This window comes from Barbus barbus (genome assembly GCF_936440315.1).
Source record: "Barbus barbus genome assembly, chromosome: 10".
NCBI classification, from domain to species: Eukaryota; Metazoa; Chordata; class Actinopteri; order Cypriniformes; family Cyprinidae; genus Barbus; species Barbus barbus.
Window position 1 is genome coordinate 13,089,789 of NC_136738.1, and position 72,089 is coordinate 13,161,877.

At 41.8% G+C, this 72,089-nt stretch overlaps 1 protein-coding gene across 1 annotated transcript; it reads right to left on the reverse strand.

Moving 5' to 3' along the window:
• Nucleotides 1-44,359: 44,359 nt before the first annotated feature.
• On the reverse strand, nucleotides 44,360-58,899 carry LOC306876379 (uridine phosphorylase 2-like). The gene is made up of 8 exons (XM_079427485.1): nucleotides 58,878-58,899; nucleotides 58,702-58,773; nucleotides 58,194-58,308; nucleotides 47,340-47,498; nucleotides 46,446-46,560; nucleotides 45,838-46,047; nucleotides 45,158-45,304; nucleotides 44,360-44,883 (listed from the first exon to the last, which is right to left on the reverse strand). The coding sequence occupies exons 1-8, from the start codon at nucleotides 58,886-58,888 to the stop codon at nucleotides 44,741-44,743; spliced, it is 972 nt and encodes a 323-aa protein (XP_079283611.1). The 5' UTR covers nucleotides 58,889-58,899; the 3' UTR covers nucleotides 44,360-44,740.
• Between the last annotated feature and the right edge of the window lie 13,190 nt (nucleotides 58,900-72,089).

Below are 72,089 nucleotides of genomic sequence, written 5' to 3' on the forward strand. Positions count from 1 at the left end.
ATGTAAATCTGAGCTATTTCAGATGAAAGAAACTTGCTGTTACGGGGCTGACGAGACGTGAGACGTGCGGATCCATATGCAAAGCTTTATTAATAAACATGGTCAGAAAACAGGCAGGGTCAGACAGTGGCAAACAGGTATGGCAAGGGCAAGACAGAGCAATCCGTGGAGCAAGCGTGGGTCAACGATCAGCAAACAATATCCAAAGGGGCAAGGCAGAGAGATAATCCAGAGACGAGAGCAATAATCCAAACAGGGAGCGAACAGTCCAAACGGCAGAGGCAAAGGGTAAATCCAGGAAACAAGAGCAGGGTCAAACACGGCAGGAAAACAAGGCAAGACTAAGACTATAAGAATGGCTCTGTAAAGTTGCTATCTCTAGATGAGTGATATACGCTAACAATACTCGGCCGTGAGCAAGAGCAAGTCCCAGGCTTAAATAGAGTGATGGTGATTGTGAAATGGTGATCAGGTGTGTGTGATGAGTGAATGGTGACAGCTGATCTGTGCAATGCATAGTGGGAAATGGAGTCCAATGTGTTGTGTAGTGTGAAAAGTCCATGTGGTGAACGGGTGACCTCTGGTGGTGAATGAGTGGAAGTGCATGGCCAGGATTCGTGACATAGCCCCCCCCCCAAGGAGCGGCTTCCAGACGCTCCTAAACAATCCAGGAGGGCGGTGGCGCGGAGGCGGAGCAGGGGGAGGGACGGAGGGCCAGGTCCCTGAGGAAGAACCGGCAGAGCAGGAAACCAGGGCGGAGCCAGAGGTCAGGACCGACAGAGCAGAGGCCCACCAGGGTGGAGCAGACGGCACGGGAGCCCACCAGGGCGAAGTAGACGGGACCGGAGCCCACCATGGCGGAGCAGACGGGACCGGAGCCCACCAGGGCGGAGCAGAAGACCACCAGACTCGAGCAGAAGACCACCACGGCGGGGCAGATAACCACCAGACCAGAGCAGAGGACCACCACGGCGGAGCAGATGACCACCAGACCCGGGCAGAAGACCCCCATGGCGGAGCAGACGACCACCAGACCCGAGCAGAAGACCACCACAGGGAGGCAGACAGGGCAGGAACCCATGACAGAGACTGGGATCTGGGGAGAACAAGGACAGACAACACAGAGAGAGCAGAGACAGACAACACTGGGAGAGTCTTCGTTGCAGGGCAGGACGGGACCAGAGCCCACCTGGGCGGAGCAGGAGACCCCCAGAGCCAGACAACTGACCACCACGGCGGAGTAGACGGAGCCGGAGCCCACCAGTGTGGCGTAGACAGGGCAGAGTATCTCCACAGCAGAGCGGACTGGTCAGGAAGCCATGACAGGATCAGGGATCTGGGGAGAACAGAGACAGACACCACAGAGAGAGTCCCCATGGTCACAGGAGCCGTGACATAGCAGGTCGAGAGTTCGCAGACGGCCTCTTTAGCCGTGACAGGACAGGGCGAGGGTTCACAGACGGCCTCTTTAGCCGTGACAGGACAGAGCGCGAGCTCACAGACGGCCTCTTTGGCCGTGACAGGACAGACAGTGAGTTCAGGGACGGCCTCCATGGCCGTGACAGGGTAGACAGTGAGTTCAGGAACGGCCTCCATGGCCGTGACAGGGCAGACAGTGAGTTCAGGAACGGCCTCCATGGCCGTGACAGGGCAGACAGTGAGTTCAGGAACGGTCTCCATGGCCGTGACAGGGCAGACCATGAGGTCAGGAACGGCCTCCGTGGCCGTGACAGGGTAGACAGTGACGTCAGGAATGGCCTCCATGGCCGTGACAGGGCAGACCATGAGGTCAGGAACGGCCTCCGTGGCCGTGACCGGGCAAACAGTGAGTACAGGAGTGGGCGCCACCACCTCGGGAGGTTCTGCAGCGGAAGCTGCCACCTCTGGTGGTTCTGCAGTGGACGCCGCCTCCTCTGGAAGTTCTGGGGCAGACTCGTGGACTGAAGAGGCCTCAGGAGCAGACTCGTGGACAGGAGAGGCCTCAGGAGCACAGTGTGCAGCCCACACACTCAAAATGGCAACCGCCATAACGGGAAGTACTGAGGTCAGGGGAACAGTCTCTGTAACAGACAGAGTTGAGGCCCTGGGAATGCCAGCTACTCGCACTGACATCAGTGGTGGGTCCATCACACTGGATATCAGACAGGGAACTTGAAGGACTGACCTTAAATCCTTGGGTGTGACAGACTCTGGCTGGAGCACTGTGACGTGGTGTGACGCTGGCTTGACAGCGGAGACGTGGTGTGACGCTGGCTTGACAGCGGAGACGTGAGCAGACTCTGGCTTGACAGCGGAGACGTGAGCAGACTCTGGCTTGACAGCGACGACGTGAGCAGACTCTGGCTTGACAGCGACGACGTGAGCAGACTCTGGCTTGACAGCGACGACGTGAGCAGACTCTGGCTTGACAGCGACGACGTGAGCAGACTCTGGCTTGACAGCGACGACGTGAGCAGACTCTGGCTTGACAGCGACGACGTGAGCAGACTCTGGCTTGACAGCGACGACGTGAGCAGACTCTGGCTTGACAGCGACGACGTGAGCAGACTCTGGCTTGGCAGGGACGACGTGAGCAGACTCTGGCTTGGCAGGGACGACGTGAGCAGACTCTGGCTTGGCAGGCATGACGTGAGCAGACTCTGGCTTGACAGCGACGACGTGAAGGGGTGCTGTTGCTGCCGCCATTTTGTGAGTGAGTGCGGTGTCGCGTTCCTCCGCGACACCCACAGTAAAAGAAGAGCCCACACACAGCAAAGCATAGTCCATAAATTGACTGAGTGACGCACGGGGACCCTCACGGATTAACTGAGATTTGAGCGGCTGATTAATGCCCTCACAAAAAAAGTCTATAAGTGCATAGTCCGGCAGATCAGAAAAATGGGCGAGGTCTAAATACTCTTGAATATAATCCTCGAGCGGTCGCGAGCCCTGCTCGAGGGTTAATAACCGTCGTGCACAGTCCATACCTGGCCAATGTCCTCTTGAAAAGCCGCTGGATCCTTGTGTGGCCGAGTATTCTGTTACGGGGCTGACGAGACGTGAGACGTGCGGATCCATATGCAAAGCTTTATTAATAAACATGGTCAGAAAACAGGCAGGGTCAGACAGTGGCAAACAGGTATGGCAAGGGCAAGACAGAGCAATCCGTGGAGCAAGCGTGGGTCAACGATCAGCAAACAATATCCAAAGGGGCAAGGCAGAGAGATAATCCAGAGACGAGAGCAATAATCCAAACAGGGAGCGAACAGAGTCCAAACGGCAGAGGCAAAGGGTAAATCCAGGAAACAAGAGCAGGGTCAAACACGGCAGGAAAACAAGGCAAGACTAAGACTATAAGAATGGCTCTGTAAAGTTGCTATCTCTAGATGAGTGATATACGCTAACAATACTCGGCCGTGAGCAAGAGCAAGTCCCAGGCTTAAATAGAGTGATGGTGATTGTGAAATGGTGATCAGGTGTGTGTGATGAGTGAATGGTGACAGCTGATCTGTGCAATGCATAGTGGGAAATGGAGTCCAATGTGTTGTGTAGTGTGAAAAGTCCATGTGGTGAACGGGTGACCTCTGGTGGTGAATGAGTGGAAGTGCATGGCCAGGATTCGTGACACTTGCACTGACTGATCTTAAAACATATCAGTGCTTTTGTTTTGTCTTATGATGAACACCTGTAATGCTTTTTTTCGAAGGCATGTTTATAAAAATCACTTAAATGTCCTAATTGAACTATGGCTTAATCCTGGTTTAGTCTAAGTCTGTGAAACCGAGCCTAAGACTTTGAATGTTAAAGTGAAAATTAACATCTGACCACTGTTGTAAATTTGCAACTGTTGCAACTGTTATTCAAAACCACAGAAAGTTAAAAACATGCAGGCAGACAATGGTATGATGTAAGCAACAGCTACAACAAACAAAACTGATAATGGGTGTGTTAGATTTATAGTGTGTGAATAATCAAGCTTTGACAATAACCAGTCATATTCGCGGCACCGAGGGGCCCCCAAATAAAATTCTGCTTAGGGCCCCATAAAGGCTTGGGCCGGCCCTGCATAGATTATCCCTTACACATATATATGATTCATCAAAAGCAACATCAACAAGCAGCATGCTCACTGGCGGTCCAGTTCATTATGAAATTCATTATGAAATATTATGGTAAATATATATATATATATAAAGAGTTTGGTTCCAAAACGCTATAAATCTGTTTGGATTAATTTGGGTAAAAATTTTTTTTTCTTTACCAAGAAAGTGGCAAGACGAAAACCACTATTTTCTGTTTCAAACTTTCACATAGCATCTTTAGGTTATAATATCATTAAAGATTCAAATCCAGATTTTGATTTTCAAAGATGTATTATAAAAACTGATTATTTCCAAACTGCAATAAATCCATTGAATCAATATAAAAGTTATTTTTCATATTGAAACTGTTGAAGTTACACAACAAAGTTGATCCACATATGACAGCCTCTGAGCTTGCTCAATAGCCTACTAATCTTATATACAGGCACTGGACTAAAAATAGGTAGGCTACCAATTTTTTAAGGCTAGCTTCAACATCTTGTATCATCTTGTTAATGCTATAAATTAATTACAACAATAAAAGAAAATCATGCACAAGAACATGAACAACAATATCACATTAGACCACAGAAATTCCAAAATGACATTTTCCTTACATGCAACTTCCAAAATTGCATTAATCTTTGCCATGTTACATTCATTTAGTTGACTAGTGCTATACACTGTTTTAACAAAAACATTAATGGCATTGTAACGTAATAAAAACGTAATATTAATATGTAATTTAAAGAAATAGTTTAATTTAGCTCAAAGGGAATCATTTATGATTTTATAGGGAATTTTGAACAGACTCACTGTTACGGCGATTCACTGAACAAACTCTGCACTGGATATTAAAATCCAAAATATAGTGACAACACTATTAAATAGTACAGTAACAAGATCGGCAGATTAAGACATTAACTTGTGAGTACAAAACACAAGATACTTCTCTTTTTAATATAAATAATATTTTATTTATATAAACCTAAGACATAAACTAATCTAACACATGAACACAAACATTCACACGTTGCAGAAAGAGAGAAAGTGAGGAAAGGATGAGTTTAAGAGAATGAAAGTGTGAAATCCCAAGTTTATAGCAATATGTTCAATTGCATAGACCTGAACAACCTTCAATCACTTATTTAACCCTCGCTTTGAGTTTCTCAATGAGGCTAAAATTTATATTAACTGCATCGATTCAGTTAGAACCTGGAGGTACTTGCTTGCTTTGCTAAGGGAATCCCTTTTGTCGTTGTTGCAGAAAAGGGGGTTTCCCGAAGTGTCTGATTGGTTGAGAGTTCAGTAGTCGTTGACGTGACGTCTTGGGAAGCCAATGGAGTTGTGGCTGGTAGAAGTTTTGAGGCGGTCACAGACTCCAGTTGAAATCGGAGATGAGGCGTTAAGACAAAACTTAACTGAGTACATGAAACTCACAACGGAAAAGAAAAGAAATTAAAGTAAAAGATGTAACGAGACTAGGTTGGTTTTCTTCTCATTATGGTAGCAGCTGGCACGTGGGCCAGAGCACGCTCAAAGAGCAGCGTCAATACACGGTGGCAAAAGAGAAGAAGAGGAGAAGGGAGAGGACCAAGAGAGAGTTTGATGGTGTCCTGAGTTTATAAACTCGGCTTTCAGACCATCCCATCTGGACATCTTGACCAATTAGATACTGTCCTTGCTTGGGGTGTTGCTCTGTTCCTTCACCAAATCAATAAATCAACATGTTATCTGTTCAGTCAGAGGTCCGAACTTTACAGGCTCTTGCAAAGTATACTTTTGAACATGATTTCTATAACAAGACTATGATACATTTGACAAAGAATTGATTGGAAGAAAAATGTAAAGCATGATTTTTCAAACTCATACATACCAAACACACATATGAATCCTTCAGCTATTCAATAATGATTAAAAAGACATACATAATATTTGATTAAAACATGATAGTCTAATATGTGGGTTACAAACATAATATGGGGTTCTGCATAGAAATGTCCTTTTAGGATGATTTTATGTGCATATGAAAAAGAAAGTCTTTGTGTAGTTCTATGGAGAATGAAGGGATGTTCTTTAGAGAAAGGAATTTCGGTTTGGTCTGTCTTCTATGTGGGAGAGAAGTCCAGCGTGGAACCCATGTGATAGCCATCTCTTTGACCATCAGTCTTGATTACTTGCCCCAAATTTGACAGTCTCCTTCCTGAATTGGAATTATCAATAAGTGTTCTTTTAGTCTCAAGTGTGTAAGCTGTTCTGTGAAAGAGGCTTGCTGGTTAGTTTGCTTGCTTCAGACTAGTTGGAGCTAGGAATCTGATTTACGACGTTGTCCTGTTTTCTTGGGCCTCTCTGGAATTCCAGCTCCTCATGTTTCAATGTTCTGATCGCATCTTAAATTTGTCTGATTCAGTCTCTGATATTCTACAGCATTAATAAAAACACTTACACTGACAAGCTACGCAACATCGCATTCATAATCGAATGCGATTCATCTGTGATTATGAACGCGATATTGTGTAGCTTCTCAGTGATCTACGGCTTTGTGTATTAAATGCCGCTCCACCTGAAAGCATGTGATGGAGATTTACTGCTGATTACAGAACCTGACACGATGCGCACAACAATCACATGCGATTTATCGTGCAGCCCTTTTTTGTTTGTTTGTTGATCACAAAGTAGATGAGGAAAACTAGGATGCTGGGTGTATTCAAGCACCGCCATTACTGTCTACAGTACGTAGAATGGTGCGCTGTAATTGGCTGAGCGGATGTATCGCATTCTGCAGAGAAGGGAGACTGGCGTTTCAACCCTGACAGAATAACACAGCGGATATCTCCTTTTGCATAAAATTATAAATTGACTTTTCAATACCGACCAGATACAATACTGATTTTGGCGTAAACTCAAAAAAAAAAAAAAACCAGCTGTTTGGAACCAAACAGCATTTGAGCAGGCTTCCTTGCACTATAATAAACCACGATTCCACTGTTATTTTTATTATTGCGAAGTGAAATGAATGAAGAGCGCGTCTGACTTGAGTGCGCAAACAAGCAATGGAAAAGGGAAGTTGGTTTATCAAATTAATCCATCAATAGTCGAGTGGTGGATGGTAACCATGATTTCAGCAACACAGGTTCAAATCTCAGATTGCCTTTTTTTTTTTTTTTTTTTTTTTTTAATAAATAGAAATAATATATTAAATGATTAATGCAGATGTGTGCATTCTGCAGTTCGCTGGTTTATATTACCATTTTTTTTTTTTTTTTTTCAGATAGAGCATGTCCATTTTACACTGAGCAAGTGTGACGGAATTCAGTCCAGCTGGAGGAGGTTGGGGTATGGGGGTAGTTAGCTTCATCGTGGGGGGTTGACATAAAGGTGTGAATCGCTTGCTTGTTCATATTGAGAGTGTCTAAGTGTTTCAAACTTGCAGAGCAGGTTTAGGCAAAGTGTCTGTTTTAGAATAAATGCCTCGTTTGGTTTGACTTTTGCAATTGGCATGCAATGGCATACAGAGTATTATATACAATATAATATGCAGCATTGCTTGGTTTTGTTTGTTTGTTTGTTTATTTTCTCAGGAGACGTGGCATCTGCCAGAGAGACAAAAAACTTTTGTTCTTCATTTATATTCTGCATTGTACAATTTTCAGTTTTGCACTGTTTTAATTGTACGCAGCAATGCTGCAGTCGTTTTGGCAATACAAATGTAAAAATATTGCAGTAATAAGAAACTGTCCCTAGACTTCATGTAAGCCAAATCATTTTTAGTTTAATTACTGAGCAATTCCAGCATTATGGACTGACATTAGCAGTCAAAACCTTAAATATAAATTCTCACAGAAGGTATTCAATACCATATATTGGACTCTCTCTTTATATTTTTCTAAATCCCTGAAAATAGAGTCCAGACATCAGAAAAGTAACCCTCTATGAACGTGTTTTATATTTTTGATTTGGGAAATATATGGGTTACAGCCATGACAAAAAAATAGGTTTTGAGAGACATTTTTGGGAAATTTTGGAGACTTTCTGTGATTTACAATGCACAAACAACGCATCGGCGAAGCGTTTGTGCCTCCGAACTGCCCACTGAAGATGGAGAAGGGGCTGAGTCCCAGATCCTCTCACTTTCTCTGAACCTGTAGTCCACAGCTGGAACCTCCGCTGGTTCTTCCGTCCACGGGAACAGAGGGGGTTGGAAGCCGAGCATGCACTGGAACGGAGTGAGGCCGGTGGTGGACTGACGGAGAGAGTTCTGTGCATACTCGGCCCACGGGAGGAAACGGCTCCAGCTGTGCTGGTCTGGGGAGCAGTATGACCGGAGGTAGCGTCCGAGTTCCTGGATCTTACGCTCAGTCTGGCCGTTGGTTTGGGGATGGTAGCCCGAAGACAAACTGACGGTGACCCCAAGGAGGCGGAAGAAGGATCTCCAGACCCGGGACACGAACTGAGGGCCTCGGTCTGACACTATATCTTCTGGCAGGCCGTAGTTGCGAAACACATGGTGGAAGAGGCATTCGGCGGCCTCCAAAGCCGTGGGTAGGCCCTTGAGGGGAATGAGCTTGCAGGCTTTGGAGAACCAATCTACGACGACCAGGACACAAGTGTGACCTTCCGACTCTGGGAGGTCGGTGACGAAATCCACACCGATGTGGGACCAGAGTCTCTGAGGAACGGGCAGGGGAACCAGCTTGCCTGCGGGGAGATGACGGGGAGACTGGGACATGGCACAGACTGAGCATCATTGGACGTACCTGATGACGTCCCTGGCCATACCGGGCCACCAGAACCGAGCTTGGAGAAGTGAGAGGGTTTGCTGGCTGCCTGGGTGTCCAGAGCCCAGTACTTCATGAGCTGAGCCCAGAAGGGTGAGGCGTTGGGAGCAGGGCACATAGGTTTTCCCTTCTGGGCCTCCCTGCGGAGCGGGTTCGGTGAGGGTGGCGTCGTGAATGTGGTCGGTGAGTTCCCACTGGATTGGGCTTACGATAAGGGCTGGAGGGAGAATGGGGTCGGGGTCCGTGGGTGATTCTGGGGCATGCAGGCGGGAAAGGGCATCCGCTTTGATGTTGCGGGCTCCTGAACGGTAGGTGATGACAAAGAAGAACCGGGTGAAGAATAGGGCCCAGCGTGCCTGACGGGGGTTTAGACGTTTGGCATCTCTGAGGTATTGCAGGTTCTTGTGGTCTGTGATGACGGTAAAGGGGAAGGCGGCTCCCTCCAGCCAGTGACGCCACTCCTCCAAGGCCAACTTAATGGCCAGCAGTTCCCGGTTGCCGACATCATAGTTCACCTCCGCAGGGGACAGCTTACGAGAGAAGTAGGCGCAAGGGTGGAGGCGGGGAGGCTCACCTTGGTACTGGGACAGCACGGCCCTGACCCCTGTGGTGGAGGCGTCCACCTCCACGACGAAAGGGGTCTGGGGATCAGGGTGGCGGAGGATGGGGGCCGTGCTGAAAGCTTCCGTGGGCGTCGGGGTTCCAGGACAGAGACTTGGGCTTACCGCGGAGCATGGACGTGAGGGGTGATGACAGCCGGCTGTATAGATGGATAAACCGTCTGTAAAAGTTGGCGAACCCCAGAAAACGTTGGAGCTCTTTAACCGTCTGGGGTAGGGCCCAGTCCCGGATCACCTTGACCTTCCCCTGGTCCATCTGGATTCCTTGGGCGCTGATGATGTATCCGAGGAACTGCACAGAGGGGCGATGGAACTCGCACTTCTCCAGTTTCAGGTAGAGCTGGTGTTCTCATAGCCGCTGGAGGACCTGCGTAACGTGGTGGCGATGTTCGGCCAGGTTCCGGGAGTAAATCAGGATATCGTCGATGTATACTATAACACACTGGTGGAGGAACTCCCGGAACACCTCGTTCATGAAGCCTTGGAAGACGGACGGTGAGTTGGAGAGGCCATACGGCATAACCCGGTATTCATAGTGGCCTGATGGTGTGATGAAGGCCGTCTTCCACTCATCGCCCGCCTTGATCCTCACGAGGTTGTACGCGCTACGCAGGTCCAACTTGGAGAAGATGCGGGCCCCACGCAGTTCCTCTAGAGTGGCCGGGACCAGGGGAAGCGGGTAAGGGAGCTTGACCGTCTGGTCATTCAGAGCGCGGTAATCTATGCAGGGCCGCAAGCCTCCGTCCTTCTTGCCCACGAAGAAGAAGCTTGAGGCCGCAGGGGATGTCGACTGTCGGATGAACCCCTGTTGGAGAGCCTCCTTGATGTATTCCTCCATTGCCTTGCGCTCCGGGATGGACAGGAGGTAAACCTTACCCTTAGGGGGTTTGGCTCCAGGCAGCAGGTCGATGGCGCAGTCCAATGGCCGGTGCGGTGGAAGGCGGGTGGCTGCCTATTTACTGAACACATCCTGGAACGCCTGGTAGTCAGGTGGGATCATGCTCTTCACCTCGGGCTCAGGACTTTCTATTCGGGTGGAGCAGACTGGAAGGAGTGTGGGGTTCCGTGGAATCTTTTGCACTGACCGCAGGCAGGAATGGGAACAGGCTTCGCTCCAGCGAATTATCTCACAGGGATCCCATCTGACTACTGGAGAGTGTTGATGGAGCCAGGGACGTCCCAGGATGATATCCACCGTGGGCCCCTCCAGTACCAGAAAGCTGATGGACTCCTCATGCAAGCAACCAATCCTGAGTGTCAGTGGGGGAGCTCGGTATTTCACCTTGCCGCCTCCCAGCGGCTTTCCCTGGATGGTCTCGACTCGGAGCTCTCGGGGTTACCGCTTCCGGGGGAGATTGAGGCAGTTTAGAAGGGCTTGGGAGATGAAATTCCCCGAGGAGCCCGAGTCGACCAGGGCGGAGACTGTAAAAGAGGAGTCTGGGGTGAACAGTTGTACTGACATCAGCGATAATGAAGAAATATCGGGTTCTACTTGGAGGCATTCCTGGATGTAATTCCTGGATGTAATGACCTGGCGAGGCGCAGTAGACACAAATTCGCCGCCAGGCGGCGCGCACGTTCCGTGCGGGATAGGCGGGCGGTGTCGACAAGCATGGGATCTGGTACTGGAGAGCCTGAGGCAGGTGAGGCGGGCTGGGGGGCTGTTTCCTCCTCGAGGCAGGTGGTAAGGCGCTGAGATATGCGGGATGCGCGTTGCATGAAGTTCTCGAGGCCGATGCTGTCATCATAGATGGCCATCTGGGCACGCAAGCGGGAATTCAGGCCAAGACGGTATGCAATCAACATGGCCGCTTCATTCCAACCACTTGTGGCAGCTAGAGTGCGGAACTCTATGGTGTAGTCAGCCACGGAAGCATCTCCTTGGCGCAGCCGAAGCAGCTGATCTTGCACGGAGATGCGTCCCGTGGCGGTTCCGAACACTTCCTTGAAGTGGTTGGTAAATGCATCATAGGATTTAGTAATGACACTCTGCGCGTCCCAGATGGCTTTCGCCCAGAGCAGCGCCTTACCGGACAGGAGAGAGGTTAAGAAGGCCACCTTCGATCTCTCCGTGGCAAACCTTTGGGGTTGCATCTCAATGTGGAGAGAGACTTGCAGCAGGAATCTGCCACACCCAGCCGCATCACCCGCGTACTTCGCTGGAATGGCCATGGGACTCTCGGAGGCAGGTGGTAGGGTTGGTGCCGGAAGAAGGGAGGCCCGGAGGGTGCTGACCAACTCCTCCAGCGTGTCGACGGCCGAGGGCGGCCGGGTCTCCATGACACGCGGTGTTTGGGTTGGTCTGGTCTTCTGTCAAGAACGGGACTAGAGACACTGAGGAGTTGGATCAGTACAAGGTTTATTGGAATATAACAGGGAGAGATACGGTGTCAAGGAGCGGGGAAATAAAGGAAATAAAGGAAATAATTCATAAAACATGCAACAATGTTCTCTGTCAAAATAAAGGACAGGTAACGAATAGCTAAACAAAGTATGTGCGTGACAAAAATGCATGCTGTTTTATTAAAGGAATTTTAAAATATAAACTAAAAATGTATTTGTGACAAATATTAAGTAATGTGAGAATATTGACATTTTGCAAATAAATCCATGTTTAGCCTATAGCCTTACAGTGCATTCACACCAGACGCGACTTGTGCAAATATATCGCACTATTCGCGCGTAGTTGGACGCTTGAACATTTTGAGTTTACTCGCTTCATTCGCACGTAAAATTCGCTTCATTCGCGCATGAAATTCACTTCACAACAGACGCGAATTCGCGTCATGGGCGGGGCCTCTGCCAGGCGGCACAGGTATGACTGCCACAGAGAGCAAATGTATAGAATTTGGCAAAAAAATCAGCCCTTTATGTGCTATGGAAACACTGGATGCGTGTATTTCAGCCGAGAATGTAGTTGTTTAAAACTCAAATCTGCGGTTTATTTATAAAAACAGCGCCTATTTGAAAATGTGCTTCGCCGATTTCGGAGCCGTGAGCTCCAGGCGATCACCGGGCGCTCGTGCTCATGTATCCCGAAGAGAGGAGCATAACCTCGGCTAGTCTTTCTGACATTTGCAGCTGGCTCTGATGTCTCTGTAGTGGATAAACATAAGATATAATTTGTTTAAATCTAACAGGTAATCTTTGGTCTATGGTACAGCTCCGGGTATCCACATACAGCGATATGATTTTGTTCTCCATTGTTGTTTCGGATTTCTGCCTCCGCTCGTAATCACGTCACTACTAGAGCAAGTAACTCAGTAGAACAACATTATACAGGTATTGGGTTTATTTCTATTCATTTAGTAATTTGTTTTGTTTTCCGCTAATCCAGAACTAAAATGTGAGTGAATTATAAGTCATTATATTGATGTAAGCTAATTGTGTATATGCCCCTTTAAGAGCGCGATCTTATGTCATGTTTGATTGCTATACACATGGGGAAAATGTGGGCTGTATCCGAAAATCGCCCCCTATACCCTCATTCACTATTCCCTACATTAGTCCACTCATACAGTTCACTTGAAGGAGTGAATGAAAACGAGTGAGTGAATTCGGACACCGAGTGCACTGGAAGGACTGCCGCTTTTACATAGTTTGCTTGCTGTTTAATAATCATTTGAAACGGGCATCTCCAGTAGTAAGATTGAAGGATTTATCTTGAACTCTGTCACGGAAATTATTTATAAACCCTAATAGTCAATTTACAATTAATTTTGTACCTGTGTTGTATTACCTGTATTACGCCGTGGACGAGCACTTCTAAAATGAATGAATGGATGATTCAGCTGTGGGCACCATCTTCTGGTGAGATATGCAGGAATTGACTCGGCGCGCGACTTTCACAGTGCTATCTGGGTCATCTCTAGCCGTTGAGTGTACATCGGTTGTAAACTCATTTTCGCGGTGCATTGTGGGATTGAATGAGTGCACTCGAGAACGTCCACTATGGTTTCGAACACCACTTAAAATGGCCGTCCCCTCAAATAGTGCACAATTTGAGGGTATAGGGGGCGATTTCGGATACAGCCGTGGTTTTAACGAGCATGTTAGGTTGATCTTTATTTTCACTGGTTTGTATATGTTAAGTCCTCCCCTCCCGGAAAAAAAATGAGAGATTTTTTGTGGTGAATAAGGAGAGAGACGAGAGACGTGCAGCTGAGGAGAGAGCTGATCGGAGTGATTGAGCGGGCATATTTCAGAAAAATACAGTAAATTAATCGATAGATCATCGTATTAATACCTCTGAAGTGTATATAGTCTGTGTGGGTTGTGAGAGTGTGCGTGTGTTATCTCTGTGTGTGTGGGCCCACAGTGTTTAATATCAGTTCATATAGTGTTATTCAGCGCGCTTAAGAAATGTGAGTGTTCAGAGTAATATTTTGAAACACAAGGTGAATTATTCTTGACATTACATGTACAGTGTATTTGACAGAGGTAAATTCAGTATATCTGTCACATGTGATATTTCCCTTTTTGGGGTTATATTATAGCACACTTGAGATCAACTTGATTGAGTAATATTTTGCAAATTTGAATTTAAGCTATTTTTACTCTATAATTCTACTCTAATTAAATTCTGTATATTTTTTCTACTTCCAGTGTTTTCTTTATTCAACAGAGTTTATTCTTAACCAGTGAACTTGTGTGAGCATAGATTTATTCTGAGTAGCTTTCCAAAAGAAAAGTATTTATTTCAGTGACATCAGAGGGGTATAACTGATATAGGATTATATTTAATTTATTTTTCCCTTTTTATTTGAAATATTCCCAAACGTGTTGACTATAATATGAAATATCTCGATTCTCAAATATGTGTAAGTAGATGGATTTTGAACCTTTTATATGTTAGTTGATCTATAATGGGCGATGGGAAAAGTAGCCTAATAGTGTAATCTATTAACTACGCATAAAAACTGTCTAAAAGTACCAGATATGGGTGTCATGCCATAAAATATTTTTAATACGACTGACTTTTGTATTTAATGTAAGTTTAATAGAAACATTGTAATTTACAAATTATAACTTTCATTGTACAGAAAGCAAAGAACATTTACATTATTAAAGAACATTTTAAGCACTCAAAAACTGTCATTATAATCACTGACACTGTTTACGCTGTGAAATAAATATCTTACATCGTATGTACATCTGCACCTTGTTGTTTCTGATGAGAATCATCAGAGCAGAATTCCTTCAGCGAACTTGTGCACATTTCCACGCTGACTCATCTGAACGCCTCTGATTGGTCATTGCATTCATAAACTGGACAGAATCGTGTGTGATTGGTTACAATGTGCAGCTGTAAAAATGTGTTTGTCTCTGGCTCAAGGCCAGCCAAAGCGTGATTGCAGATTTGAATTTAGCAGCTGATGCTGTTCTAATAACAATAACTGCACGTTCTAATAAAAACAGTGTGATTGTATGAAATATAAAAAAATATATTATTCGCCTATTTTTGTCTTTTGGAAGCTGCATTCAAAATCCACTTGGCACAAAAATCTGAGGGGGCACGTGCCATAAAAAGTGTCTGTTTTGAAAATGTTTCATGCATGCTTTATATCTAGTCCCACCATGCAAAAGCAAATGTTACAATTGCCTTAAGATGATGAAGATAATAACTAGAACGCCACTCAGACACTCACATACTGCTGTTTATTGTTGCATTTTGCAAACGGTTTCGTACTATTTTATAGATACATTAATACAGTCTGCAGTATATAGTAACCAGTAACTCTACTTGTAATGCTAGTATTCCATCTGTGTGCATGTGTGAGTGTTTAAGACTGTATACATCTCAATTTTTGTATTAACTTTTTGTTTATTACAAATTCAAGCCATATCACTAATTCTACATATACAACATAAATTATGTTGTACATCCTCTAATTCAGGGGTTCCCAAACACGTTCCTGGAGCCTCCCCAACACTGCACATTTTGCATGTCTCCTTTGTCTGACACACCCATTTCAGGTCTTGGAGTTGTTACTAATGAGCTGATGAGTTGAATCAGGTGTGATTGATAAAGGAGATATGCAAAATGTGCAGTGTTGGGGAAGCTCCAGGAACGAGTTTGGGAACCCCATGTTCTACATGCCTATAGAGATTTGCTATGTTGTATTTTGATGGATCAGTAATATATATCACCAGTCTACATATTTCCATCTTAATCCTTCAGTTGTCTAAACTCTACAGGGAGATTGCTCCTGAAGCCACCTGTCACTCTGTGTGTGTTTAGCTGCAGCAGTGGCGAATTCAGCAGGAGGAGGCTGCGGATTTGGAGGCTACTCTTGCTGCTTACTGGTTCAAAGAGGAAGAGGAGAGACTGAGGAAAGAACAGCTAAGAAAAAAGACTAGAAGATCTCAACTGAAACAGCAGGTAATGGAAAACCCACTGTACTCCAGTTTGAGCATTAGAAAAATGTAAGGGGAACCCCAAGGCTATGACTTCAGCTCATTTGCTTGGTAAATGTGAGGCTGTGATATCGTGTTGGGAATTTGTTGTGTGTGACCTTGTCGTCTTCCTATTCCCCTTCACATCATGCAGAGCTGTGTTGTGTCGCTGATTAATAATTCTTATGAGAAAGGAACTAATTATACAGATCTTAATACTCTTGTCATTGACACATTCATATATAAATGTCTACATGATTTTTCATCTGAAAAAAATACTATACAAATGACAATCTTTCTTTCTTTCTTTCTTTCTTTCTTTCTTTCTTTCTTTCTTTCTTTCTTTCTTTCTTTCTTTCTTTCTTTCAGATAAATAGGTTCCATGCAGAGAAGCAGATGAAGCAAGAGGAGCAAAGAAAGAAGGATATGGAGAGGCTTACAGAACTGAGGAGAGAGATCGAAGAACAGGTGCAGAGAGATAAAGAAAGGTAAAATAAGACCTCAGCCTTGCAAAATATGCAGCTAAAGATACAGTGGATCAGACAAACCATCATCATGATAATAAAATAATATAATAATTATTAATACTATCAGTTTGTCTTTCATTTTCCTGCGGTTCACATTAGCAAACGGTGTAAGAATACATGAATTAACAAGTTTATTTGTCATTGTTGTTAGAGCTGGTATACTCAAGCTCTATATTTTTGTGTATCAGTTCAAACTGTCTTTACTAGTGAATCAGTTCAAAAGTCTAATAAAACAGTTAACTTGTGCCATCAGTCAAAAATGTTAGCAGAAGTTTCTTCCTGGGATGTTTCATATTACAGTGATTTAGTAAAAAATTAAATAATACAATTGATTAAGCCACCTTTATTTATATAGCGCTTTTAAAAATAAAAATACAGATTGTGTCAAAGCACTTAACAGTATCAAATTGGAGGATAGAGTGTCAGTAATGTATAATTTTTTTTTTTTTTTTTTTTTTTGCATCTTATAAATATTTTTAATGATTTTTTTTTTTATTTATTTATAAATTTTTTTTAATTCTTTTTTTATTCAGTTTTAATATGACATTTGCTTTTCCAGAACAAAGGTCCAAAAGGAAAGCGATAGTACGGTATACTAGTTACAAATAAATTCCTCTAATGTTCAAAATAAAGGGTTTCCAAACAGATCACAGTGATAACGTCAGCAGGGTGTGAAGAAGAAAAGAAATCGTCAAGTCAAGTCAGCTTTATTGTCAATTCTTCCACATGTACGGCACATACATACAGAGAATTGAAATTGCATTACTCTCAGACCCTTGGTGCATACAGTTAACATTAAACACGTTCAGATACAGATAAATACAGTTTAAACATATGTACATACAACTATACAAATATACAAATGAGGAAATAAATGAATAGATAAATAAAAAATAAAAGTAAATAAAAAAAATAATAAAAAAGAAAGTATATATGTATATAATAAAATAAATAATATATACATAATATACACACATATATATATATATATATATATATATATATATATATATATCTATATATATATATATATATATATACACATGCACACACATATACACATATATACATATACACACACAAATACACATACACATAAAAAAGTAAATTAAATACAAAAATACTTCGATCACCACATAATATATAGGTAAATCAATTTAAGAGTTACAGAAGTATAATGCAGGATAAAAAACAATGTAAATAAGTTATGTCATTCCTAAGTAATCTAACACAGGCTTCCATATTTTCCAAAATAGATCGAGCTTATCATTACCGATAAATCGTAATTTCTCAATATGAATAATGTCTGCTAGCTCACTCAGCAACACATCAAATGTTGGGACAATGTCAAGTTTCCACCTCTGAAGAATCAATCTCTTTGCAAGTACCATAAATAAAGAAATACCCTGTCTTTCATATGAACTAAAAGAAGGTACCGAAATCACCCCAAAAATGGCAATCATTGGATCTGGAACAATATCTTTTTTATACACTTTTGAAAGCAGGTCAAAAATATCTGTCCAGTACTTATGAAGGTTACAACATGTCCAAAATGAATGCAGAAGTGTACCCTCCACAACCTTGCATTTATTGCATATCGGTGACACTTCAGGGAAAATTTTGTGCAATTTAGTTTTACACATATATACTCTATGTAGAGATTTGAATTGAATTAAGTTGTGTCTCGTATTAATTGAACAATCATGTATATTCTGTAGGCATTCCTCCCATTGTGCATCCTCAATAGTGAAACCTAAATCCTCCTCCCATGCTTTCCTAATTGTAGTTGTGTCACTTTCCACCAGATCTGTTAACACTTTATAGAAATATGACACTGCTTTTGAGTTTCCAGCTTTAAATCTGTTTATTTCCTCTAATTTTTCATGCGTTTTTAGTTGTTCAAAATTAGGAAAATATTTTCTGACGTAGTCTCTAATTTGCAGATATCTGAAAAAGTGAGAATTTGGTAACTCAAACTCTGATTGGAGCTCTTTAAAAGACAGGAAATGCCCATTCATATAAAGTGAGCCATCCATCCATCCATCCATCCATCTTCTTCCGCTTATCCGGGGCCGGGTCGCGGGGGCAGCAGTCTAAGCAGGGATGCCCAGACTTCTCTCTCCCTAGACACTTCCTCCAGCTCTTCCGGGGGGACACCGAGGCGTTCCCAGGCCAGCCGGGAGACATAGTCTCTCCAGCGTGTCCTAGGTCTTCCCCGGGGTCTCCTCCCAGTGGGACGCGCCCGGAACACCTTCCCGGGAAGGCGTCCAGGAGGCATCCGGAACAGATGCCCGAGCCACCTCAGCTGACCCCTCTCAATGTGAAGGAGCAGCGGCTCTACTCTGAGCTCCTCCCGAGTGACCGAGCTTCTCACCCTATCTCTAAGGGATCGCCCAGCCACCCTGCGGAGAAAGCTCATTTCAGCCGCCTGTATCCGGGATCTTGTCCTTTCGGTCATGACCCAAAGCTCATGACCATAGGTGAGAGTAGGAACGTAGATTGACCGGTAAATCGAGAGCTTCGCCTTGCGGCTCAGCTCTTTCTTCACCACGACAGACCGGTACATCGACCGCATTACTGCAGAAGATGCACCGATCCGTCTGTCAATCTCCCGTTCCATCCTTCCCTCACTCGTGAACAAAACCCCAAGATACTTAAACTCCTCCACTTGAGGCAGGAACTCTCCACCAACCTGAAGTGGGCAAACCACCCTTTTCCGACTGAGGACCATGGCCTCGGATTTGGAGGTGCTGATTCTCATCCCAGCCGCTTCACACTCGGCTGCAAACCGTCCCAATGCCTGCTGAAGGTCCTGGCTTGATGAAGCCAACACGACAACGTCATCTGCAAAAAGCAGAGACGAAATCGTGTGGTCACCAAACCTGACACCCTCCGGCCCCTGGCTGCGCCTAGAAATTCTGTCCATAAAACTTATGAACAGAACCGGCGACAAAGGGCAGCCCTGCCGGAGTCCAACATGCACCGGGAACAAGTCTGACTTACTGCCGGCAATGCGAACCAAGCTCCTGCTTCGGTCATACAGGGACCGGACAGCCCTTAGTAAAGGACCCCGGACCCCATACTCCCGGAGCACCCTCCACAGGCCGCCGCGAGGGACACAGTCGAATGCCTTCTCCAAATCCACAAAACACATGTGGACTGGTTGGGCAAACTCCCATGAACCCTCCAGCACCCTGTAGAGGGTATAGAGCTGGTCCAGTGTTCCACGGCCCGGACGAAAACCACACTGTTCCTCCTGAATCCGAGGTTCTACTATCCAACACACTTTATTCCCTTCTGTTTCCAAAACGAAAAAGATTTGTCGTTAAGAGCTGGAATGAAGGAGTGATTCATACATATGGGGCTATAAAGATATACATTAGGAGCTTTAATATATATTTTAATTTGTTTCCAAACTTTTAAAGACTGGCCTATAACAAAGTGATTATTATAGATAAGCTTACTAACCTTACCAGGACTGTTACATAGTGCCTGCAGTGAAGAATTAGAGCAAAGGGCTTGTTCAATTCTAAGCCATTCCGGTTGTTCACAGGTTCCTTCTAATGGGTCATCATTCCACCAAGAGAATACATTCAAGTGTGCTGCCCAATAATATGCTTTAAAGAAAGGTAACCCAAATCCAGGCCCGTCGCGACAAGGCAGGCAAACCAAGCAATTGCTTGGGGCCCCGAGCTGGCCTGGGGCCCCAAGACAACGACTGGTTAAGAATAAAATGCAGCGACAAACTGTGTGAGCGCCCCATTGATAGTGAATGCAGTAAAGTGCAATGACACTGTTATCGGGATCCCCCTCAAGGGGGCCCCCCTCGCTGACAGCAGCCAGCCAACCACGCGATCTCTGCTGCCGGCAAAATACAAAACTTCCTCGGCAGTCATGAAGCGGAATTATGCTTCAGGAAGTGAAGCTACTGGATTTGTACAGTAATTTATGCATTGCTTTTCGTCTACTCCTGACTCTCCCTGTGTCAGTGGCCTCTGGTAAGAGGAGCTTTTCAGCTTTGAAGCTGATAAAAAATTACATGAGGTCCACCATGGGCCAAGAAAGGCTCACAGGACTGGCACTTATGTCAATTGAGTGGGATGTTCGCCAGTCTTTGGACATGGAGGACATTGTGATTGCCTTTGCAGAAAACAAGGCTCGCAAACAGCAGTTTTAGATAATTTGCACATGTTTGAGAGAACTGAAAAATGTTAATGTGAGTATGTATGTGTGTGTGTGTGTTTTTAAGTATGTTGGATTTAGTTATTGTGCACTTTTTTAATGTATATTTGATTTTATGGTACAGTGGTGTTTTTTGCAAATGTTCAGTTGTTGAAAGTGTTCAAATTTTATGCACTTTATATGCAACAGCAGTATTTGCACTCTAAACATTTTTTTATTTATGCACAGTATATGCATCAGCAGTATTTGCACTGTAAACCTTTTTTATTTAGCTATATAAAGTGTGAGTGAATTTAAACTGTATGGCTATGCTGTGGTTCCTTTGTGTGCGTGCGGGGGGCCTCCATGTCCATTTTGCTTGGGGCCCCCAAATTCCTTCAAACGGCCCTGCCCAAATCCCCCCTTATCCTTAGATTTTAAAAAATGTTGTTTTTTAATTCTTGCCGTTTTATAATTCCATAAAAACTGAAAAATTATCTTGTCTAATTGTTTAAAATAGGATTGTGGTATACATGAAGGGATAGATTGAAATAGGTGGAGGAATCTTGGTAGACTCACCATCCTTACTGCATTGATTTTACCTACCATTGAAATTGGCAGTGTTCTCCAATAGTCTATGTTATTTTTTAACTGATCAATCTTCTTTTGCCAGTTGGCCCTTAGAAGGTCTTGCGGTTTTCTAGTTATTATGACACCAAGATAAGTAAAAGAGTTTTCTGCTATTTTGAATGGGGTGGATGTTATATACTGCTGACAAGTGTTGGGCATAATAGACATCAGTTCACTTTTTTCCCAATTAACAGTAAATCCTGATATATTCCCAAATTTTGTAATAGAAGTGAGGAGATGTGGAATAGACTTACTAGGATTTTTTATAAACAAAAGTATATCGTCTGCGTATAGTGAAATGTGTTGTGGGAGGCCACCTATCGTGATTGGTTGGATATCTGCCTGTTGCCGGATATATGCGGCCAAAGGCTCTATCGCAACTGCGAAAAGAAATGGGGACAGCGGACAGCCTTGCCTTGTCCCTCTGTAAATTGAAAAAGGAGCTGAGACATTATGATTAGTCACTACTGAGGCTTTTGGACAGAAATATATTGTTTTTATCCACTCTCTAAACACATGGCCGAAACCAAATTTCTTCAGGACTGACATCATATATCCCCATTCTACTTGGTCAAATGCTCTTTGCGCATCCAGTGAAATGACTGCAGCTTCTTCTTTATGATTCGAATATAAAACATTGCACAGACGACGTAGATTAAAATACATATGTCTGCTTGGCATGAAGCCTGTTTGATCTGGATGTATAATATCACAGATATGCTTCTTCAACCTATTTGCAATGATTTTCCCAATTATTTTGGTTTCAGTGGGTAGTAGAGAAATTGGTCTGTATGATGACACTAGTAGCCGATCACGACCCGGTTTAGGTATAAGAGCAATATTTGCATCATACATGGATGCAGGAAAACAGCCAGCTACCTGTGAATGCTTATACATACCAGTGGCGATTTCTTTAAGACTGCAAGGGAAGCTCAGCTTCCCCTATAATGTCAAAAAATTAATGGTCAAACATGTACTATTGTGTTAACATTTTATTGATTAAAAATGCGTTAGAACAAGTTCATCTCGAAGACGAGTTCGTTCAGAATCAGCTACATATAGCAGGTAACTCGATTTCCTTCTCATATATTCCCGTAGCATCAGTGTATTTGCCTGTTGAAGCCCAGCGTCCATTGACTTCAATGGGGCTGCTTTGAACAGTTTTTTTCAGTGCTTCAAAACTAGACGGTCATTGGATAAATGCTGCGATTATGTCCCGCCCCCGGACGCTCAGCGTCTCTGGGGGTGAATGGAGGAGTGGGCGGGGCTGGACTCCGGGCTTCTGCGTGATGATTGGAGGGTTTGTCGAAAGACTGCATCTCCTTTTGATTGACAGCGATTGTGTCTTATAAGAAGTCGCTGATGCTGAAGCCATTCGAGCCAGTGTTGCCAATTTAGCGACTTTTCAGACCACCCTAGTGACTTTTCAGACCACCCTAGCGACCTTTTTCCCCAAAATTGACTAGCGACAAATCTAGCGACTTCTTTGACAAACCTTAGCGAGTCTCTGTGATCGCTGGTACTGCCGCAACAGCGCAAGGTCAGCGCGCACTCATCACTTTCTCTGTTCAGTGAGCGGCTGAGAGGAGCAGCGCGTTCAGTTCAAATAGATATTATGTTGCTTCTCTAATTTTACATGCAAATATAGCCGAAATCACAGCACAGGAATTGTCTTGTCTTATCTTGTGTGTATTATTTGATTTCATCAGACGACGGCTCGATTATAAATTAGGATTTTTGTGCAGACTAACTTCTTGGAAGGGAGAGCTGGTTATGTATTCTTAAAGGGCTGCGTTTCAGTCACTATTTCATATTTATCCCGTTGACTGACAACATAAACAGTAAAATATATAAAGGAGAACAGTTTTATTGAGAATTTGGCTGCATTAAAATACAGTATGAGCACAGAGAGACAAACAAATGTAAAAGGCAATATGATGCGATGACGTAATTAATATGCTAATTAGCGCATGACGTCATCTGGCGACATTTAGCGACTTTTCAAACTGGCTTTAGCTACTTTCCATCGAAAGAAGTTGGCAACACTGATTCGAGCTCAGTCCCATAGTGGACTTTGCAAGTGTAGTCAAAAGACAAACTGCTGCAACCTATTTCTTGATATTTGCTTGGCGAAATTGCTGGCCAATTTTCATTATACGTTTCACACAATTATACACCACATTCCTTGTTTCAGTTTAACCTAATTCCCACATTTCCTCCGTCGAGTTTAATGTTTTTTTTAGATCGTTTGTTCATTCATTCATTCATACAGTAGGCCAGGCGGTGAACTAGCCAGCTAGCAAACTGCACACGATGGCAGAATTTACGTATAAATAAATGGACAATTTTTATGATGTAGGCCGAAAATGAGCTTCCCCTCTTTGAAAGACCAGCAGCCGCCACTGATACATACGTACCAACAATGGCAAAATAACCTTACTAAATCTTTTGTAAAATTCGATGCTGAACCCATCAGGTCCATGGGCCTTGTTGTTAGGGAACTCTTTAATAGCATTTTCCACCTCTTCAATGTTTATTTCTGTATCTAGTGCCTTTAAAGCCTCTTCACTTAATTTTGGCAAGTGTAGTCCTTCTAGAAAACTATCAATATTTTTCTGGTCAGATTTCCCTATGGAAGTATAAACCTCTGCATAAAACTCTGCATAAAAATTTTGATTTATTTCCTTTGGATTGGTTATTATTTTTCCCTCTTTGTTCTTAATTTGATATATGGCATTAGCAGCTTCATGTTGTCTTAATTGCCGCGCTAAAAGGTTGTGAGGCTTATCACCTAATTCATAGTATCTTTGTTTAACCTTACATAATAACTTTAGCACCCTGCTAGATAATAGAGAATTATATTCATATTTTAATGCCATAATTTCTTTCAGTAACACTGTATTTGGGCTATTTTTGTGTAAGCTTTCTAATCTGGTAAGAGTTCTTTCTATTTCAGTCATTCTCATCCTAACTTTCTTCCTTTTGAGCTATCTCAAATGCTATTATTTCCCCTCTAACTACAGCCTTCAATGCCTCCCATAAATTTGAATCATGCACATCACCTTTATCATTAATTTCTATAAATTGCTCAATCTTTTTTTCCAGATTTGTATTAAATTCTTCATCTTTTAATAGTGCGTTATTTAACTTCCATCTAAATTCTCCTCTTAAATTATCTAATCTAAGGTCAACTGACTGGGGAGCATGATCTGATATTATAATATTGTGATATTGTGACTTGCATGTATTTGGTACTAAATTTGAATCTAGCAGAAAAAAAATCAATGCACGAATATGACTTGTGCACATGAGAGTAAAAAGAAAAATCTCTATCTGAGGGATTAAGAATTCTCCATATATCTACGATGTTTAGGGATTGCATATACTGTTTTAACGATGCATTAGATTTAGATGTCACACTGGCAATCTGACTCGGTTGTCTATCAAGCACGTTGTCTAGCACACAGTTGAAATCACCTCCAATAATTATATTTGATTCAGAAATACTGGGGATTAGTTTAAATATTTTTTGAAAAAAGAAGGGGTCGTCGTGATTTGGTGCATACAAATTAACTAAAGTAATTTGTTTCGAATTTATAGATCCCAAGACAATAATATATCTGCCATTTATATCAGTTATAGTCTTCTGATGAACAAACGGTACATTCTTACGTATCAAAATAGCCACACCCCTAGCTTTGGTGGAGAATGTAGACTGATACATTTGTGTAATCCAATTAGACTTTAATCTGTTCTCACTTCCCTTCTTTAGATGTGTTTCTTGAATAAAACTTATATCTGCTTTTAAAGATTTCAGGTGTAGAAGAACTTTTCCAACGCTTTACAGGGCTATTAATTCCCCTAACATTCCAGCTAATAAGCCTAATATTGCCTAGTCTATCACTATGATCTTTACTGTGAATATCAGTTGACATTCATATAACTAAGAAAGGATAAATAAATAAAAATTATGAAACCGTACCATAACCAAAACAAGAACATTTGGACCTTCTTTAGAACTTGTATATTTAAACACAACCAACAGAACGCCCACACGAATTTCCCTCCCTCCCACCCTATGCTTCCAAGAAGGGAACTATGAAACCTAGCTCCACTCCCCCCGATTCACAAAAAAAAAACCTTACCGGCGACTGTATACTATAGCCACCTACACTCCTCCGCAACAGTTCAATATACTGTCTGCTTTAAGGATATATAGTCTTTAGTATTCATGTCCATATGTTGAACCTTAGGTTTCCTCACTGTGCAAAGTCTCTGTAGAGCAGATCACCTTTTATTCAGACATATTGTTAGTTCCATAATGACCACCTTGCATTTCCCTCGTAGATTTCCAGTTTGGGACCGTAGTCATCAGAAACTTTTCAGCATCGGAAGGCATTTCAAATGTTTTAGTTTCCTCTCCTACGTCACGATGAATTTCGCCGGGAATTTGAAGCAACATCTTATGTTTCTTTCTTTGCATTTGTTCCTTGTGTCGTTGAAGTCCTGCCGCTTCTTCATCGTTCCCGACGTTAAATCTGGGTAGATATGAACACTGTCACCTTTAAAACGCAGAGGAGCCTTCTGTCTTGCTAGGCGTAGTACGAGCTCTTTCACTTGGAGATGGTGCAGTCTAGCAATGATAGCTCGCGGTCTATTGCCGGCGGCTGGCCTCGCGCTTCTGTGAGCCATGTCGATTTGGATCGGTTTATCAAAGTTATCTTGCCCAAGCAACTCTGGAAGTAACGAGCTGACGAACTCAGAGGGCTTGCCATTTTCCAACTTCTCTTTAATTCCCATTATTTGGATATTGTGCCTGCGAGAACGCGATTCCAGATCCTCCAGCTTTGCCTGTATGAGAGCCGTCTCAGTAGCCATCTTTGCATTTAGCCTCTCGAGGGATTCAATACGGCCTTCGTGAGCCTGCACAGCCTCCTCTGTTTCTTCAACTCGAGCAGTCATGTCAGTCAGCGCCGATGACACATTAGAAAGTGTAGAAGATAGTTCGCCCAGTCTTTGATCCACTGTCTTATTCAACGCACTGATTGCAGACATAAGATCCTCATTTGTAGTCGGCGTAGATTTAGCCTCAGCTTCACCCGCGATTGCCTCGGCAACTTTTTCGCCCTCTTCTGCTCCTTTTTCCGATTTCTTAACTTTATTTGGCTTCGTCATGTTGCGGTGTAGATCTTAATATATTCGGCTACAAAGTACAGTTTATTAGTTTGCCTTATTTAGGACATTTTTTTAATATTTAAGCGGAGCCAAGAAATACACGTCTACTCCATGCGCGTACAAACCGGAAGCCGTCAGTAATGTATAATAATAAGATTAAACACTCAATTTTCAGTTAAAAGTCATTTCATTATTGAATTCAGTGATGTCATTGTCTAGCTCAGTTTAGCTTAAATAGTATCTGTGAAATCAAATTGACAATGATCGCTAAAAAAATCAAGTGTCCCCAACTGAGCAAGCCAGAGGCGACAGTAGCAAGGAACCAATACTCCCTCTGTGACAGAATGGAGAAAAAACCTTGGGAGAAACCAGGCTCAGTCAGGGGGCCAGTTCTCCTCTGGCCAGGATATTATTGTTTATTTATTGTTTAATTAATTATTTAATTAAAATTTATAAATGTATTATATTTCTATTTTTATATTGTTGCAATTTCTATCAATAATAGTATTATATAGTTAGGTATTTTATTATATTTAGTTATTTTTGTTTTATTTTTAGTTTTATTGTATTTTTAGTCGAGGTCTTCACTGGGGATATGTCCCCGGGGCTAATCCAGGTGTATGGCCTCCGCCGACGATCAAGGCCGCAGACATCATCTCCCGGGGCCGATCCACCATCTGATCCGGACACGGACTGAGAAACAGAATAAGAAAGAAACAGACAAAGAGTAGCGTAGATGCCATTCTTCTTACAATGTAACGAGTACATCGTGTGTTATGAGGAGTGTTCCCGGTTGAGGTTGATCTAATTAATGCAGCCTAACAATCCTTTAACGGATTTGAATAATACAAGTGTAGTACTGTGTTATGTGTAAGCCAGGGTAAAGAAATGTGTCTTTAATCTAGATTTAAATTGACAGAGTGTGTCTGCCTCCCGAACAGTGTTAGGTAGATTGTTCCAGAGTTTGGATGCTAAATAGGAAAAGGATCTGCCGCCCGCAGTCGATTTTGATATTCTAGGTATTATCAAATGGCCAGAGTTTTGAGAACGCAGCAGACGTGGAGTACTATAATGTGATAAGAGCTCGCTCAAGTACTGAGGAGCTAAGCCATTCAGGGTTTTTTAAGTAATTAACAAGATTTTAAAATCTATACGATGTTTGATAGGGAGCCAGTGCAGTGTTGACAGTACCGGGCTAATATGGTCATACTTCCTGGTTCTAGTAAGGACTCTAGCTGCTGCATTTTGGACCAACTGTAGTTTGTTGATCAAGCGTGCAGAACAACCACCCAGTAAAGCATTACAATAGTCTAACCTTGAGGTCATAAACGCATGATTTTAGCATTTCTGCATTTGACGTTGAGAGCATAGGTCGCAATTTAGATATGTTTTTGAGATGGAAAAACGCAGTTTTACAGATGCTAGAAATGTGGCTTTAAAATGAAAGATTGCTATCAAACGTCACACCTAGGTTCCTAACTGATGAAGAAGAACTGACAGAGCAGCCATCAAGTGTTAGATAGTGTTCTATATTATTACATGTGGGGTTTTTAAGTCCGATAATTAACACCTCTGTTTTTCAGAATTTAGCAGTAAGAAGTTACTCGTCATCCAGTTTTTTATATTGACTATGCATTCCATTAGTTTCTCAATTTGGTTAGTTTCATGAGGCCGTGAAGAAATATAGAGCTGAGTATCATCAGCATAACAGTGAAAGCTACCACCATGTCTCCTGATAATATCTCCCAAGACTAACATGTAAATCGTGAAAAGTAACGACCCTAGTACTGAGCCTTGAGGTACTCCATACTGCACTTGTGATCGATGTGATACCTCTTCATTCACTGCTACGAACTGATGCGGTCATATAAGTACAATTTAAACCATGCTAAGGCACTGCCACTAATGCCAACAAAGTGTTCTAGTCTATTTAAAAGAATGTTGTGGTCGATAGTGTCGAATGCAGCGCTAAGATCCAGTAGTACTAATTAAGAAATAAAACCACGATCAGATGATAAGAGCAAGTCATTTGTAACTCTAATGAGAGCAGTCTCAGTACTATGATACGGTCTAAATCTTTACTGGAATTCCTCACAGATACAATTTTTCTCTAAGAAGGAATATAATTGTGAGGATACTACCTTTTCTAGTATCTTCTAGTAACAGAAAAGGGAGATTTGAGATCGGTCTGCAATTAACTAGATCCTTGGGGTCAAGTTGTGTTTTTTTAATGAGAGGCTTAATAACAGTCAATTTGAAGGTTTTGGGGACATATCCTAATGACAATAATGAATTAATAATAGCCAAAAGAGAATCTATGACTTCTGGAAGTAGCTCTTTTAGTAGTTTAGATGGAATAGGGTCTAACATACATGTTGTTGGTTTAGATGATTTAACAAGTTTATACAATTCTTTCTCTCCTATAGTAGAGAATGAGTGGAATTGTTCCTCAGGGGATCCATAGTGCATCTGATACTGACTACCGTCAGATACTGTATCTGACGGCTGCATGGTTATAATTTTATCTCTGATAGTATTGATCTTGGAAGTAAAGTAGTTCATAAAATCATTACTGTTGTGCTCTTGGGAAATGCCAACACCTGTTGATGCTTTATTTTTCGTTAATTTAGTGACTGTATTGAATAAATAGGGTACTTTCCCACCAAGCTATACGAAACACATCTATTTTTGTTTTCCTCCAGCTGCACTCCATTTTCCTGGCTGCTCTCTTTAGGGTGCGAGAGTGCTCATTATACCACTGATTCAGACTGTTTTCTTTGATCTTCCTTAAGTGTAAAGGAGCAACTGTATCTAAAGTGCTAGAAAAGAGAGAGTCCATAGTTTCTGTTACATCATCAAGTTTTTGTGTGCTGTTGGATATGCTGAGGAATTGAAATAAATCAGGAAGATTACTTACAAAGCAGTCTTTTGTGGTAGAAGTGATGCTTCTACCATATTTGTAAGAAGGAGCTGAATTTACAGTTTTAGCTATATGGAGTTTACACAAGACTAGACAATGATCTGAGATATTTAAACACCACTAACATCAATTCCATGTGACAGTATTAAATCTAGAGTATGATTTCGACAACGAGTAGGTCCTGAAATGTGTTGTCTAACCCCAATAGAGTTGAGAATGTCTATGAATGCTGATCCTAATGCATCTTTTTCATTATCGACATGGATATTAAAATCGCCAACAATTAAGACTTTATCTGCAGCCAGTACTAACTCAGATAGAAAGTCAGCAAATACTTTAATAAAGTCTGTATGGTGCCCTGGTGGCCTGTATACAGTATCAAGTACAAACATCATAGGGGATTTACTGTATCAATAACACGTGTTTCTCTAAATCATGTTATACGCAGCACCATAACTTCAAACGAGTTGTACTTAAAGCCTGCCCTATGAGAAATACTGAGAATATTGCTATAAATTGTAGCAACACCTCCCCCTTTACCTCTTGGACGTGGCTCATTTTTATAACAGTAATCTTGGGGGGTAGACTCATTTAAAGTAATGTATCCATTTGGTTTTAGCCATGTTTCTTTCAAACAGAGCAAATCTAGGTTATGATCATTGATCAAATCATTTACAAAAAGGGCTTTTGTATAAAGGGACCTGATATTCAGTAAGCCAAGTTTTATTAATTGTTTCTCTGTATTGTAAATATTTTTTATTTGTTGAACATCAATTAAATTGTTACTCTTAATTTGGTTTGGACGTTTTCTGTATTTTCTAGTTCGGGGAACAGACACAGTCTCTATAGTGTGATATCTAGGTGAAGGAGTCTCTGTGTTGAGAATTAACTGACTTCTGTGACGTGAGGCGGCTAGCAGATGGTCAGTTACTCTTCCATATCGCACTATAAACATAACGGACCGCAAAAATAACCTTACAACTACAGCTATAAAATATGTTTTATTTTTTTACAAAATATAATTTTTTTGACAAATTGATCTTCATATAGGTGTGGGGCTTGAATTTGCACATGTGTTCCATCTATCACTCCGAAAACGCGTGGGAAACCAGCGACTGCAAAAAAACGCTCCGCTAATACATCCTGCTCATCTCTGTGGCCGATCCGCCGTGATGAGGAGGTGCAGGTGTTTCCTCTTCGTCTCCAGGGCAACGCTGATGAGCAATCGGGACGCTCGTCACACAACGCATAACAGAACTTAAGGGAACACTTAAGCAATTAAGGGAAATACTTAAGTGACAGCCTTAACTTCCCTTAAGTAAGCCCTTAGGTTTTTTCTTGCAACCCATGTTTCACTAAGGGTACCCTTAACCTTATAATTAAGGGTTTTCTTATCTTAAGGGTTTTCATGCAAATTCACTCAAATTTGGAGAGGCTTGCAGTCTTGTATATTAATTTGGAGGATATTACAGTGTCTGGCATCGTACTTGCAAGTTCACACACCTCTTTAAAATTATTTTTAGTGATCTCCGACTGGTGAAGTCGAACATCATTAGCACCGACGTGGATAACAATCTTACTGAATTTACGTTAAGCATTAGCCAGCACTTAAATTTGCCAAGATATCAGGCGCTCTGGCTCCTGGTAAACATTGGACTATGGTGGTTGGTGTCTCTATTTTAACATTCCGTACAATAGAATCACCAATTACTAGAGCACTTTCATCAGGTTTCTCAGTGGGTGTGTCACTGAGTGGGGAGAACCTGTTTGATGTATTGATCGGAACGGAAGAGCGGTGTTTTGACACGCGACTAGGCCGCCTCACTGTCACCCAGTTGCCCTGCTGCATGGGCTCTAATGCTGGAACCAAACAATGTACAGGACTCCCTGAGCTAGTCGCATCCATGGCTGTATCTACAGCCCTCACATTCTTACTATCCTCAACTAAAGTTTGGATGCGTGTCTCTAGTTCTAAAATCTTCTTTGTCAGCCTAGCTATTTCCCTGCATTTATCACGTGAATCCCTCGTCGCCGACAGAGATAGATAAACTGTACATGTGGCAAGCAGTGCAAACAACAATAGCAGGGGAAGAAGCCATTACTCACTGTGATTGATGAATGATACCAATTTAACTTACCACTGTTGTTTGATGAACTCGTGAAAAACGGAGCGAGAGAGAAATTAAAACGGAGCAAGAAAAAAGAAAAGGCCTGAATAGAAATGCGAATGGAACCGCGAGTAACAAGCTAACCGGCTAATGAATGCTAATGCGCAGCATTCACGGTTTTAAAAGTGAACGATCAAATTAGTTAGATTAGTTTGATGGATAATACCAGAAATATGGTGGGAATTTAGCTATATATTATCACTTTAAACAACAGAGTGTGAAAGTAAGGTAAAGGTTTAATAAAAAAGCGGAGCTACAATTGCAAACCTCTCAGCAGCACAACAGACAGGAACAGACTGAAGCAAAATGTATGTACCCCATATAATTACTATGTAATTGGGTACATATGAATACAATTTTTAAATAGTATTCATGAATTCTTAAACTGTTCTCTCGGTTTAACAAATTGTGCCCACAGATTAAGAAACTGGACCCATGAATTTTCAATCTGTGCGCTCCGATTTTATAAACCATACCTTCGGTTTTTTAATGTAAAATTACGACGGTGTTTTAGTGCCATGTTAAAAAAAAACAAACAAACTGAGATTAAAGTCTAAATATTTTGAGAATAAAGTCAAAGTGTTTCAAGAATAAAGTCGAAAATGTTTTGAGAATAAAGTCAAAATTACGAGAATTAAATTGTAGCAATTAAATTTATAATATTTTGATAGTATAGCCTATATCAGGGGTTTTCAACCTTTTAGGACATGCACCCCCCCCCAATTTTGTCTAATTTCACTCGCGAACATCATTCACATATTGTTTGCTGCATTTCCAGTGCGTAGCATTAAGAAACATACACATATAACCAGCTTACCTGATTCAGTGTGATGGCTGAGCCCGTTTCTGAGATAACAACATGCCAATGGTTGGATTTCTGACATGACTAACCGTAAATTATTTTACACCATTCTCACTGTCGCCTAACAGCGGGAGTCTGATTGCCCCCTAGCGGATGGCTGAAGATTTGAAAGCTCGTATTCGTAAATCTTCAAGGCAATGTCTCTGAATTAATTGATGCTCGCGCCCCCCTTGACAGGTGCTGGCGCCCCACAGGTTGAAAACCCCTGGCCTATATTGTGCATGTCGGTGGGAGCACCAGGAGAAGTTGCCAAGCCACCGAAAATTTATTTGAATATATGTGGGATTATTAGCAGAAATAATACCATGTGTCATACTTGCAAGGACAGTATCCTTGGAAATAATATTTCACGTCTTTAATTGCATTCATTATGTGCCAGCCGCCCCTATAGAAAGCTTTGTGCTTTTGGTACTTTTAATATAAAACAAAGTCTCAGCTTTCAAAATCTGTCAGTTTTGTAGTGAAATGTGTTTTTACAATAATGTGTTTTTTGTGCTTTTTAATATAGTGTGACAGATCACTGTATTCATGAATAAATTTTCTTTTCAACTACAATGAGGCATTCATTTAATTTAATTTAATTATACTGTTTTCTTTGAGAAAATCGCCTCGGTTATGTATGTAACCCTCTTTCCCTGATGGAGGGAACGGAGACGTTATGTCATGATGACATTAGTGTATTCACTTGGGAGCCCCAATCATCTCTGAATTTAAGGGAAAACGCATATTGAATATTGGCTAGTGGATTTTGCATACCTGAGTCACTCCCCGTGCATACGGGTATAAATAGGCGACAGGTGCATCCACTCATCGGGTTTTCCGCTGAGGAGACGAGAACGTGTCTCTGGCAAGCAGCGATGGTTCAAGATTATGGCATGGGGACATAAGGGAACTCCATCAGGGTACGAGGCTTACATATGTAACCAAGATGTTCCCTATCTGTCGGTCACTACGAGTTATGTCGTGATTAGGGGTCCATAGAAAGCGCCACAACCTGAACCCCGTCACAACCTTGTGACTTTGCAAATGTTGACAAGCAAGCGCGTGACAGACAAATGCCATGCAAAGGTCGTAAACTTTCCGTTGCCCCAGTGCAAATTTGCTGACCTTGGTACCCACAGGGACCACAGGTGAGTACATCGCTGCTGGAGATAGCCAAGCTGCTGTTCCTTTCACCACAGAATTTAGAAGGGATTTCGACCTTCAACGAAAGATTGCTTCAAGTCTTTCTTATTAGTTGTTACAGCTTTGCAGTAATGACAGGGAAGCGAGCCTTCCGGAGAAGGGCGCTACGGAGGCCTTCCTGCCTGAAGGGAGGTGACATTTGGAGATAATGATATGGACTGACCCAGGCTTGGGGCAGTACTACATACGGAATGGGACTCTGAGGCAGGTCCTACCTAGGAGTAGGGAGGAGAGCTGTCACCAGAGCCTGACAGAGTGCTCTGTCAAAGGGAAGCCACGGGTTTACAGAGAGGGAAACCTTACCATGGAAGAATATACATATGGGATTACCCAAAGGGAATCAAGCCATATGGACACCTAGCCCAGTACAGGGGCTGACCAGAGACCCGGGCAAGCTAACACCAGTACTGGGCCTGGCGTCAGACTGCTCCACCCAGTCTGACTGCCGGGGGTGCTGGAGGAACTCCAGCAGGGTTCGCTGTCCGGGGAACTTACTGGAGGAGGAAAAAGGCACTCGCATCCCCGGGTGAGGTGGTGGGAACCTTGGGCACGTATCCAGGCCGGGGTCTCAGGACAACATGAAAGTAGTCCGGCCCGAACACAAGGCACTCTTCGCTCACCGAAATGCTTGGAGGTCCCCGACCCTCTTGATGGAAGTGAGCGCGGTCAGGAGCACTGTCCTAGGGGACCAAAGGGACCCCTCTGAAGTCCAGCCAGGATGATAGAGAGATCCTAGGAGGGCACCAGGGGTGGCCTAGGAGGATTCAACCTTCTGGCACCCCTCAGGAACCTGACGTGCTTTCCCAGGGAGCGGTCGTCCACTGCAACGTGATGTGCTGTGATAGCAGCCACATACGCTTTCAAGGTGGAGGGTGACAGCCTTCGCTCCAACCTTTCCTGCAGGAGAGAAAGCAGGTCCAGGTGGGCCAAACGGCACAACCGGCAGGACCTGTTTCTCGTCCTTGCTGACTTTGCACAGTGTCTGTGTGAGAGGGCTCACTGGGGGAAGCGCAAACTTGCGTAAAACCCAAGGCCAACTGTGCGCCAGTGTGTCCGTGCCGAGGGGGCTTCGGTCAGGGAGTCATACAACTGGCCATGGGAGGCAGCCAGGTTTACCTGATCTTCCCGTAATCGACTCCAGAACAGCCGGATTATCTTGGGATGGAGTCGCCATTCTCCAGGGAACGTGAGCTGTCGTGAGAGCCCATCGCCTGCAAAATTAAGCTCCCCCAGGATGTGGATGGCGCGCAGCGACTTGTAGTACTAGTAGCACTGCCAGCAACTCGAGGCAGTTGCCTGTAGCGCACCAGCCCACACTGGAGGCATCAATTGTGACAACGACATGCCGAGACACTTTGTTCTAAGGGTACTTCGACCTGTAGAAAGACAAGGTCCGTCCAAAGGCTGAATGAGCGGCAACGCGTTGACGTGATGGTCACACGTACTGTACCACGGTGACATGCTCATTTCGGGACTCGGGAGTGTAACCTGTGCTGAAGTGGTCCCATATGAAGCAATCCGAGCAACGAGACTGCAGATGCCATATGCCCCAGGAGCCTCTCAAAGTGTTTCAGCGGTACCACCATTCTGCTTCTGAAGGAAATCGGGCAGGTCAGCATGGACTGGGCATGCTCGTTGGTGAGATGCGCCACCGCTCACCGAGTCTTAACTCCATACTGAGAAAAGTTTCTCTGCACGGGGGAGAGCTTGCTCTTTTCCCAGTTGACCCAAAGCCCCAACTAGCTCAGGTGCCGAAGCATCAGGTCCCTGTAATCTCACAACTGTTCTCACCGCGTGGGCCATGCTCAAGACAGTTGAGGATCCTGATGCCCACTTCCCGTAACGGGACAAGGGCGCCCTCCGTGACTTTTGTAAAGACACGAGGGGACAGGGAGTGCCTGAAGGGGAGGATCCTGTACTGCCGTGCCCGACCCTCGGACACAAACCGACGTTCTGTCTCGAGGAAGAATCAAGACATGAAATGTCCTTCAGGTCGACCACTGCAAACCAATCCTGGGGTTGGATGCATCTGATGATGCGCTTCTGCGTCAACATCTTGAACAGAAGCTTGACCGGGCCCGATTCAAGACTCGCAGATCCAGGATTTGCCGGAGGCACCACCTTTCTTGGGTACAATGAAATAAGTGCTTTAAAACCCCTGCTTCTTCTCGGCCCGATTCGATGAATCGCATAGCCAAGTCGGATTGTGCGTATAAGCCAGCGGGACGGGTTGGGCAGCGCAAGCCACGCCCCCAAACTCCATACAAGTGGCACCAAAGGGACAATCAACGTACCCGTGGTGGTGCAGTTGAGGGGGAGTCGAGCTGAATGGCACAGAAGGCATCATGTTCTGACTGACCACAGCAGAACTCCACGTGTCCCTGGAGGGACTGGCCAGAGATGCGTGGAGAGGCATTGCGTCTCCTAACCGCAGTCTCTTGGCCGCCGGCAAGAGGGGGCATCATGGGCGAGAGTGAGGAGGCAGTGCGTCGCACACTGTAAGCCCTTGAGCCTGAGAACCCGGAGGAAAAAGAAATAGCTCTTTCTTTGACATTGTGGTTACTGCTGACCCTTGAGCCAGCAGCGGAACAGAGTTATTGAATTTCCACCTGACCCTCCTCCGGGGTAACCGGACCCTCTGTCCTCGCCGTCTCCTGAGAAAGAGCAGCTTCCCACATCGCCGCACTCCTGCAAGAGGCTCAACGCGCCGGCCTAAGTGATGATTCAGCACGGGGACGCAGGAGGGCGCCCACGTCGACGAGCAGACTGGGGGCAGGCCCGCGACGGAGCGGTGGCAGATGGTGAATTATGCCGAGGCAAGATGTGTTGGATGGCCTCAGTCTGCTTCTGTACTGCTGAGAATTGCTGGGCACAGTCCTCGACAGTGTCGCCAAACAGTCCTGCCTGGGAGACGGGAGCGTTGAGAAAGCGCACATTGTCGACATCGCTCATCTCAGCCCGGCTGAGCCATAGATGGCACTCTTGGGCCACAAGTGTGGACATCGCCTTCCCAAGGGACCGTGCTCAATCTCGGGTTGGTACTACCCTTGTGCATTTTAGTGCCTTGGCTTGGTGTGCTGGCAGGATAGCCATGGCATGCAGGTGTAGGGGTTGTACATTTTATAATATTAATATGTAATTTAAAGAAATAGTTTAATTTAGCTCAAAGGGAATCATTTATGATTTTATAGGGATTTGAACAGAATCAGTGTTACGGCGATTCACTGAACGAGCCGTATAACAAACTCTGCACTGGATATTAAAATCCAAATATAGTGAAAACACTATTAAACTGCATTGTAACAAGATCGGCAGATTAAGACATTAACTTATGAGCAGAAAACACAAGATACTTCTCTTTCAATATAAATCAGATTTTATTTATATAAACCTAAGACATAAACTAATCTAACACATGAACACAAGCATTCACACATTCACACGTTGCAGAAAGAGAGATAGTGAGGAAAGGATGAGTTTAAGAGAATGGAAATGTGAAATCCCAAGTTTACAGCAATATGTTCAATTGCATAGACCTGAACAACCATCAATGACTTATTTAACCCTCGCTTTGAGTTTCTCAATGAGGCTAAAATTTATATTAAATACACCAATTAGAACCTGTTAGAACCTGGAGGTGTGTTGCTTGCTTTGCCTGTGTAACGGGGTTGTGTCCTCGTTGCAGACAGGGGGTTCTCCGAAGTGTCTGATTGGCTGGAAGTTCAGTAGTCTTTGAAGTGATGTCTCTTGGGCGTTGGCTGAAGATGCGGAGTTGGGTCTGCTGGAAGTTTTGAGTGCAGTCGGAGCTGGACTTTGTAGCAAACTTACATTAACACACGAAACTCCACGGAAAGAAAATAAACTAAAGTAAAAGAATAAAAATAAAAGGGTGTGACGAGACTAAGTTGTTTTCCTTCTCATTATGGCACGTGGGCCAGAGCACGCTCAAAGAGCACCACGCGGTGGCAAAAGAGAAGAAGAGAGGAGACCAAGAAAGTGTAAAAGAGAGAACAAAAGAGAGAGAAAGAAGGAGGGACAACAGTTTTAAACTCAGTTCTGGACACATCCCATCTGGATGTCTTGACCAATTAGATACTGTCCTTGCTTGGGGTATTGCTTTGTTTCTCCACCCCTCTAATAAATATGTTCATTCAGAGGTCTGAACTTTACAGACTCTTGCAAAGTAAACCTTTTTGAACATGATTTCATAATAAGACTATGATGCATTTGACAAAGAATTTATTGGAAGAAACATTCACAGCATGAATTTTCAAACTCATACATACTAAACATGAAATATTTCTCTTTAACTATTCGATAATGATTAAAAAGACATACATAATATTTGATTAAAACATAATATGGGGTTCTGCATGAAAATGTCCTTTTAGGATGATTTTATGTGCATATGGAGAAGAAAGTCTTTGTGCAGTTCTAAGGAGAACGAAGGCATGTTCTTTAGACAAAGGAATGTTGGTTTGGACTGTCTTCTATGTATGTGGGGGAGAAGTCAGTCTAAGGAAGCTTGTGAATACAATCGTGGAACACATGATGGCCATCTCTTTGACAATCAGTCTTGATTATTTGCAACAAATTTGACAGTCTCCTTCTTGAATTGGAATTATCAATAAGTGTTCTTTGTCTCAGTGTTGCAAGCTGTTTGGTGACAGAGGCTCGCTAAGTTAGGATTGCTTCAGCTAGTTGGAGCTAGGAATCCGGACAGATGTATGATATCCTGTTTCTTGGAGCCTCTCTTTCTGGAATCTCAGCTTCTCATGTTTCAATGTTCTGATCGCAGCTTCACTTTGTCTGATTCAGTCTCTGATATCCTACACAGGCCAGAGGCGGCTTGGCCCGCAGCACTGCAAGCTTTGGCGGCGAGAGCGGCTGTCAGCTTACAGGCTTTACAGATGAGGACGATTCCTCCAAGTGGCGGCGTTTTGTGGGCACAGGTGCACCGCAACCGCACTCTCCACCTGGGGAATGTCAACGTACCCCCTAGCCGCCCCGCCATCGAGAGTAGTGAGGATGTGGGAGACAGACGAGCAGCTTTCTGTCAAAAAAGGGGCCGTCCACAAGCTCATCAGCTCCTCATGCACCTCCGGGATAAAAGGAGCCGGGGCAGTGAGATGATTGGTTCCTCGGCGTGGGCCATGGCTCGCGACCAAGCCCTGCCCCAGTTCCTTTCTTCCCAGAGGTGCATGAGGGCTCAGGTTTGGGAGGTAAAAGCACGGCCGTCAACTCCGGGTCCGATTCGGCGGCGGCTGCGACACCCAAGGGGGTCAGCCCTGCCGAATCTTCATCCTCAGAGGATGATTGCCCATCCCCCGATGCTGCTATCGACATCTGATCCTCTATCGGCACACCGAATGAAACTCTGGACACGCCGTAAGACGGTACAGCAGAATCACCGGAGAGCCGCACAGAACACCTGCTGTGGGAGGAGTGAAAGGTCCGTGGGGACTGGCCCGGTGGAAGGCTCTCACTGTAACCCTCAGATCGCCCAGAGCACTAGCCGATGCTTCTCTGCTCGTGGCAGAGAAGCCAGCGCGGGTAGTGACAGAGGGAGTCCCTCCCATCCCCGTGAGGAGAGAGAGGCGAAATCGCAGCGCTGCCATGGTTACATGCTCAAAACGAACGCATAAACCATCCACGAACGCAGCTTCAGCGTGCTGGATGCCCAGACACTGAAGACAACGATCGTGGCTGTTGACGGAAGATAGAAAACGACCAAAACCAAGAGGACACGGCCGGAACAGGGTCTTTAAAAAGACGTGAACCAACCGTGATTTGCTCTTTTAGGAAATCTGCTCTTTTAGTTGAAGTGCCCAGGGGAATTGCTGGAGACAGGGACACCACTGTTCGCACTGTGACGCCAACAAGAACAGCTTCCAGACAGATGATGAATGGCTTTGTGGAGATCAACATGTTCATCCACTCGGCTCCGAAGCAAAAATCTGATGAGTGGATGCACCTGTCGCCTATTTATACCCGTATGCACGTGGAGTGCCTCAGGTATGCAAAATCCACTAGCCAATATTCATTGATGTTTTCTCTTAAAGTCAGAGATGATTGGGGCTCCCAAGTGAATCCCCTAATGTCGTCACGGCATAACTCGTAGTGACCGACAGATAGGGAATCACGGTATAATACAGTAAATGACTGGAAATAATATGTAACGTCTTCCTTTCATTATTTGTAGCATGCCAGCAACACTGCACAACATTTTTGGGATTACTGGGTGGCCAAAAATGTTGTGCAGTGTTGCTTTTAATATAACATAGCTTGTCTTTTGAAATTCTGTCAGTTTTATCACGAAATACAAATTATAAATGTGTTTTTCCTATATAGCTGTTAACAGCACAATATAAATATATATTATTCTCTTCTACAATCCATTCGAGAAAGTTACTGTCTGACTACTATGCCTTAAAATTTACGTGTTTAGCTTTTTTTTTTTTTTTTAATGATTTATTGTTATAGTTGTTATATGTTGTATTGCCGTCAGGATTTTATGTTATATTATAACTCTACTGTATGGTGTCCTTGAGTGCTCTGAAAGGCACCTTTAAATAAAATGTATTATTATTATTTTATTATCACATCAGAAGGCATTAAAAAACAGTAGGCTATAGCTTAATTTAATGAAACGAATGTCTCATTGTAATCGAAAAGATGATTGATTCACATGCCACTTAAACTGAGGCGAATACAGCGATCTGTCATGCCACATTAAATGATGTTTTATTAACAAAGTTCGGGAGGAGCACGTCAGATACTTAGCCTAATTAAACACAAGGGGGACGCAATCAAGTCAATCAACTCACGGACATAAATGCAGCTGACATACCTCCACTCATTTGACGGTCTATCAGCATCCCTCCACCACCCCTTCTCCACCAATATCACTAAGTTCTCACCATACCACGGGGGGGATACTCTGGGTTCGGGCCATTCCCGAGCTCAGAGCCCTTCCCCAGGACAGCACGCCAACTACGTATTACTATACTCGCCAAATACGCATTACGTAACTCGTGCTAAATATATGTAAGCGTGAACTCGTGAACCCTCTGGTTGTGTTCGGACTCCGGTCACGCCCGTTGTGTTCCCGGTCAAAAACGACTCCAAACAACTGCTTATAAATCTGTCATTATCCTATATTATCACCAAATATTGGATTCAATATTTTTTTCAACTTGTTTTCTTTCATTTAGGACTGTTTTTGAGAGTAGGTACCTCATTTTTTGAGTGAAAACATAATTTTTTATGAATAATTTTCACAATATTAAACAAAAAATTATAAAAATGTGCACTGTTTCTCACACTAGTGTACTTTAATGTTTAATCAGGAAGTTTGCTTTTAAATGCTTTTATTTTGTACAAAATTGCAAAAAGTCACACTTGTCAAAAATGGCCGGCCATTGAAAGTGAATGGGGAAGAATGAAAGTAAGAGAAACAACTAGTGTTCAGGAGCATGTTGGGCTTGCAAACATAAATGCCTTGGACCAGTGCGTGCATGTATACTCACGCTATCACACACACACACACACACACACACACACACACATCTATAAATACAAACTATTGTATTACACCTATTTCATCCTACACTGAACTGTATGCAATATGCTTTTATGAATCTGATATTATAACTCTCTCTCTCTCTCACACACACACACACACACACACACACACACACACACACACACACACAAATGCTCAAACTGCCTTGTCTTTGGCCTGCATTGACTTCAAAATAATCTTTTTTTTTTCCATCCTTCGACCAGAACGTTACATCAACTTCAGCTGGGTCCTCAAAATCAGAAGATTGCTCCTTTTCAGTTGTTGCAAGGTTTTCAGCTTGTCCAGTGATATTTTTCTCTTCCAATATATCTTGCAATGCATCTTCACTGTAAAATTCTTCAGTTGTCTCTTCCTCATGTAAATGACAAGCAAGGCACTGTGAGGCATTTGTATGCTCTAGCATTTAATTGTAAACGTTCATTTACTCTGAGAGAACACGAAAACCTCAAAAACATATTGTCATAATGTTTTGTCTAGAATATGTGGTGAAAGAAAAGATTCTTTTTGAGGTCAATGCAGGCTAAAGAAAAGGCCGTTTGAGCATGTGTGTGTGTGTGTGTGTGAGAGAGAGAGAGAGCGAGAGAGAGAGAGAGAGAGAGAGTTATATCAGATTCATAAAAGCATATTGCATGCAGTTCAGGGTAGGATGAAATGGGTGTAATACAATAGTTTGTATGCATGGATGGATGGATGTGTGTGTGTGTGTGTGTGTGTGCGCGCGTGCGTGTGTATGTGTGTGTGTGTGATAGCTTGAGTATAAATGCATCCACACATGCACAGGTCCAAGGTCTTTGTTTGCAATCACAACATGCTCCTGAACACTAGTTGTTTCTTTCATTCGTCCCAATTCACTTTCAATGGCCAGCCATTTTTGAGTGTGACTTTGTGCAATTTTGTACAAAATAAAAGCAGTTAAAAGCAAACTTCTTGATTAAACATTAAAGCACACTAGTGTGAGAAACAGTGCAAATTTTCATAATTTTTTTATCTGTTATATTGTTGTCAGATATAATTGTTTCAGCTCTATCATTGGTTGTATGTGTTGCATAGGGTGAAGTTCAGGAAAGAACAGTTTCAGGAGAAACTGCAGATGCGTGAAGCTAAAGAAAAACAAAAACAAAAGGACGATAAAGAGAAAGAGGAGAGACTGCAGGCTTTATGCAACCAGGTACACACTCATGCAAACAATTTCCCAGACCCCCCGAATTCCACCTGATGATCTGAATAAGGGCTCAGATCAAGGGTATAGCATCATTTAAAGCATTAAAAACCAGTTGTGGTTATTTTGTTTGCTTTACAGGTCTGTAAAGTAGCTGAGGCCAACCCAGAGAGGATGATGGGAGAAACAGTGGCGTGGAGAGTACGTCAACAGCCTGAAGAAGTCTTTACATTACAAAGACCACTCTACCAGCTAAATACGTACACTGATAAACAGGTAGTAGCACATGTACACAGCACACACATCACATACTGTAGTACTCACACATTCACCTCACAACACACAAACACACATGAAGTCTTTTATTAGTCAACACTGAGCACAACATTCGAACCAATGAGTGAGAATGCCTAATCATATTTCAAATGCCGTCTCTAATTTGTATTTCATACGTCTTTCGTTATATTAAATAATTTAATTCATAGGTCTTCAAACGTGTTCCTTGAGATCCGCTGTCCTGCACAGTTTAGCTAAAACCCTAATCAAACACAAATGAACCAGCTAAACAAGGTTTTCAGGATCACTTAAAAATCACAGGCCAGGTATGATAAAGTAGCTTGGAAATAAAATTTGCGAGACAATGGGTCCCTAAGAGCAGGGTTGATGACCTAGGATTTAATTAGTTTTATAGTGCAATGGTGGACTGTGTCATAGGAGCACTTAAATCGTAAAATGTGAAAAATGTGGGAATTGTTTTGTCTTATTTTAAATATCAATTTATTAAATTATTGCACTGCTGATGTTAATGTCTTATCAGTTCAAAACAAATGTATTCTATATACATTTATTTATTCAGAATTAATAATGTAATTATTTTGTTGCGAAACCTGTGTTGGGCTGATTAAATCCTCTATGTAACTGTGTTGAAACATCCTGAGGGGAGCGGCCAGTTAATTTTCACATTCATGGTTTGAAAGGGCTGACTCTTAAATTCTGAAGCTTGCCAAACCCTGTCTTCTGACTGCCTTGCTCATGTACATGGGCCATTTTGTTTCTGCCAATAATAATGGTTAACCTGTGATGACATTTTGGAACTCTGACGTTTACAAAGTCAGTGGCCAAGGCCAAACAGTGAAACTGCTTTTTTTTTTTTGACTTTTGTTTCATAACATGGAGATTCAACAGTACATCCTGTAAATAAACATAAAACAGAGATAAGTTACTGACTTTAACCTTGTTCATGTTAAAGCATATCAACCTGTCAACAGCTACTCTGGTTACAAAATTACAGTCTAGAAGATTAACAAGCAACAATCAGGGAAGTAAAGGCTGATGTGTTTAAACTTAGATTTTGGTGACGTATATGGATTTGTAATCAATTGATAATGCTATGAATAATTCAAAGAGTCTCATCATTTTGTCTTTCTTTTAGATTGTGTCCGATCCCAGAGTGCGTATTGAACAAGCGCTCAGAACCGCAGGTCTCCATAATACCCCTTATGCAAGACAGATTGTATCTGAGCTCCAACCTCTAAAGCCACCCAGACGAGACATGGAGTCCGCTGCCTTCAGATACTGACCAATAATTATGTGAATATCATTTTCTTTTCACATAAATGAGACATGCTTTTTCCTCCCAAGGTCTGCTGTCTACATATTAGTCTACATATTTTTTAACCATACTCCCTTGGATACTTTATTCAATATTTGGAGGATTGATTGATTGATACGTCAAAGTCTTCATCTCAGAAGATCAAGGAATATTTCATTCCTCATGATATGACCAGCATGCTTATGGAAAAGAGACAACCATTTTGGGCTTATATTTTTGGCTTTTTTTATAGAACAGTACATGCAGACAGGAAAGTGCTTTAGTGCTTTTTGACAGTGTTATTGAAAGGCCTCCTATTTTAAGATAAGTTAAAAAGAATTTTGTGGTAAGGCTATGAGACTATGACCCACAAAACTGTTATAAAAAGCTGCATGAGGTTTATGAACTGCAGTACATTGTTCTAAACCATCAGAATCCTCTTGAGACACAGAATCCAGCATTTCTAAAATAATCTTTGAGTTTGTTATACTGTATAAATAGTCGCACGTGTTAAAGTACAGACCCACATGACTCATTTCATAAACTTAACATATACCTTTATTTAGATTAGTTTATTTCTACTTAAACACCAAAGCTACCCTCAACAATATGTTACTACAAAAAGAATGCTTAGGATAAAAAAAATAAAAAAATTATTTGTTATATATTTTTTAAATGTACAGTGTAAAACGCCAGTGTGAAAACTCACCATACATATAATTTAAGTCATATTGTTGATTTACAAGTTAAAATACAAGCAGTTTTAGTACTATTATTATTAACTAGTAAAGTAAGGTATTCATTAGAGATGATATGTAAGGAAGTCAGCTGAGGATGGTTTAGGAATGTGAATGTCATCTTTAAATAACACAAACACTCTATGTACAGTAATATGTACACTGCAGATGTCCATTACAGGATTTTATGAGATAAGTCCGAGGCGTTTCTTGATGAAATGAGCCACAAGGCACTGCGGTCGCTGCTGATATTCCAGCAGAACATCGTGAGGTGTAGAAATTTGATCCCCCTCAAGCCGGTTTAGCAGGGTCACACACACCACTGCAGCTGCAAAAAAATAAAAATGAATAAATCGATGACACCACTAAGCGGCCAATGACATGATAATTAAGTATCACTTTTGAGGTAATTACATGCTGCTTGAAGGAGGTATGAGGCTTATAAAGCTACTGCGTAGCATGAATATACACATGCTTAAAGAGTTAACATTCTGAAGATACAAATTCTGTTATTATTATTTTCTTACATAACGCAAAGCTGCTTCCTCTGGTACTGTTATAGTGGTGATGAGGAAAACAAACATTGTAAATTTCTTAACTACCTTTAAGGTTGCAGACATGACACATGGCAGCAAAGACAGTGGATTCCATCTCAATGTTCCTGACACCTGCCTCGCTGGCTTTTCTCAGATATTCCAATTTTTCTTCAGTGGAAAATGAGCACAGTGCTCCATCCAGTCGCCCTTGACCTACAACAGGAAAAAGAAGTGATGGAAAGAAATAACTTTTTAGTGTCCAGTCTTCAAAAAGATGTCTGTTTTTGAATGCTTGTGATTAATAAGGTTTAAGAGTCCATGATCAAAAAACAGTCAGAGTTAAAGCTATTGTTAGGCAAGTCTGACATGTCAACTAAGGTTAATAGTTGGCCTTTTACAATAGATGTTGAACAGATTGCATGGCAATGCTACAGTTATATAGTTTATACTATGTAGCACAGCTATATTTTAACACAACTAGAGCACTGTATTGACCAATCAACATCCAGGACCACATTATAAACTAATTTTAACATTTTTGCATTTGACACTTTTTTCCAAATTGACTTGCATTGCATTCAAGGTACACATTTGACCAGTTTATGCATTAACTGGGAATCAAACCCATGACACTCACATCACTAGTGATACGCTCTACTGTTTGAGCTGCAGGAATGCCTGTGTCATGTTTCGAATGACCAAACCCAGTATGGGCAAAAAAACAAAACAGAAAACAATTACTTTACCTTCATAGAAGTCATGTGTGCACATTGTGTTTCCGATAACAGTGGGAATATCTGGAAGCTCTGAGGAATTCTGCAGCAGCTCTTGGGCCACATCCCCATCTAGCTCTGTGCTTCTGGTGATTACCTTTCCCAAAACCACCTGCTCAAACTGTGGCCTGAAGAATGAGTCTACAGCTTTATCTGTGATCACTACAGTGCCTGCAGACAGACCTGTGTGTTCAAAGAAAATATATATTTTTCCCCCCCAGTGTATAGGGCAGCAAACCCATACATTTACATTTATGCATTTAGCAGACACTTTTATCCAAAGCGACTGACATTGCATTCAAGTTACAGTTTTTACATTTTATCAGCTCATGCTTTCCCTGGGAATCGAACCCATGACCTTGGCGTTGCTAGCGCCATGCTCTACTATTTGAGCTACAGGAAAGCATACACTTCATGCCCCCTGCCATCCAGCAGTATTAAGGTGTGGTACAATGCTTCAGAGTTTGAATTATTGGCTGATTAATGTTTGAGTCTCCACAATTGCCATTAAAGTTAAAATTACTTGGGTGATGTATTTGCACTTCATAATTCAGTCATACAATAAAGCAGGAAGTGCTCACCAACTCCGCCTGACGTGCCAATGCGAAAGATGATGACATCACGACAACGAGCATGATAGAGCAATTTAATGAGCTCATGCAACATGATGGAAATGGAGGGAACACCCATGCCATGCTGTTAGAGACATCGAAAAATACATAAGTTGCATAAGATGCTAGTGAAAAAAAGTACACTACAGATTAAATGATATGATGTAAGACATGATTCAGCCAATAATTACATTTACATTTAGTCATTTAGCAGACGCTTTTATCCAAAGTGACTTACAAATGAGGACAATAGAAGCAATCAAAATCAACAAAAGAGCAACAACATGCAAGTGCTATGACAAGTCCCAGTTAGCCCAACGCAGTACACGTAGCAAAGTTTGTTTGTTTTTTGAAAGAAAATATATTTACAATAATATCAAGTTTCATCAAATCATTTAATAATGTAAATATATACATATGCATACATGAGTCAGACCACCAGTTCTGTCCACAGTATGTATTTTTATTTTTTTATTTTTTTTCCAGCCCCTTAGAAAAGTAACAATACAGCTATTATCAACAAGTTGCATGATTTGCAGCATTATTCATGTCTGTGGGCTATGGCACAAATGGTGCATTATGTGTTAAATGTAGTTTGTAGGGTTAAGGGATTTCAAATCCATTAGTAAAAGCATAACTTACAGCTTGTCTTAAACATTTCTAATAATTTTCCCCAGCTTACTGTTTATTAACACTTTTAGCACTATTAGCAATATTGCTGACTCAGAATTCATATTCAGTGCACATTTTACATAACCCCACATCACATGATCTTTATACATAATGTTCAAATCAATTTACAGGCATTTATTATGAATAAACTCTCATTTAAACGCAAACCTAATCCATATTTGAGATACTCACACTAATGGACAGCACAGGTCCCACTTTATACATGGAATACCGATCCGTTCCCTCACAGATATCGCTGATGTCTGTTATGTTGCTGGGAAGCTCCAACTGCTCATGGATAAACTGGGCAAAAGATCTCATCCGATTGGGACTTCCGCCAACACAAACAAACTACAGAAAGACAATTGTAGCAAAAGGAATCACTTTCCCCACAAATGTTTTTGGTAACACTTTCTATGAAGCACATATTTATAATACATTATAAGGATATTCTTAAGGCATTATAATGTATGAATAATGCATTATAAAAAACCTTATGCTATATCATCTTATGAATATTCATAAGAAGTTTTAATGTATTATAATATTTACTTATTTGTGGTTATAGCTTTTTTTTACACATTTATTTTAGTGCTTTGCTTTTTCACATAACAAACAGAACAATAATAATGAAGAAAAGAAAATATAATAACAATAATAAAATTAAAATATAGCTGCAAGCAGCAATTACGGGGCCAAGCACTCCAGCAGCAAAATGAAGAGCTAAGCATAGCATGGAGCATCAGATCAAATTCAACAATGAGTACTAAAAGCAATTTTAGGATGATTTCAGTTGAAATAAATACAACCTCTAGTAATATTATAATTAATTAAATGGCTTATCACTTTTGACTAGGTGGCGCTGCAGTCAAATCATTTTGGTGTGTTCTGTGTGAGGTGACAATGGCACACACAAAGCTTGTTGTCATTTTGCAAAAGCTTTGCAGAGGTATAGCCTCAGAGTTATTTTGGCACCATGCCTAAAATTTGTTGTGGCGCTGTACGAAAATGTACATTTTGTCTATCGACCCGAAATCCATAACTTTTTGTCAGCACAGTCTGAAGATGATCTGACTCAATTTTGGTGAAAATCGAACAAACGGTTGAGGAGGAGTTCGAAAAAGTAAGTTTTCAACATAAATCGAAAGTGACGTGACACACGGCCAAGTATGGTGAGCCATACTCGGAATTTGAGCTCTGCATTTAACCCATCCAAAGTGGACACACACGGAGCACACCTTTAGATTACGAGTCCGACTCTCTAACCATTAGGCCACGACTTCCCACAAAACTCAAAATGGCAGTTTGCATGAAACAATTTCATGTTTTGTTCAGTTATAGCGCCACCAAGAGGCAAAATCCCACCAAATTGTTTATGTGTCCTTAGAGTGTGCCCATAAATATGTGAGTCAAATTTGGTGAAAATATTTATTTTTGTTTTGGATTTATAAACATTTTTATATATGAGAAGAGAAAAAATGACTGATGGGCAAAATTTTGGCAATTGGTCATTAAATTGTAGGCGGCATGCTTTGTTTTCGAATTTCCTACGATGGTTTCATCTCGATCGGAGTAACAGTTTAGAAGATATTGGCAAATGTTTTTTAAGCGCTAAAATGCAACGTTGCACAATCCATAAGGCAAAATCTGGCAAGATTGGTATTGTTGGATTGGGCAAGGATTCAGAAGTCTAAAAAGGTGACTCTAGTGAAAATAAGTCGACCCCACCCAAAGTTATAAGCATTTGAATATTTGATTTTACCACTAGGTTGATTTTACCACTTCGAATGACCCATACCAAGTTTCGTAACGATATGATAATGCATTCATAAATTATAGCATTTTACTACAAAATTCAACATGGCCGACACCCAAAATGGCTGATATGGGAAAATTGGTGGACTATGTGTGATGCACCGAATCTAAAGAGACCATTTTTATGATTTTTGGCCAAACCATTCACAAGTTATAAGCAAAAATATGAATTTTTCATATCTCCTGACCACTAGGTGGCACAGTGCTGAATCACTGTAGGTAGCCTCAGGTCATGCTTGTTATAACACACACCAAGTTTCGTCTCAATCCGTCAAACCCTTACAGAGATATAGCCTCAGATCCATTCTTGCTTGCTTTTCGGGAAATTCGTTAGTGTGGTATTCGAGAATGCTTGGACGAATTGACTTGAATTCCATAAATTTTTGCCAGCATGGTCTGTAGATGATCTGAGCCAATTTTGGTGAGAATCTGACGAACCGTCTAGGACGAGTTCGACAAAGTAGGTTTTACAAACAATTGAATATACCGAAAAAACTAAACCGTACGATTTTTGAATTTTTGATTTTGGACTTCATTCATTCTCGACTTGAGCCAAGGATTCAGAGGAAAAAATAATTTTCATTTTTTGGCTTACGGTTCAAAAGTTATCATCATAACAAAATTGAAATTTTGGACAAGTGGTGGCGCTACAGTTTGAGTTTGAGACCCCAAATTTACTGTGGTTACTATTGATACTATCATCTATCAGTGTGCCAGATTTTACAACTTTCCCGCAATCAGTTCTTTGGGCTGCCATTGATTTTCGAGTGGAAGAAACGTAAGAAGAAGAAGAAGAAGAAGAAGAAGAAGAAGAAGAACGCCAACGGATACAATAGGTGCCTACGCACCTTCGGCACATTCAGAATTCAATATTTTGTTTCAGCTGATCACACATTCGTTGCCAATTTATCTTAAGCAGATCTTTGGGTTCTTTAGTAATTGTAACTCCAAGATATATAAATGAATTGTAAGTTTTTTTAAAAGGTGTGGATTTCAGAAATTGTGGGTCCATTTTTGTTGTAATGGGCATTAATTCACTCTTTTCACAGTTAATTGTAAAGTCAGAGAATGTCCCAAATGTTTTAATCAAAGACAAAACCGAAGGAACAGACTTTTGAGGGTTAGAGATATATAATAAAATGTAATCTGCATATAATGAAAGATAATGATTCTGCTGCAGAACCTTCAGAGGAGGCGGCGTCCACTGCAAAACCACCAGAGGTGGCAGCTTCTGCTGCGGAACCTCCTAGGGTGGTGGCGCCCACTTTTGAACTCACTGTCTGTCATGTCATGGCCATGGAGGCCGTTCATGAACTCACTGCCTGTCCTGCCACGCAGTCTATCCATGAACTCTTTGCCTGTCCTGTCACTGCCAAGGGGTCCACCCATGAACTCTCTGCTTGTCCTGTTATGGCAGTAGAGGCCGTTGTTAACCTATCTATACTCCTGTTTCAGTCTTGCCTGCTCTGCCATGGCTCTCTGCTCTGCCTGCTCCGCCATGGCTCCCTGCTCTGCCTGTTCCACCATGGCTCAAAGCAACTCTGGATCTGACCCGGTGGTCTCCTGCTCCACAGTCCCACTGCCTGCCACTGCTCCACAGTCCAGGCCCACCATTGCTCCTTAAACCATGGTCTTGCCCATTGTTTCACGCTCCATGTAATGATCCAGATGCGGTTCCGCTTCACGGGCCTGAACCTCCATCCCACGCCCTGGACCACCTCCAGTCCTCCACCCTCCTGGACTTTTTGTTGTTTTGTTTGGGGTGGGTGTTACGGTTGTTACCAAATATGGATTAGGTTTGGCCGCCCATAGAGGGGGGGATCTGTCACGCCTGTTTTGGGTTTGGTTTCCTGTTCTTGTTTTCATGTCTTTTATTTTGTTTGTTATAAGTAGCCATCATGTTTCTATTGTTCCTTGCCGTGTATTGAAGTTGTAACCTGCTGTCGGTGAGTCTAGTTTGTCCATGCCAAGTCAAGACTGTTCATGTCAGGTCTGTTCAAGTCAAGTCAAGTCAAGTCTCGGATTATATTTGTATTTTGGATCGCCAAGTCAAGTCAATTCTCAGATTATATTTGTATTTTATGCTCGCCTCCAGTGGGACTGCCTGTTACAACTTCCATTCCACTTGATCAAAAGCACGCTGTGCATCAAGAGAAATAATAACTATATCTGTGCAGTGCTTGGCATATAGAATGTTAAAAAGCCGGCGCAAATTAAAATATGACCAGGCATAAAGCCTGTTTGGTCCGGGTGTATAATAGAGCAAATATGATTTTTCAGACGATTCGCCAATATTTTTCAGATAAGTTTTGTTTTTATTGGAATCAACGAAATGGGACGGTAAGATGACACTAATAGCAGATCCCATCCTGGTTTAGGAATTAAAGTTGTATTAGCGCTATATAAAGTGGTAGGTAATTCAAAATTGTCACCACTATGTTTATATATTCGTAAAAGAAGGGGTGAAATTAAGTCACTAAATTTCTTAAAAAATTCAATGGTAAACCCATCTGGGCCAGGAGCTTTATTGTTTGGACAAGAAAAAATGGCTCAGTTAATCTCTTTAAGGCTTATGTCTTCATCTAAATGTTTAACTGCATCTTCATTTAATTTAGGACGATTCAAATTAGCTAAGAAATTAACTACAGTGTTTGCAGTTGCATTGTCCTGAGACTGGTATACATATTCATAAAATTTTGCAAAGCATTTATTTATATCAGTTGGATCATTTATGAGATTGCTGCTACTCGATCTAATTGAATGAATAGCGAGGGATGCTTGGGCCTGCCTCAGCTGACGAGCAAGTAACTTTTGTTGCTTGTGTCCTAGTTCAAAATATTTTTGTTTAATTTAAGCATTTTAATACATTTTTAGACATAAGCACATTATATTATATTTTAATTTTACAACTTTGTTAAGAGTTTTCGCAATTTGAGTGACTGAATTCCTGCTCCAACCATACTAATATGTCCTCAATTTCCTTCAGTTTACCCTTTTCCTGTTTCCGTTCCGCTCCCTCGTACAGATATATCCTCAGATATATAATACAGCTTTCATAGTTTCCCATAAAGTTGCACCATGAACTTCCCCTTTGTCATTAGTAGAAATAAAATAAAAAAAAAATCTATTTTCTCCCTAAGATAATCACAGAAGTGCGTATCTTTTAATAAGTTGTTGTTCATTCGCCATGTGTATTCTCCTTTAATTATGCCTAATTTCAAATCCAATGAATGTGGGGAATGATCTGATATTAACACATTATGATACTTTGAAGCAACAGCCACAGATATTAATTTGGAGTCAATTAAAAAAGAATAAATTCTCTAATAAGATTTATGCACAAATGAAAAAAAGGAATAGTCTCTGTCAGAGGGGTGAAGTACTCTCCAAATATCTACTATATTGAGATTTTTTATATAATTATTATAGTTGTCCAAGACTTTGATATAGTTAACTGACTTGGTTGTCTGTCAAGAGTTGGATACAAGACACAGTTAAAGTCTGCTCCAGTGATTATATTTGTGTCTTGCAGATTTGGAATAGCTTCAATTACTTTAGTAAAAAATGCTGGATCGTCGAAATTTGGGCCATATAAATTAACAAGCGTAACTGGAATCTGATGAATTATCCTTTGAACCATAAGGTATCTACCATTTTGATCTGAAATAGTTTATGTATAAATGGAAAATTCTTTCTAATAAGGATGGCGACCCCTCTAGCCTTTGCTGTAAAGTTAGATTGATATACTTGGGAGGCCCAGGCTGGCCGAAGACGTCTTTGTGCGTTTTTCTTCAAATGTGTTTCATGGAGAAAATGTATGTCTGCTTTAAATGTCTTTAAGTGTGCAACTACTTTTCCCCCATACATTCCATCTTAAGAATCTAACCAATCCCTCAAATGAATTACTGTAATTCATTGTAACCACTGAACAAATGTTTTTGATAAAGTGCCTTTAGAACAACACAAATTATACACCATAACTTACAAAAGCTGACATAATAATTAATGCATAGTCCCTCATAGAACTCAAAGAACATTCCCCCACACTCCCAGCAAGTGCATCTCTCCCCTCTACTTCGCTTAAACCTAACATTAAAGTATTATTAATGTAGGTTCCCATCTTGCGACGTTAATCAAATGAAAGCAGAAAGCAGAAATTCTGCTTCTTCTAACCTCCCTCTGAACTATTAATAAGATCTTATTTAACACATAAAGTCTCACCACAGTATCTGGAACAAATCGGTCTGATAACATGTAAAGGTTGAGTTTATCACTCATCTGCATTATGGATCATCCAAAACAACTGAGCACATTGATGATTCAAAACTTCAAATTTTTCAAGGTGTTTGACTGCCGCCAGGCCAGTTAACCACCTTGTCGCTCAGAAATTCGTTTGCAGCCTCTGGAGCCTCAAACGTTGCAGTGATGAATCTTGCCGGAAAAAGAAAACCACACTGTATCTTCATAGCTCTACACTAATCTCTGATGCTGTTGAACACCTGCCATTTTTTCAGGGTATCCATTGTCATGTCTGGATAAATTGATACCCTTGCCCCGATGTAGATCAGTGGTTGGATAAACGCAAGATGAGCTCCTTGGTTTGATAATGATGAAGCCTGGCGATGATTGCTCTTGGCCTGCCATTAGTCGCCGTTTTTAAACTGCGGTGCGCCCGATCCACTCATATCGGTGTTTGAAAATGCTCCTCTCCCAAGAGCTTCGGAAGCAGCGTCTCGACGAACCTGGTGGGCTGTCCTTGCGCCTCTTTTTCTTTTTTGTTTTGTGTACATCTGTGCCGACTCCACAGTCAACCTTGAACACAGCTGCTCCAGAGCCTCAGTTCGTTGTTCATGTGCATTCTTGTTGTTCTAAGGTCCATTCTTGCCTGTTCTATTCCCTCCACTCACACAACAACTTCTACTTTTTAGTGTGGAAAGTGAAGTTGAGATATCACTAAACCTCTTGTCCATATTGGTGCTGACAGTGTTAATAGCAACCATAAGATCGACATTACTAACTGGTACAGCGGGGGAGCTCGTGCTAGCATCTACCCCTTTAGTGCCCTCGCTAGCTTTCACCATTCTTGTTTCTTCCTCCTCTGGACCTTTATCACCTTTTTTAACTTTGTTTGGCTTTGTCATTGTCCAACGAACTGTGCGCGAATGAATTCTTATTGTTTTTTCACAAATAAAATGATATGGGTGAGAAAATTGTGATAGGTCAGGTAGAGCTCAAGAGAGTGTGTCTATTCCATATCGCCCCACTGGAAGTCCCCCTTGGTTATAACTTTTAAGAGTATTATGATTTATAACACACAGTGAACATGTTGCATCCACTTAAATTCAACGGATTATATTTCTCATGGTTATAATGTTGTCACGGTGCACACACGAGGGAGGAACCAGGAACACGCAGACGAGGATATAAACTCAAATAACACTTTACTGACATCAAGGCAGGGCAAGACCAGGCAAGGCAGGGTAAGACACAGACATCCAACACCGGGGATAACGAGTAGACCAGACGACACGAAACTGAACAGACAGAACTATAAATACACACGCAAATCATAGATAATGAGACGAACATGGCTGGACAAGAATTAAACTAATGATATGACAGGAAACAAACCAAATAAGGAAACATAAGGCGGGAACATATGACACACACACGACAGTTCCCTGACATAACTCCCCCCTCCCGAAAGGCTCGTCCCGAGCCTTAACAGTTCCATCGGGGAGGGGGGGTGGGCGCTCTGGAGGCCTCTCAGGACAGACACGGACCACAGGACGGGGACCTCCAGAGCGGAACAGACAGACAGGACCCATGGCGGAGCAGGGAGCTCAGGAGGCCATGGCAGGTGGTAACTGTGGCCATGGCATCCTTCTTCGGCCCACCCACTCCACCCAGAGCTCTACTACCCCCCCCCAAAATTTCCATGGGGAATCCAGGGGGTATCAGGAGCCCTCCGGGGCTGGACAGACAAAACACGACAAGACACGACAGAAACCCTCCAGGGTCAGACAAACAGGACATCCCACAGGAACTAGAAGCCCTCCTGGGCTGGCTAGGAAGCTGAGTCTTCCTCTGGGCATGACGAGGAGTCAGGGGCCCTCACAGGGTCCCTCAGCAACCTCCTCCACTTCTGCGACAGGGGGGGCAAGCGGCTGCGACTGGCCTTCATGGCCACAACTCAAGGAGCCGCCTGCCCCAGACGAGTCTCCATGGACAAGACAAGACATGGTAAGTTAAAATGTTCCTGTGGGCACAACGAGACATACATACGGCACTCCTGGCCGTGACGTGTGGACTTGATCCACGGAGAGGGTCAGAGGCGACCGATGGGCATGAGTCAGTGGCAATCCGGCGGGCTTGAGTCAGCGGCAATCCGGCGGGCATTGAGTCAGAGGCTGGCCGGCGGGCATTGAGTCAGAGGCTGGCCGGCGGGCATTGAGTCAGAGGCGGATCGGCGGCGTGCACAGGGAAGCCGCGGACGGCGGCGTGAATAGGGGGAGCCGCCGACGGCGGGTTGGCTTTCCCCGCGGACGGCAGCGTTGATCTCCCGCGAACGGCGGGCTCGGTGAAGCCGCCGACGGTGGGTTGGCTTTCCCCACGGACGGCGGACTTGGGTGAACCGCAGGTAGCGGCGTGATCTCCCGCGAACGGCGGGCTGGAGTGAGCGGCAGGCTTGGGATAGCCGCGGGCAGCGGCGGGAATCTCCCGCGATCGGCGGGCTTGACTCAGCGGCGATCCCGCGGGCTTGACTTGAGGGCTCGTGGCCAACGGACTCGCGGCGATCCCACCAAACTCCCACGCCCACTGACGCGGGCTAAGGCAGGATGACAAGCGGCGACTTCCATGCCGCGAGGGACAAACAAAACAGGAACAAAACAAGACTTTTGAAAAACGGAAAACAAAACGAGGTGAAGGGGCGCCGCTTACTGTTTTGGTCTGGTCTTCTGTCACGGTGCACACACGAGGGAGGAACCAGGAACACGCAGACGAGGATATAAACTCAAATAACACTTTACTGACATCAAGGCAGGGCAAGACCAGGCAAGGCAGGGTAAGACACAGACATCCAACACCGGGGATAACGAGTAGACCAGACGACACGAAACTGAACAGACAGAACTATAAATACACACGCAAATCATAGATAATGAGACGAACATGGCTGGACAAGAATTAAACTAATGATATGACAGGAAACAAACCAAATAAGGAAACATAAGGCGGGAACATATGACACACACACGACAGTTCCCTGACAAATGTATTGTAAGTCTCATATCTTGACATCTTTCTTATGCTACTTTACTTAAAGCAATCAAAGACCACTTATAAGTATAGTAATAATAATAATAATATTTTTTTCTCAAACAGGCATAAGATCAGATATCAGATCAGATGAATGTGTAATATGACACATTTGCTTTGAACTATTTTTATTGTAATATCAGTTTGATTATTTTGATGGTAGCCTTTAGACAGCTGTTGATAAGTAACTCTACAACTACATGTCAACTAGCAGTCATTAGAGTATTAGTAGTATGTCTGCTAAATATATGTTAACACTTTATTTTAATGGTTCCCCAACAGACAAACTGACTATAAGTAACTTTGCAAGTACATCAACATTCTACCTACCCTAACCTTAACCTAAGCCTACTAATACTCTAATGAGAGTTAGTTGACATGTAGTTGCAAAGTTGCTTATGGTCAGTAGACTAAGGGGTCAAAAAAGTCAAACAGGCGTGCACATCCCAACCACCCAGGTCAGGCTCAGGTGCAGGACAACTGAGGAACTTGAACTAAGAAAAAGGAGAGAAGTCCGCACACTGAAAATAGCTGCTCCACATGAATTTAATAACAGCAACGTTTCAACCCTCAGGTCTTCATCAGGCTCAATGGCATCAAGCCTGATGAAGACCTGAGGGTCAAAACGTTGCTGTTATTAAATTCATTTGGAGCAGCTATTTTCAGTAGACTAAGGGGACCATCAAAATAAAATGTAACCTAACATATAAGCATTGCATTTTATTTTCAGTTGAAATTATTAACTAGCTCACATCAAAATTAATATTAGCCTCACAGGGAACACTCAAACAACACTCCACACCTAAACACTTACAAGATGTAGTAAGATACTGTGCAGATCTTAAATAAGCAATGTCAAGATATATAGTCCATTATAAATGTAAAAGTAGATTTAATATGGTGTTCATTGTGTGTTATAAATAATCATAATCTTAAAAATTATAACCACACATGCGTAAGCAGAATAATGTATTATACTTGTTGTTATAATAATTTACAAGATGATATAACATATTTTTCTAATACATTATGCATTCATTATAATGCCTTATGGAATACCCGTATAATGTATTATAAATATGGGCTTCATAGAAATTGTTACCAAGTTTTTTTATTTTTTTGATTAAATTCATATTGATTATTCATATCTATAACTCACCATTCCCTGATTTCACCTGTGTCATGTTAGGCTGACTAGTCTTTTTAAGTGATTAGTGTAAATATATGCACATGTTGCATATGTATGTATGTATATAACTCTGCATGTATGCAATGTTCAGTGTCGGGTCTTTCCTTGCATGCCAATTTTTTGGTGTGCACATTTTATGCCCTTCGTCAATTATTTCTTGGCTCCCAGGCACTGAACTGTGTAACTGACTATAGTCTCAGGCAACTTATTTTCTGACACAGCTGTCCTTAAAAAATAATTCTGGCTCAAATGAACGTTTCTTATTTATTACTTTGCAAAATAATCCCCTTTGAGAAGATAAAAGAGTTTGAGTATGTATATATCTCCTGTATATACACACACACACAAACATACACATATAAATTTATAACATCATGATCTTTATCAATCATCCTTTATACAAGTGGCTCGTAATTTTGGTCCTGTGTAAAGTACACATCTAATATAATATAAATTATGTTTATTCACACTGTACTCAGGGAATAGCGTGTAGTGAGCATGTCAGTCAGAACACTGCTCAGTTCATGGAGCTGTTGATCAAAATCTGGTGTGTGAGATAAGCGAGACATACAACATTTGAAAAGCGGCCAGAACCAGAATTGAGAACCTGTGCTCTATGCATTCCTATACATTCCTATATTCCTATCTTGCTTAAAGTGTAATCAATGTTAATGTAACCTTAAATCTGCTGTCTAGCTCTTGTCTGGTCAGGACTTACAAACCTTCACATCCCCAAACATCTGGGGCAGGTCGTGGGTCTTGGTGCCCAAGTTGAAGTGGTACAAGATGTCCTCTTCCATGCTGTTCAGATGAGGGTTCTTCACATACTCCACCTGTCTGTGACACATCATATCTGTTAGTGATGCTGACTAATGTGTTACTCATAAGGCAACAATGCAGCTAAAGACAAATGACTTTAGTGAATGTTTTCTCAGCTTTAGACATTTTTATTAATTATTCATTTCATTAATTAAAAAGTCATTAATGTAACTTCAATCTCATTTTCTCAGCATCCTGACTATACGAGATATGAGAACTGAACTGAACCCAGTATCTCCAGTAAGCCAGAACTCTTTACTAAATCTTTACACAACCATCAACCTGACATTTTGCACTACTTAAAATGGGCTGCTTAAACCCTTATTTTATCTGATCTTATTAACTTTAACTTATTGCATATTCTTTGATCTTTTAAAGAAGTATGGTTTGAATAAAATACAGTTTTCTTACTGAATGTAATCGCTGTGTTCATTTCCCATGGTGTTCAGTAAAATAGGTGCCATGATTGCAGTTCTCTTCAATCTGCAAAAAAGTGGAAAAAAAATTAATATTTTCACATGTAGACAGGAGAAAAAAAATCCTTTTGATTTTTCTACTGCAAATTTTTGCCCTTTTACTATGCAGACCGTTGTGTCATCAGGACCTTTTGACAATAAAAATGTGTCTCTCTAAGACTCTCTTATATAGAGCTCAGAATGCATTGATTGGTTATATGGGGAGGTGTAGCACCTTCTACATCTTTCTCTACCTGGTTACTGATCACTCTTTGACATGTTCACAAATAGACTTATGCTCTACAGAGAGATGCAGCACTGTGCCAACATCACCTCTGAACACATAAAAGTTTGAAGTGTGTGTACAATTTGATTTGTTCAAGTGTGTATGTGTGCAACGGTTTAGGAAGTTTATGAAGACATGAATTTGTAGAATGACATGGGTATGACATAGGTATTACAATGTGATGGTGGTTTAATTCAAAAGGCATAAAAAGATAGTACATTTGTTTGAAGATATAAAAAAGCAGAACGTTTTCTGTGAGGTTTAGGTTTGGGTGTAGGGTTGGTGTATGGGGGTTAGAAAATACAGTTTGTATAGTACAAAAAACATTATGCCTATGGAGAGACCTCATAAACCAACGTGTGTGTGTGTGTCCATTAGCTTACTAAACTTGTATCCTGGTTACTTGGATCTTGTATCCTTCTCCATCTGCTCCAACCCATCCATTAAAAGATTTAAAATTTAAGTTGTAAACGAAGTAATGCATAGGCAACATTCATAGCTGTACAAAACTATTTACATGCATTTAAATGTAAGACTTCTTGATGGTGACTGTACAAAGGCATTATGTAACAATCAATAGAGCTGGCAAAAATAAATATTGCTTATGTGCCAGTTTAATTTAAGAAAATATTGATATTCTGTAGCTGTGCAATTGCTGCTATCAGGGCAAAAAAAAAAAAATAGCTGCAGATTAAATTTCTGTATTAAATGTAATTAGTAACTAGATAATAATATTAGGTGTAAGTAGATAATAATAGTAGATAATAATAGGAGTGTGTAAGTGCTTAACTGAAAGGAATATAAAGTGAAATATATGAGAGTGATACATATATCACATTTATCTGTTAAACATGTCTCAATACATCTATCCATTAAATAGTTTTGAGCTCTGTGAAACAGATTCAGGAAATAATATTTGTCTAATATAAAAACCTCATAATCTGCTTAAGTAACAAAATTATATATATTTTTTTTGTAAGATAATTTGTGACCATAATTAAAACTTAAAATGCAGTTTTTTGTTTTTGTTTTTTGTTTTTTAACTACAGGAACTTAAAACCCAAGGCTGACCAAAGGCCAGACAGTTGTTTGGTTGGTTCATTCATTCATTTAGATTCCTTACCCTTAGAAATCAAATTATGGCACTGTGACACTGCAGTTATAAAATAACAAAACTCAACATATCAGTTACACAACTGGTCCATTCTCAGTTAGCCGGGCATGAGATCAAAAGGGTGGTGATGCAGAGTTTGAGATGTTTTTATGTTTATTTTCCATTATAAGTAAATGCAGAACATACTAGGATGTACTTTGGTTGTACATAATTGAGACAGCATATACAACATTTACATATATATATATATATATATATATATATATATATATATATATATATATAAAAAAAAATAACAATTACATTCAAAAACTAACTAACTAAGTGCATATTTATCTCCATCTGCATACAGCACAGGACACACTGAGGGTTTTGCAACAGCTCTTTAATAGATTACACATTAAATCAAAGCAAAACAATGTTGAAACATGTCGTAACAGTGTGAATTTGAAAACACACTATGTACAGTCATGGCCAAAAATATCGGCACCCTTGTTAAATATGATCTAAGGCGGCTGTGAAAATTAATCTGCATTGTTAATCCCTTTGATCTTTTATTTAAAAAATTCACAAAAATCTAACCTTTCACTGGATAATAAGATTTAAAATGGGTGGAAATATCATTATGAAATAAATGTTTTTCTCTAATACACATTGGCCACAATTAACGGCACTCTTTTATTCAATACTTTTTGAAACCTCCATTTGCCAGTTTAACAGCTCTAAATTGTCTCTTATAATGCCTGATGAGGTTAGAGAACACCTGACAAGAGATCAGAGACCATTCCTTCATCCAGAATCACTTCAGACCATTTAGATTCCCAGCTTCATGTTGGTGCTTCTTCTCTTCAGTTTACCCCACTCATTTTCAACAGGGTTTAGGTCAGAGGACTGGAATGGCCATAGCAGAAGCTTGGTTTTGTGCTCAGTGACCCATTTTTGTGTTGTTTTTGAGGTTTGTGTCTGGATTATTGTATGGTTGGAAGATCCAAACATGGCCCATTTTAAGATTTCTAACAGAGACAGTCACTTATTGATTTTTTTTTTTTGTTAGTATTTGATGAACCATGATGGGATGATGCCATGTATCTAAACAAGATGTCCAGGACCTCCAGCAGAAATATAGGCCCACAACATCAAAAATACAGCAGTATATTTCATTGTACACATGGGGTGTTCACCAAACGCATCTTCAATGTTAGCTGCTAAAAAGTTCAGGTTTTAGTTTCATCTGACCATAGAAGCCAGTCCCATTTGAAGTTCCTGTCGTGTCTGATAACTGAATATGCTGGAGTTTGTTTTTGGATGAGCTAGGAGAATTTTTCTTGAAACCCTCCCAAACAACATGTGGTGATGTAGGTGCTGTTTGACATTTTTTTAAAGGTTTTCTGACCCCGATACAAAACAATTTTCGCAATTCTCCAGATGTGGTTCTTGGAGAGTGTTTAGCCACTCAAACTCTCCTTCTCACCGTGCATTAGGACGATATAGACACACGTCCACTTCCAGGCAGTCACCGTAAAACAAAAAAAGATAGGAATCTTTGCCTGTCTCAGATTGAACAGATGCACCGGAAATGCAGTGATTTGGAAGACTGGTCGCGTCGCAACAATGTCCGCCTGGTTAATCTACCGACGGGAATGAAAGGGGACGATTCCGTCGGCTTTCTTCAAAAAAACCTACCCAAATGGATCCCCGAGTAACCGGGCTGGTAACCGAGTATGCATTGGAAGGGAGTGAGCCCAGTAGAAGCTTGATGTAAAGGAATTCTGGGCGTACTCAGCCCAGCCAATGAATTGGTTTCAAGAGTCCTGGTGGCTGTGGCAGAAGGTTCGTAGGAAGCGGCCGATCTCCTGGATCTTCCTCTCCGTCTGCCCGTCCGTCTGGGGATGGTAACCAGATGACAGACTTACGGTCACACCTAGGAGTTTAAAAAAGCCTTTCCATACTCTGGAGATTAATTGTGGACCTCGATCAGACACAATGTTTTCTGGAATACCGAAGTATCTGAAGATGTAATTGAATAACAACACAGCCGTCTCCATGGCTGTGGGCAGGCCTCTAAGGGGAAGGAGTCGACAGGACTTAGTAAACCGGTCAACAATCACCAATACACAAGTATTACCATCTGATGCAGGCAGGTCTGTGATGAAGTCTACTCCTAGATGTGACCAAGGACGGTTGGGAACGGGCAGCGGGAGGAGCTTGCCTGCTGGTAAATGGCGAGGGCTTTTGGCATTCCGCGCAGCCCTGGACGAACCTTCTCACATCCCTGGCCATGCTGGGCCACCAGTATCGATCTTTCAGCAGCGAGAGGGTGCTGTTGGTCCCGGGGTGGCCAGTGCCCAGAGAATCGTGAACGGAGTGGATGGTTGAAGTGCGTTGTGTTCTGGGAACATACTGCATACCAGGTGGGCAGCCCGGCGAAGTGGCTGTGGAGGCATTGGCAGGAGTATCTGGCTCAGGATTCCACTGAATGGGACAGGCAATGATCTTTTCTGGAATGATTGACTCAGGTTTTTCGTCGTTTTCTTCAGGAGTATGGATACGGGACAGGGCGTCAGCCTTTACATTTCTGGGTCCTGGACGATATGTGATAGAAAAGTTAAACCGGGTAAAGAAGAGTGCCCAATGGGCCTAACAGGGATTGAGTCGTTTAGCATCTCGTAGGTATTGCAAGTTTTTATGGTCGGTGAGAACTGTAAAAGGGTGTTGTGCACCTTCCAGCCAATGCCTCCATTCCTCAAGGGCGAGCTTGATAGCCAGGAGTTCCCGATTGCCGATATCATAATTTCTTTCCGCCGGGCTGAATTTCTTGGAAAAGAAGGCACATGGATGGAGTTTGGCTGGATTCCCCTGTTGATGAGATAGCACGGCTCCTACCCCTGAAGTGGAGGCGTCGACCTCTACAACGAAGGGTCTCTGGGGATCTGGATGCACGAGGATAGGAGCGTGGGTGAAAGCTTCCTTCAACTTCTCAAAGGCCTCCGTGGCAGCTGGTGTCCAGGACAGAGACTTGGGCCTATTACGCAGAAGGTTGGTGAGGGGACTGGTTATGGCACTGTAACCTTGGATAAACCTTCTATAGAAGTTGGCAAAGCCTAGGAATCGCTGGAGTTCCTTGATGCTGGTTGGCACCGGCCAGGTCCGGATTGCATCCACCTTACCCTCATCCATTCGGATGCCACCACTGTCAATGATGTATCCCAAGAATTGTACAGAGGGTTGATGGAATTAACCTTTCTTGGCTTTGAGGAACAGATGGAACTCCTTCAGTCGCTTTAAGACCTGGCGATGTTCGGCCAAGCTCCGAGAGTAAATGAGGATGTCATCGATGTACACCAGGACGAACCTGTGTTGATACTGCCGGAGCACCTCATGCATAAAATCCTGGAACACGGAGGGGGTGTTGACAAGGCCATATGGCATAATGAGATAGTCATAATGGCCAGTTGGTGTTACAAAGGCTGTCTTCCACTCGTCCCCCTCGCGTATCCGGATGAGGTTGTACGCGCTGCGTAGGTCTAGCTTCGTGAAAATGGTGGCACCACGAAGATGTTCCAGGGCAGCTGGGACCAGAGGAAGGGGGTAGCGGAATTTTACAGTTATGTTGTTTAATGCCCGGTAATCGATGCAAAACCTCGAAGCAGCAGGGGAGGTGGAAGGGCGGATGTAACCTTGCTTAAGAGCCTCACTGATATACTCCTCCATGGCCTTCTGTTCAGGAAGTGACAGGGGGTAGATTTTACCCTTGGGCACTGGCTCACCTGGCAGGAGATCAATCGCACAGTCCCATGGCCGATGAGGAGGTAATTGGGAGGCCTTCTTCAGGCAGAAGACGTCTCTGAAGGGGGCATAACATGAGGGTATGTCAACGGATTGCTTCTCGACTGGACTTTCTATAGACGTAGAATTTACCGGGATCTTCTTAACAGCTCGATTGAGTGGTTGCGGGATTCTAGGAAAACAGTCTGGAAAACAGTGAATGCCCCGTTTCAGGACCAATGCGCCAATAGATTTGGGGTTCATGTTGTACGAAACACGGGCGCCCGAGTATGATGTCAGTGTGTGCTCCCTCCAGAACCAGTAGGGTAATGCTCTCTTCATGCAACTGACCAAATCTTATTTGAACGGGACCGGCGCTGTATCTGACCATAGTTTGTCCGATGGGCTTTTCAGTTATCGAGTGGATTTGATAGATGGTTTGGTTGGCAAAGGTTGAGAGTTTGAGTTGGCGGCAGAGGCTCCCTGAAATGAAGTTCCCGGTGGAACCAGAATCAAGAAGGGTTTGCACTGGAATGGCGACGTTAGAGGCAGTAATCATGACTTCAGCTGTGAGCGGCTTCATGAAAGTGAAAGTGACGTGACATACAACCAAGTATGGTGACCCATACTTGGAATTTGTGCTCTGCATTTAACCCATCCAAAGTGCACACACACAGCAGTGAACACACACACACCGTGAACACACACCCGGAGCAGTGGGCAGCCATTTTATGCTGCGTCGTCCGGGGAGCAGCTGAGGGTTCGGTGCCTTGCTCAAGGGCACCTCAGTCGTGGTATTGAGGGTGGAGAGAGCGCTGGACATTCACTTACAATTCCTGCTGGACCTGCAGCACTTTACCGGTTAGGAGAGACACTATGAAGGCTATTTTAGACGTTTCGGTGGGAAAAGTCTAAAAAACAGATGCGGTTGCATATCTATGTTCAGCGAACATTGCAGCAGGAACCCGTTGCACTCCTCCGCCACACCAGAGAAGGGCGCTTGTCTGGCCATGGGACTGGAGATCATAGGTGCCGAAGAAAATGTGGTTCCGGTGACTGGGGTGATCGGAGGTGCTGGTGGTGGTGACGGAGCAAGAACTCGTCGGAGGTGGTCCACGAGTTCCTGAAAAGGGTCGGGATTGCTCATGCTGTACCTTCGGTTGGTTCGGTCTTCTGTTACGGAAGCAGACTTCACACAAAGGGATTGTAATTAAAGGTAAGGTTTATTTACAGATGAGCAAAACGAAGGAGGCTGGATCAGTGAGTAGTGAAAGCAGTGATGCTTTGAATGCAGAGATGAGTAAATAACTTGACTGTCGTCTTGACAGGAACTCGTTGATGGTAAGAGTACCACACACCTCACTCTGGACTGAACGGCTTCGAGGAGAAGAACCAGGATCCAGGACACGGATGGACACAACACTCAGAGAGAACACAAGAGGTAAGTACACAGGCAGGTAGGTAACAGGTAGGTCGCTGAGATAGCATGCAGGAGTCAACTTTGTATGAACGAGACCGGACGTCTGAGAGTAGTGAGGTGTGTGGTTTTATTGTATGGATTGATGATGTGCAGATTACGTGCAGGTGTGCTCATTAGAACTCAGGTGAAGGAGAGCCTGGTCGATCTGTGACAGAGGGAATTAGTTTGTAAATTTTCTAAAGAAACGCAACAGAAACTAAATGTTGAAAGGGCTGCTCTTAATGACTTGCTTCAACAGAGAACAGAATATTTAATGCATATTACAAAACATAAATATTAAATAGATGGAAGCAAACCGAGTGGACTCTGAAAAAACACGAGAAACTTTTTAACATTCAGGCAATCAAAAGCCCTAAAAGTGGTCTCACCTTGCATCCCACAGACATCAATAAAATATGGCATTTTTTGAAAAATTATACACTTCAGAAACGCAACCAAACATAGACCAGTTAAATAGTTTTTTTGACCAGTTGAATTTAACCAAACTTTCAAAGGAAGAAGCTGATAGTCTAGACTCTGAAATTACATTGGAAGAACGGCATAATGCGTAACTGCATAATAATTGATGGCATCCCAGTTGATTTATATTTGGTGCTGTGGGATTTACTAGTTCACATTTGGTTACATACTATTAATGACGCCATATCCAAGGGCCACTTTCATAAAGATCTTAATACGGCTTTAATTACGGTCTTACCTAAACCCGGCAAAGACCATTCAGATTGCTCTAATTATAGGTCTATTCACTTGATTAATGAAGATTTAAAAATATATACTAGTTATTGCCTGTCGTCTACAATCAGTGATTCATAAATTAATTGACCCAGATCAATCAGGATTTATTACGGGCCGTTTGGCTGCGGATAATGTGTGCAGAGTATTACATGTTATTGCAGAATCAGGGAAATAGAAAACACCTAGTGGCCTCCTATTTATCGACGCTGAAAAAGCATTTGATCGGCTGGAATGGGGTTATTTATGGTATACATTGAAAAAGTTTCATTTTGGTGATCGGTTCATTAGAATGATACAGTCCCTATACACCACTCCCATGGCCAGAGTATCAACCAGTGGGTTTATCTCAGATATCTTTACTATTTGCAGGCACGAGGCAGGGATGTCCACTTTCCCCTCTTACGTTTAATCTATCAATAGAACCCTTGGCACAGTTCGTTAGACAGTGTAAGCATATCACCCCTATTCAGTTAGGCTGATCAGTCCATTCTATCTCTCTATATGCAGATGATACTTTATTGTTTTTATCTGACCTGCAGCGTTCACTCCCTAATGCCCTTAAAGTCTTAGATGAATTTGGCAAATTTTCTGGATTTAAAATCAATCACTCTAAAACTATTTAGATGCCTCTCAATTCAGGAGGTTCTAATGTCCCTAATAATAATAATATTCATATATCAACACAAGTTAAATACTTGGGGATCGAACTAACTACCTTATCTCTCATTTCAAATGTTAATAATATGTTAATTTATAGAAATGTTGAAGCTGATATTCAGAGATGGATGTGTTTACCTTCATCATCACCCGCCTGAATGTCAGCAATAAAAATGAATATTCTACCTCACATTAATTTTGTTAGCTCCATGCTGCCTCTCTCTCCACCGGCAAATTATTGGAAAAAGTTAGATTCTTTACTGATAAAATATGTATGGAATGGAAAGTGTCCCCGCATTAAGTAGTCTACACTTCAAAAAAGCAAAGTGGAAGGTGGATGGGGCCCCAACTTTAAATGGTACCATTGGTCCTTCATTCTGCTCTCAGTTGTGAAGTGGTTTGATCCTTGTCCACAGTCTTCATGGAAACAAATAGAAAAAGATCTTATTTCACCAATTCGTTTGCAAGACTTTCTATTTTCTGGCATTTCTTACAGGAAATGCTCATTATACTATGAATCTGTCCTATACTCTCCAAATATTTAAAAAAGTAGAATCTCTATTTTCTTCTAAAACTGTACGGCATACTCATAACCCTATTTGGCACAATTTGAATTTACTTTCTGGTGGAAAACCTATTGTACAGCCATCTTGGGCTGCAAAAAGTATACTAACATTAAATGACATAAGAGGAGAAAAATCAATCCTAGATTTTCAAGAATTAATTAAAAGATTTAATAGTTCTCAGAATACTTTATTTCTATATTTTAAATTATGTGCAGCGTTAAAGGCACATAAGGTACCTTGGGGTACTGACCTTCAAACTCATCCAGTAGTAAAATGGATTAACAATGCACCAAACAAAGGAACGGTTTCTTATTTTTACTTTTGTTTTTCAACTCATGAAGCAGAGATTTTTCCAAAAGCAAGAGCATGGGTAGCTGAGTTGATTCCCATTAATAGAAATATTGAATGGGAAACAGTATGGGATTATACATTTCATGCATCCACAAACCCCAACCATCAATTCATCCATTTTAAAATCATTCACAGAGCATATTTAACCATGTGCACACTACATGTTATGGGTTTATCACTACGTCCTTATTGTAATTTTTTTGGGCCAGGTTGCTTGGGCACGCTGATGCATATGCTTTGGGATTGTCCTGATGTGCAAGATTTCTGGGATATGGTGCTTGATGTTCTGTGCCAGGTCACTAGGATTAGTTTTTCCAAAGATCCTGTTCTGTTTTTGTTGAATGACAACTCTCAATTTCCTCTAAAAGAGAAGGACTGGAAATTTTGGTTGGCTGCCTCGATTGCTGCAAAGAAACTTTTAGTTCAGCGATGGAAACCTCCTCATGAGCTTTCTATCAAGCATTGGTTATATTCCTTACTTGAGGTATTATATTTGGAACTGTCAGACCACTCATGCTAAACCGGTCATTTTGTCTATGTGGAAGAACTGTATATTTTCAGTTAGGGAGATCTTGGACATTTAAACCATTTCTATTATTTTTGTAGTTATTTTATTTATCTGTATTTTATTTATTTATTTACTTGTTTTTTAATTTTTTCTTCAAATTGCTGATGTGCGGTGGGTTGGGGGGAGGTTGTGAGGGGTAGTAGTTGTCTGGTACATTTTTTATTTTTGTTGTTGTAACCTATTTGCTACTTTGAAAAAACATAGACAAAATTACAAAAAGAGAATAGATTAGTACATGTGGTACATGTAATAGTGTTATAATAGCTTTTGATAAGACTTGAAGGTTACACTTTATTTTAAGATGCCCCTGTTACAGTGTAATTCTACATTTAAGTACTGCGTAATATTAATTAGCTACAAGTACTTACTATATGGTTAGGGTTAGGATTAGGGGTTGGTTTAGGGTTACTTGCATGTAATTATGCATAATTTATTGTTATTATAATAGTAAGTACATGTAACGTGTTGATGAGTTATCACAATATGTTCTAACCACTATTCTGGAGGTTAGAGCACTGTCTTCCAGACACTTCTGTGCTCTGATGCCATAAACAGTACATTGTCCATTATTTTCTCTTTTTTACATGAATGTTAATATGATGACCACACGCTCTCAGTGCTCAAAGTGTATATGGCAGCTATAACAGAGTATCTGAGTGGGGTGAAGCTGCAAACATTTCCCCTGCTCTTAGTCCAAACATTTAATAATCACTCCAACTCTTTTTTTTTGGGTTGACCATTTCCCACTCCTCACTTACATCTTGTTCACAGAAAACAGAAACACAGCTCTACCAATGCTCCATGACAAAAGTAAATAATAAATAACATACATTTGTATTTATAAGTATTTATGGTCAATGATGTTCCTTAATGTTTCATAATTTTGGAACTAGGAAGTGCATTTATTGAGTTTGTGTGACATGAGGGAAAGCTTTGTGTTTGTTTAAAAACAATATTTGTTCAATGTGTTCAGGCTTAGTCGATTCCTCTTTTCGATATGATCTCGCCAGCCTTAGAAAATACCCGCTCACAGGGACAGATGAAACTTGATAAATGTATTTGTTTAGGATTAAAACTTTTGCCCAGTTAAATCCTGATTAAAATGTGTTGCCCAGTATTTTGCAGGATTAGGAGTGTTACTTTTAAAATGTATTTCACTACAGACTATATAAAAAAAAAATTACAATGTATTTAATTAGATTACTCAAGTTTAGTAACTAAAAAATAGGGCAAAAAAAAGAAAAATACTATTTTAAATATGAATCTGCCAGTAGGTGGCCTTAATGAATGAATCGTGGAATCATTCGATTTGTTCAAAAGGAATGATTCATTAAAGAATGAAGCAAATGATTTTCTGAATGGAATTGAATCATTCGCTCAGCCGTTAGGTTCAAAACGCAAATTCATTCAGGAACCAAACAGCACTGTGTTGCTCTCAGAAGCGCAACTCTTGACTGCTGGGGATTTATTTCGAAGGCAGTTGTTATTTGCATTAAGTGCAAATAGCAATATATTCTGCTTACACTAAATGTAAATAGCATCTTTTCTTTGGGACAAATTCTATTCACACTAAGTGCAAATAACGACAGATTAACGAAAGATGCTATATTTATACTTACTGCAAATAGTGGCAAATATTTGCACCTCAGTGTTGTAGTGCATTATAAAACAGTATGCAATAATAACATAGTGAGTGTAAATGATAATATTTATTAAAATTATTAATGGATGACATCTGGGACAATAAAGCCCTCCCTACACCTAACCCCAACAATATATTCTTTATTTTTACTGAAAATTAATACCTTTCTGATCTGATATGTGATGGGTAAATGGAGAAGAACATGAGTGGAATGAGTTCAGCAAAAGGCAGATTCGAACTTGCGTCAGAAATGATCATGTGTCTTACTCCCTATGCCACTGCTACCGTTGTTGAATATGTGTCTGTTGTAACCAGACACTGGTGGGTGCATCTACTCTAAATTGCCTATGCCAACAAGACAGGCTATTTGCACTTAGACACTGCACTGTGATGTTGCGTCCATTTCCAATTGTGTAAGTAAAATTGTCTTTGTATTTCCATGACAAAAATGCATTACATGCTTGGCTTTCTGATTTTCTTCTGCATTTTTGTGAGTCCTGACTATCGTCTGCACTCTGCTGGTTCCTTTTTTTTTTTTTTTAAATGATGTTTTATTAACAAGGTTCGGGAGGAGCACATTCAGATAATTAACCTAATTAACATGAGAGTAGTACAATCAGTAATCAACCTAGTTAACAACATAAGAGGTGTGTATGGGTAGTTAACAAATAAAAATTGGCCTGTGTCCGATGGTGTGACAGAAAAATGTAGAAAAAACAAAACAAAAACACAAATAACATGCTCTAGGTTTGGGCCAAAATTCAGAGCTCAGAGCCCTCCCCTCGAACAGCACGCCAAATACGCATAAACTTTACTCTATTTATTATACGTAAGTGTGAACTCATGAAAGAGTCAGAGAATCACCAGTTGCCTCACTGGTTAAAAATCACTTTGGTAATCTAAAATACTTATACTGTAATTTGATTAACACCACCCATTTAAAATGTAACTATAAATCGAATACATTTACTCATATTTTGTATTTTAAATATGTAATGACATTACATGTACAGTGGGGCAAATAAGTATTTGATACACTGCTGATTTTTCAAGTTTTCCCACTTACAAAGAATGGAGAGATCTGTAATTTTCATCGTAGGTACACCTCAACTGTGAAAGACAGAATATAATTTAAAAAATCCAGAAAATCACATTGTATGATTTTTAAATAATTAACTTACATTTTACTGCATGAAATAAGTATTTGATCACCTACCGACCAGCAAGAATTCTGGCTCTCACAAACCTGTTAGTTTGTCTTTAAGAAGCCCTCCTATCCTCCACTAATTACCTGTATTAATTGCAACTGTTTGAACTTGTTACTTATATAAAAGACACCTGTTCACACACTCAATCAATCAGACTCCAACCTCTCCACTATGGGCAAGACCAAAGAGCTGTCTAAGGACACTAGGGACAAAATTGTAGACCTGCACAAGGCTGGGATGGGCTACTGGACAATAGGCAAACAGCTTGGTGAGAAGGCAACAACTGTTGGCGCAATTATTAGAAAATGGAAGAAATTCAAGATGACTGTCAATCTCCCTCGGACTGGGGCTCCATGCAAGATCTCGCCTCGTGGTGTATCAATGATCCTGAGAAAGGTGAGGGATCAACCTAGAACTACATGGGAGGACCTGCTCAATGACCTGAAGAGAGCTGGGACCACAGTCTCAACAGTTACCATTAGTAACACACTACACCGTCATGGATTAAAATCCTGCAGCGTGCACAAGGTCCCCCTGCTCAAGCCAGCACATGTCCAGGCCCGTCTGAAGTTTGCCAAAGACCATTAGGATGATCCAGAGGAGGCATGGGAGAAGGTCATGTGGTCAGATGACACCAAAATATAACTTTTTGGTATAAAATCCACTCGCCGTGTTTGGAGGAAGAAGAAGGATGAGTACAATCCCAAGAACACCATCCCAACCATGAAGCATGGGGGTGAAACATCATGCTTTGGGGGTGCTTTTCTGCAAAGGGGACAGGACGACTGCACCGTATTGAGGGGAGGATGGATGGGGCCATGTATCGCAAGATTTTGGGCAACAACCTCTTTCCCTCAGTAAGAGCATTGAAGATGGGCCGTGGCTGGGTCTTCCAGCATGACAATGACCCCAAACACACAGCAAGGGCAACTAAGGAGTGGCTCCGTAAGAAGCATTTCAAGGTCCTGGAGT

Coding starts and splice junctions, on each gene's coding strand:
- LOC306876379 (XM_079427485.1), bottom strand. Junction 46,561..47,339: donor GACCTGTGCTGTCCATTAGT/GTGAGTATCTCA, acceptor TGTCTCTAACAG/CATGGCATGGGTGTTCCCTC. Junction 46,048..46,445: donor TGGCACGTCAGGCGGAGTTG/GTGAGCACTTCC, acceptor TTGAACACACAG/GTCTGTCTGCAGGCACTGTA.